The following is a 66,739-nucleotide window of genomic DNA, read 5'->3' on the forward strand; positions in this document are numbered from 1 at the left end:
CTTCACAACCTTCCAGGCAGTTGTTTATTCAGATTATCGTATAATAAGTTCCTCAGTATATTAAATTGTTATGGACTCTTCGTGCTGGCTAGCCGCTGCCTTCAGTATTGAGGAGGTGATAGAGGGTCCTGAGCCCACTGGAAGGTTTGACTGTAGCAGATCTGCTTTTCCCTCGGACTGTGTGGACTCTGCAAAAGACCATTTTCACACACTTATAATTAATTATTAAGCCATCGGTAGTCATCCATCTTTCTTTCTTCCATTACAAGTATCTAAAGAATGAAGTACAAACTCACATGAACGCCTTTTTCAGACAGGAGCTGTGCGTCTGGGTGATGGAGGACACGCGCATCGATGGCACGGCGCTTTTTTTAAAGTTGAAGCAGCAGACTCCAGGAGCTATGCTCATCCTCAGACCTTCAGCTGTGAGGAAGTGAAAGACTGAAGCAAGTGTTAACATGTCAGTGAGCGGGTAAATGTTGATGAGCAAACACTCACGGATGGCGTTGCAGCTGCAGAGTGTGAGCAGCAGCAGCAGAGAGAAGCTGAGAGTCTTCATGATGCTGTCGGCAATGAAATAAATCTGTGGAGGAAATAAAACATGTTTTCTATCCAAAATTAAACCACACCTCCCCAGCTTTCCCCTGCAGAGAGAAATCCCCTCCCACAGAAAACACAAGACTCCTCTGTACACTTACCTCGGTCCATGTTTTTACAGTAATGAGCACGAGCATGATTCATGAGCAGCGAGCACCTTATTTCCCTGAATGGGCTCCATTCAGGGAAATAAGGTGCAGAGGAAGTCCAGCTCCTGTCACAAGAATGTTTTCAGTCTATCTGGCCACAGTTAAACAAATAGAACTGGAACATGGCTGCAGAAAGGCATCAGGTCAGCAGACCAGTATCTGCTCCTCAGTGAGAGGAAGGTCCTGCAGGATGGCTGATAGAGCCCTGCAAAAATGATATCACAACCTGGCTCGTGAGGCCACAACAGAAAAAGTGGACACACCTTTGTTTAATATAATTTAAATTTGGCAAACTTAAACAACTGAAATAGGAACTAATGAAGTGTGAAAATCAATCGGCTCAGTGCTGTAGGTGTGCACGTGTGTGGAGATGTGTGTTAGCGTTAGGGCCATTCGTGCGTGTTTGCGATCAAACTGTCACGACGAACATCAGCCTGACCGGTCTGGCTGAGGCTCAGTGATGATCTGGGGAGGCATGCACCTGGATGGTCACACAGACCTGACTGCTGCTGCTGGGTATGGGGATGAAATCCACAGACTCATTGCCAGACCTTACTGTGGTTCTGGGTTCATACAGTGACAGTGACCTGACTCGTGCTGCCAGAGCATGTTTCTGTGTCATGTGATGTCCGACTTTTCTCTCCCTCTTTTGCCATCTCTCCGTTTCCTCCTTCCTCTTCTTCACTCCGAGGTGGAAACCAGTAGGAGCTGCTGCAGAGCCTTCTGGATTCCTGCTGGTCAGCTGACACAGCTGTTCCTCATCAGCTCAGCTGTGCACGAGTAATTAAAGACCAGCTCAAGCTCTTTGCTGGACTAGTCACTGCTGGTGCTAGTTAAAGTTTCTAATGAGATCCCCGTGGCAACCATTTCTTTGTAACTCTCCTCATCAGAGCTTCCACATAGAAGGCACTCACCTGCAACCCTGAGCGCTCCCTTCCTGCAAAAGAGAAATTGTTTCATTAGCCTTACCCAGAAAAGCTGTTCTGATATGACCCTGAGGTCGAGCGTGTCTTCTGAGGTGTTACAGTTTTTCTTTAAATGTTGTTTAAATTCCATTTACACTTAATTTAAATCAAAAGTATTTCATGTAGTGGAAAAAATAAGCTGAGCTCTTAAACCAAACTGACTTCCTGATATTTATTAAAAGAAACTTTTGCAAAGGGGTCAATGCAGCACAAACAGCCTTCGCAGCAGCATCAATACTGCGACGTAAAGATGACGCCTCATTTATACTCGTGTGTTAATGCAACTCTGTTCCAGCTGTGAGGAGTTTTTTTTTTTCCCCACCAGCAGGATGATGACCCGCGTCATGACCTCGGACACGTTTGAGCCGTTTCTCGTCTTTGTACAAGAAAATTAGAATTTTATATCCACGTTTCCACATTTAGCCAAACATCAACCAGGTTTGCACCACTATAAGTGCACTGAGACACACACGGTTTACAGAGCACTAAGCGTGTGTGTGTGTGTGTGTGTGTGTGTGTGTGTGTGTGTGTGTGTTAGAGACAGAAATAAATCATGTTTTCACTTCCTTGTCACTTCTAAACATGAGCTTTCAAGTTTCTGAGCAATCATAAAATGAAAGATCAAAACTGCTCACATGTGAATAACTCACTTTACGGCCGGTTTTGAACTTTTGTCTATTTAAAACCTTTTTCCCTCCTTTAAAGATAGATCAGATGAAAGTCAGATGTTTGTGGGGTTATAAATGCACACATACAAACCACCAACATGCTGCTGCTGATTCAGGTCCCCACTTCGATGAAAACCACTGTGTGGCAGGAAGAGGTGATGGAAGCAGCTCGATGCTCACGAGATCTTATCTGTTTTCAGAAGTCAGCGTGCAACTTAATTAAATCACTTCTGTGCATGAGTCTGCAGCACCATCACTACTCATAATCATCATCACGTTTGTCATCATCGTCATCTTAATCTGCACGCAGTTTATCGGCCAACGTTTCTGAAAATAAAATTTTGAACTTTTGCTTACACACACACACACACACACACACACACACACACACACCTGCTGACATTCGAGGATGGAGAAGTGAGAAGTGACATTTCAATACTCTTCATCTTAGCACATCCTTCGCAGTCCTCTGGGTTTTCCTCTCCCTCCACCTCGACTGCCGTCTCCTCCTCCTCCGTGAACTCCCCCGCTCATCTTCACTCTTCCTCTTCATCTGATCCCTTATATCTTTCATAAAGACAGGTTCACCCACCTGTTGCCTTTTTATAGAGCTTTAACCTGAATGGTGTGCCCTCTGTGTCTGTTTGGTGGTGGGGGTTGTGTTTAACCAGTTGGTCATTTGAAACAGCAGGGGAGTGAGAACATGATTGGTGGTTTAGTAGATTAATAGCCACACAAAAAAATGTGTGTTTACAGTGGTGCAATTGCATCAGAACAGCGTTTCTGCACTCATAACCAGACAGTGTCTTCAGCTCACCGACACAACCACACACGATAAAATTTGTGTTTCAACTCTAATAATATCTGCGTACCTGTTGGGTATGTCAAAGTAATTTTCTTGTACAAAGACTGCAAAGGTGAGAAAACAGCTAAAATGTAAGCCGTGTCAAAGGTCATGACATTATTTTCATGCCGATGCTACATGGTGGTGGGAACGGGAACTCCCCACAGCTAACAGGACGAGATTGTATCCACACACAGCTGTTATTATTTCGCTCTTTGGTCAGTGCCGGTGCGAAGACTGTTCGAGCTGCGTTGATCCCTCTGCAAAGCTTTCTTTCAGTAAATATCAGAAAATCAGTTTGGCTTCAGAGCTCAACTTGTTTTTCCCGCCACGATCTCTGCTGAGCCTTCATCGCTTCACTACACCAAAAAAAATGTAATAAAAAACAAAACTGTGTTCTGGACAGTACATTACAGAGTGATGTAACAAAACACGAGTATCCAGTAAAACTTCAGGTCGGAGGATCTGTTTTGTCCTCCTTCCCTCGTTCACAGCTTATATGTGCTGAATATCTCAGATAATTCATTATGAAAATGGACAGTTTTCTCATTATGAATGGTTTAAAGAAGCACGAATCAAGTAAACAATATGGTAAATGATGAATTATATGTATTACTTTCATACCTCCTTTTAGTTGGGATGTCGCATCATGTGAAAAACTCAAATATCATCAGAATCTATTGTGGTGGAGCTCATCTTCCTCCTCTGCCCTCTCTGATAGTTTCCAACCTTTAGCTCACTTCATTAGTAATCAATGTGAGCAGTTCGAGGTGTCATATTCCTGAAATGACAGCAGTCGTGTTGAGCTTCTGCTTGTCAGCACTGTGCGTGAGTTTCAGTGAGTGAGACTGTGTTGAGGTTTTGTGTTAGGTGAAAATGATTTTATTATTCATTAATTTATTTTGCTGTAGTCTGTGATGAACGCTCAGCTGTGGTATTATCTCAAAGATCATGCCTGGAATCTGTTGTGGTTCAGATAAAAATGTTTATGATGCAGTTGTGAAGTTTTGCCAGGAGAGTCGTAGTTTGTGTTTAGAGCGTGCATGAATGAATATTTGATTATAACTTCTCAGCTCATTTGGTCACATTAAAAAAGTGCCTCAGTGAGTAAAAACCTGTAATGGACTTAAAGAAATCAGAATAAAATCATATCATTATAAAGGTAAAATCTTACCTTATTTAAATACAATAATTTTTGCATAGATTTTGTATTTTCATGTGTTTAGATGATATTTGGTGACGGCCTGTTTTGCATCTAGAATAATTTTCACTCTCGTGTGTCATATCCACTTAAGTGGATTAAATTTAGTAAATTACAGTTTTTCCCCATTTCATAAAGAAAAACGGGAACTATGCACACAACTGTGAAAATGTGAAGCTCGTGTATTTGACTCTGACGAAGGTTTCACTTTGGGTTTGGGCTTCAGGATTTTTGAAAAATGAACCGTTTTCAATTTTCTGTATTCATCAATAATATGTGATTGACTCAGCTCAGGCATCAAAAGCATAATTTGTATTAAATGTATTATTTTTTATATTTGGTGTTACCAACATTCAGGTACATGAAAGAAGTAATTTTTTTTTAACTATAATTCCTTCATCCTTAGATACAGAAAGTAACATTGTACCTGAATAACTGCTGGATTTCAGATATGAATTGATTTAAATTAAGTAACTTTTGAAATCCATCTTTCACAATTTTTCAATATTTCCACGTTTCACTTTATTTATTTCAGTTTTTATTTTCAAATATTTGCTCTGACACTTTATTCATATAATTAAACTCTTTAAAGGACAATAGGTCAAACCTTGGTGAGCTGAGAAATTAATTTATGATTATTTTGATAAAAAATTATACAGTAACAGGTTAAAATTATAGGAAGAGGGTTGCGTAAAGTCACAGGGTTGAATAGCTACATTACTTCTGATTATCTGGTCATTGGGGGGGGGGGGGGGGGGGGGGGGGGGGGGGGGGGGGGGTGGGGGGTGGGGTTTTGTGTTTGGGGTGTTGTTTGGTGGGGGGGTTTTTTTTTTTTTTTTTTTTTTTTTCTTTTTTTTTTTTTTTTTTTTTTTTTTTTTTTTTTTTTGGGGGTTGTGTGGTTTTTGTTTTTCTTCCCGCCATTTTTTATTTTAAAAAAAATATTTTAGTTTATATTTTCTCCCAGTTTATTTAGATTTGCTCTCAGGATCAGTACAATTTACTCAGCAACTGCATGCTTTAATATTTTGTACATGGATTATCTGACAAATGTCTTCCATCTCTGAAATGACCTTTAAACTTTTGGGAAAAACTGCAGATAATGAGGAATTCTGCCTCAGGACTCTTCTCTGTGGACGGCAGGGGGCGCTCTCTTGTATCGCCTCTCTGTGTCTTGTTCCGGTAGCGTTTCCGGGTTCCGATGTTTACATCTGGAGGCAGCCGCAAAGCAATGAGTTTGTTTTCCAGGCTGATGAAAACCGTCTTGTATGTTAAGAATAGCATGTTTTCCAGGTGCTAGGATCTGTGCACCGTCACGGTAGGCCCTCCATGAGGACTGCGCTCATTACGTTTCATTTTAGCACGTCAGCTAGCACACGCAGCAGGCTCACTCATGCTAGCAGCTAACGACAGCTAGCTGAACCAGCAGGTAAACAGAAATCTATCGGAATGTAAAAAAAAATGTCTCAGAATAATTTCAGGCTCAGTTTTCGGAAGGTTAATTTAAAGCTGCTGCGCCTTGATTAGCACGCAGCTCATCGAGGCTCTTCACTGCATCCCGAACTGTTTATTTCGGTGAAATTATCCATGTTGGAGTTCCAGTGTTATCAGTGCTAAATGTTTATGGAAAAATGAATAAACCTGTCCCAGAAAATGTATAAGTGGACTGATTATTTTCTTTAAACTCCAGTGAAGGTTTAAAATGATATCAAATAAGGCATTTTTTTATTACACGGGTTTATTATAACAGAGAAAAACCTTCCAGGCTTTTCGAAGAGATGTCAGAAATTCACAGAAAATGAAAATAGTTTCGGATTCATTTTTGGTAGAATAAAAAATATACACTCACCGACCACTTCATTAGGTACATCTGTACAACTGCTCGTTAATGCAAATGAGACAATCACATAGCAGCAGCCCACTTCCTTTAGGCATGCAGACATGGTCAAGCTGACCTGCTGAAGTTCATACCGAGCATCAGAATGTGAAGAAAGGTGATTGAAGTGACTGAACGTGGCATGGTTGTTTGCGCCAGACGGGCTGGTCTGCTGGGATTTTCCCACACAACCATCTCTAGAGTTGGTCTGAAAAAGAGAAAATATCCAGTGAGCAGCAGTTCTCTGGGAGAAAAATACCTTGTTGATGTCAGAAGTCAGAGGAGAATAACTCAAATAACCACTCGTTACAGCCGAGGTATGTGGGAGAGCATCTCTTGAACACACAGCACGTTGACCCTTGAAGCAGATGGTCTACAGCAGCAGAAGACCACACCAGGTGTCACGCCCGTCAGCTAAGAACAGGAAAGTGAGGCTCACCAAAACTGGACCACAGAAGATTGGAAAAACGTTGTATGGATGGTTCAGGCTGATGGTGGTGATGATGTAATCTTGTGGGGGATATTTTCTTGGCACACTTGGGGCCCCACAGTGCCAGCTGAGCATTGTTTAAACACCACAGCCTACCTGAATATTGATGCTGAACCATGTCCATACCTTTATGACCACAGTATACCCATCTTCTCATGGCTGCTTCCAGCACGCCATGTCATGAAGCACAAATCATCTCAAACTGGTTTCTTGAACATGACAGTGAGTTCACTGTATTCACATGGCCTCCACAGTCACCAGATCTCAATCCATTGGCTGTGCAGCCAACAAAACTGTGTGATGCAGTCATATCAATATGGACCAAAATCTCTGAGGAATGTTTCCAGCACCTTGTTGACTCTATGCCATGAAGAACTGAGGCAGCTCTCAAGGTAAAAGGAGGTCCAACCAGCTACTATCAAGGTGTGCCTAATAAAGTGGCGGGTGGTTGTATATGCATTGAGATCTAGGCTTGTGAGATGCATCACAGCTGCCGTTATCTTGGGCAGTCTTTTTGATGCTTGAATGAAATACCAAAACTAATAATGTTCCACAGGTGAGAAGTTGTCTTATGATCCTGTTATGAATGTTTTTATCTCGGATGTGTAGAACGGTCACGTGTCAGTCTGTGCTGTTTGGTTAATTATGTTATTATGTTTCAATTATCTGATTGTTAAATTTCTGCCTCGGCATCAGTCTTGCATAGTTTTCCTCAGTACCTGAACTGTAGCCACAGACGCGTGCAGAGCTGCATAGCATTGTTCACATTGTGGCGAGAGTAAAGTAGTTCATGGTTAATCCACTACAACATGGACCCATTTTGGGCGCCTGGGTGGCTTAGTGGTGAAGCTGGTGACCATATACATATCCCGCGGGTTCGCGTCCCGGCCCGCGTGTCTTCCCCTGTATCTTTCCCCCATTTCCTGTCTCTCTCCACTGTCAATAAAAGCCGCTGTGGCAAAAAAAGGATTAAAAAAAAAAAAACATGGACCCATTTTAATTGTGGGGTCCTGATAGATAAAGTTGATAAAGTTGGAAGACATTCATGGACCTCAGCAATGAGGAGAAGAGACCAAATGATTCGTCTGTGACTTTAATTTTACGTCAGACTGAGTGAGAGTGAGCGATGAGAGGAATCTCATCAGTTTTTACATTTTAGACTTCCATATGAAAACCTGATTTTAATTATTCTGTATTTTAATATATAACGCAGTTCTGGCATTTGTAACAAACCAGACCCCTTGAACTTTGGTTAAAGATGAAGCAAGTTATGATGATTTTTGTTTATAGACCTCTGCTTCCATAAACAGATGCGTTAGGAGGCCCTGTTCACCTCGAAAAACATGGGAGCAGCACTGACACATGTTTCCACTAAAAAGCAGCAATGAGTTCAGCATATACAGAGTTTTTTTCTGGCTCAAAATGTGCCTTTGGGGCACTACATACATAGGACTGGTCTTTAAGAGGGTCAATAATCTCATGTTGTTTGTTACGCTGGCACAGGCAGCATTCACAGGATCAGCTGCTGACAGTCCAAATAACAATAAACGATGAAGAAGAAAAGCAGACATACAAGGTCATCTGAGACTCCGCAACAGATCAGCAGGACGCCGATGACCGTGGATGTCACTGAGGAGAAGAGGCCACCTGGAAACAGAGGACGACCTCGGAAGACTGCCCCCGTATCCGCAGACAGTTTCTACCTGGATAACGCTGCAACAGAAAAGACTGCTAACGCAGACTTCAACGTGACGGCAGCTGAAGACGCCCAGAAACGTCCAGAGAACAAGTCCAGATCTTCAGGTGAGTGTTTCACTGCAGCCCTTTTAAACAAAGCGATTCACTGTTTGGGTCTCATCATGAAATTTATACTAAAAAATGTTAAGTAGCTCTAATCAGAGGTAGATACTGCATGTTTGGCACAAACTAAGTAAAACGAGTAAAAAAAAGAGTCTGTTGATGTGGACAGTAGTAAATCAGATAATGATGTTCTCTGCTGTAATGCCACAATATATTATAAAAATACACCATGTATGCATCCATCCAATTCAGGGTCATCCGAGGGGCTGGAGCCTATCCCAGCTGACTTTGGGTGAAAAATACATTTGGTGCTTTGTTGATATTTATTATTATTGGAAAATAATCCAATAGTAGATACCTGTGAAGGGGGAAAGTATGCAAAGCTTAGAGACAAGGTGTAAATTTGTAGGTGAAAAAAAATCTGGTGCTTTGTTTTAGTGAAAGTGTTTGGACTCCTACAGCCAGAAATACATTCAGGAGCACCGTTACCCTCCGCAGTGCGCTACCATCAAACTCACCCCCAAGATGTTTAATAGTCCTGGAGGTCACAAAGGAACCGTGAAGAACCAAAGATCTCTCACACACTGGCTAAGGTTCATGTTCATGAGTCCACCATCAGGAGAACGCTGATCAACAATGGTTTGCATGGCAAGGCTGTAAGAAGGCAGCTCTGCTCTCCAACACAATAGCAAGAAAGCTGTTTGAACTGTATTTTTGGAGAGATGAGACCAAAATCGGATTAGTTCAACTGGTTTGGGTTAAGTGAGCGTCCTGGGTCACCGTCAGGGTGGGCGAATGATTTTTCCCAAGAGGCCGGGACTGTTGTGGAGGCCGCACCAATAAGCTGAACTTCATTATTAGCTTCATCCCAGCTGCTCATGAGGCTCCTCAGGAAAATTAAGTGCCCACCCCGGGGTTTGGGTCTGGCAGCACACAAGCTGTCCTACTAAGGAAGGGCCGGAGAAGCGAGGAGTTTGTGACAGGAAGGAGGTTTTTTTTGTTTTTCAAAAAAATTACCAATTCTAATATTTTTATTTTATTTGCATAATTGGGTTCTCCTGATGTTTTATATCATATTCATACAGGAAAATCCCAAAGGTTCATAAACTTTATTGCTAGTGTAAAAAGTAATAAAAAACTATTAGACTATTAATACAAATCATTGTAATTTAGATTTTATGGATTTTTTAAAAATAATTTAACACTCAGAAATATGCAGGTTTGTTTTCCACAGACTTGCCCTCAGCAATACTGTGAGCTGAGCTTTTTGCCAAGACTGGAGGGACCTGAGAAGGTGAAGTAAAGATGAGCTACATGAACTCAAGGTGTGATCCGTCTCTCTGCAGGTAGAGTCTCTGCTGCCATCTGTCGGCTCTGCCACGGGAAGTTTTCCCCTCGCAGCCTGCGGCACGCCTTCAACAAGTGGCCTCGGGATTCCCTCAGTATTGTAGACGAGGAGTCGGACGCCGTGGCCCGGTCACCGCTTCTGTTCCACACAGACTTCCAAAGGCTGGTGGGGGTCCAGGTGGACCGGGACCCCCGACTGTCAGAATTTATCTGCAAGAAATGCCATGCAAAGTTTTACAAGTGCCAAAGCATCCTGATCCGATTTCTGCAGAGAGTCAACCTCCCACCTGTGGGGAAGGAGAACCTAAAAAATCAGTGAGTCAAAAAAAATGTACCTGAGGGTGACTGTAAAGTGTTTTTACTGCAGGAAAACACGAGGAATTGTTTGTGTCTGTTTCAGGAAGAATGCAAAGAGTCCGGAGTCCTCAGTAAATCACGACTCATCAAGTAAATAAAACATTTCTTCCTCACCCCGTCTTACAAAAGTTAAATAAGTCGAACTGTGCTGACGGGCTTCTCTCTTTACTTTCAGCTCCTCCATCCTTTACCTCAGACACAAAGTGCCTCCACAGTCTGGTGTCCTGGGCTCATCACCACGGAGAGGCCTGCCGCTCCTGCCCCGACCTGAAGGAGGTGCTGGAGGGCCAGTGCTGGGGCTCCGTTAAAGCTGTTTGGGGCTGCGTCGACGGTCACAGATACATCATGGACACTCACTGCACCACCACCACCTCCAACCAAGGCCACAAGATGAGCTTAAGCAGCGGAGCGTTGGGGAGTGGCAGCGGTGATGGAGTGATGTCAGAGGAGGAGGAACAAGAGCAGGAGGGCGAGGAAGACGAAGAGGAGCAATCTGGCAGGGACGGAACGACCTCTTCGAGAAGTGTTAGTACTGCGGTTCAGCGCAGTCCACCTGCAGCTACGGCGCAGACGCAGAGCTCAGCGCTCGATGAGTGGACGGGCAGCAACAACGGTGGGAATGTTTACAGACTCAGTGTGACTGTGGGTGTATCAGCCCTCTTATATAACTCCAGCTTAGAATGAGCTTTTTAGGAAGCTTTTAGAACAACCTGATAAAAAGAACTTACAGTAGTCGAGCCTACAAGTACATGAACGAGTTTTTCAACATCACTCTGAGACAGGATGCTTCTGATTTAGACAATACTGAGAGTAATGTGCAGGTCAAAGAAGACAGTCCTGGATATTTGCTTAGTGTGGAGTGTGCATGAATATTTGGGTGGACTGATGTTAACACAGGTGGTCATAAACTTTTAGAATTGCAGATACATCAGATCAATATTAGCTGTGCTGACTGATGTCAGCAAATAAGATGCCATTCATCCATATCAGAGGCTGATGTGAGAGCCGAGACTTTAAAACAGGTCACTTATTTTTATGAGGAACATCTTTGTTCCCCTGGAACTAAGAGGGAAATAATTTTATAAAAATTATTGGGTCTGCATCGACCGTCAGCCGAATAGGTTATTTAACAAGTGGCTTTGGTCCTTCTGTGCTTAAATTTCTGTATTTTTCAGTTTAATTAAATGAATGATTCACATCAGTGTCTAATTATCAGCTACTTTTAAAGAAATTAAAGATAGAAGAATAATAATAATACATTATACATGTCAGCCCTGTGAATATCAGGGAAACTCTTCCACAGACGACTCAGCTAAACTACAGTCAATACTTTGTTTTGTTTTTTCCTTCTGCAGATGCTGAGACAGATGTTAAGAAGTTATCATCATCTTAACCTTTGTCCTCCTTTCTCCTCAGATTTCACAGGTCATAAGGAGGCCTCGTCTCCCGCTGCGGCTCAGCCGGAGGACAGGACCGCTGACAGTGATCTTTCTGACAGGTTGGTCACACACTTCATGTTTGCTGGTTGTTGTAAGATTAGTGAGACTGATAGAAGCCCACAGCACCTGTATTAAATGATTAAATATACAGTAACTGTGTGTGTGTGTGTCCAGGGTTGTCTCTGAGGATGAGTTTGAGGAGGGTAGAAAAGGAGGCCCATCAGACGAGGAGGAGTTTGAGCCGTACTCAGAGAAGAGGTGGGTTCAAATTGAAGAGACGGGCCTGCAGTGGTGAAGTAAAGAGAGGGGAAACCCTGCTTTATCTCAGTCACCAACAGTCCGTGGAGCTTTTATCATAGTGGGTGACTGTATCACATGGATGGAGATTTAATTAGTTTAATCCTAAGTCTTGCCAGTCAGCAGCTGTGCAGGCGCTTAGTTAGATTTCAGTGGTCATCAGGACATAAAAGCAACGTGTGAAGAAACACCAGCCTTTAAATAACTGCTTAAAAAGTTTGCTGACTTTTCACGGCTCACATCTATAAACCCACCTTATCATAATTCATGTCACAGAAACACTCGGAAGTACACCAGCATACAGCTTTACTGCAATAAACAGGAGAAATGTGTGTCTGCACCACACACCTGAAACTGTGCTGAACCTCAGCTGTACACAAACATCAGGGCAACAACACAAGTGGTTCATGTGCTTCCTGGTTGTTGATTGGCTCTTTGGAGGCAGGGGCGGGATGACCACAATCATTGCAGTTATGCAACATGTTCCATGTCTCACTGAATCGATCTTCCCCTCATTTTTTCAGAGGCCACAGGGTGAATGCCCCAAACAAAAGAAGAAGAAGCTCGAAGGGCCAAGAGGAGCCCAAAATCAGAAAGAAACCTGGACCCAAACCAGGCTGGAAGAACAAGTTCAAACCTAAAGGGTGCGTGATGCAGCTGGACTCCTGCGTTTCTTTATAGGGGGTTCCATTAAGGTCATTACCAGCTCCACACTTTATTCATGGACTAGATTAACATTTAGTTCCTCTGCCTTTAAGGCCACCCTCTCTTTGAGCGCCTCCTCACAGACTGCAGGTGGTGGGGCTTCTGTGTGAGAGGACAATATTAGGGATATCCACTCTCTGTGACATCATCAGGCCACGAGTAGAAAAAACTGCATGAGACTGAGAGTTTACAGCAGTCTGAGACTTTGGCTCACATGGATTATGTACACATGCATGCACATTTCATCATTTAAAACTCCGGACATTTATCAGGAACATCCACCACTGTGGCAGTGTATGTATGACACTAAATAAGGAACAGCTGAGCAGGTCCACGTTAAATACACGACCTCCATCATAAGAAGTAAAGTAGTATTTATGTGTTCTTTTGGGTGCAGTTCATTCTTTCCTTCAGTTAATATTTTTGTCACTTTCTTAGCATAAAAAAGAAGCAAATTAATAATCAGTGTTTCTTTTTCAAAGAGAGGAGCTTCCCAACATCTACAAGTGTCCCTATCAGGGCTGCACGGCTGTCTACAGAGCTCCTGATGGGCTGAAGGTCAGAATTCACTGTTTTATGAAGCCAGTTTCAGTTGTGCAGATCTCCTGTCTGAGTAAACACCCTGCCTGCTTTTCTGTGAATACTGTAAAGTTTCTGTATCAGTATGCTAAACGGTAGCAGATTAACTGAAGTCTGCAGCAGGCAGCGCAAGGTGGAAAAAAATGGCACCGATAACACACACGTGTCTTATATGGTGGTGGTCATAGGACAACAGCGTAAATCTGTTTCCCCAATCTTTACTTCTCATCACAGGTGAGCCGGTCACAGCAGGTGGTGTCCCCTCCCTAATTTAGTCTAGTTCTGTCGGACGGTTCTGAAATAGCATTATATAAATAAGAGCCCCTTATCTGTTGTTACACTGAGATTTACAGTCACAGAAAGGTAATAATGTCAAAGATTATCATTCTGTAAAGTTTAAACCAAAAAAAAAAGAACATATTTCACTGAAAGCGCTCTTTATAGAGAAACGTAGGTTATCTCATTTAAAATGAAGTCTCCTCCTTAAAATGAACGACTGTATAGATGACTGGTTGTCTTCTTGTTGGGTGGCTTTTTAGAAGCACATCAAGGAGCATCACGAGGAAGTGAGGGAGCGACCCTGCCCTCATCCCGGCTGCAACAAGGTTTTCATGATAGACCGCTACCTGCAGCGACACGTCAAGCTCATCCACACAGGTGAGATCTCAGATGAGGCTGTCTGCTTCTGAAGGGCTCCTTGATGCTTACCAGCTGAGTGAATGCAGGGCTCACCTGTCCAGCTTTGAGTGAGAAATAAGTGGAGTGGTGGCCTAGGGGAGAAGAAGAGGGTTCGTCACTGAGAGGACCCTGGTTCAAATCCTCGGGCTGGCATCACTGTGGGTCCTTGAGCAAGCCCACCCCCCCAGGTTGCTCCCCGGGCGCCCTTTGGCTGCCCCCTGCTCCATGCTGTGCTGTGTGTACTACATACTCCATGTGTGTGATGGGTTAAATGCAGAGAATGAATTTCACTGCATGTAAAAAATGTATGTGACAAATAAAGCTCTTTCTTTAAATTCTTTATAGTTGTTTTCACACATACTGAGGCCAGAGACTGGCAGTCATAATCATTAGCTCTGGCTCTGTTTCTGTAGAATATATGAATCGACACTTTCCTCAGACTAGTGCTGACATTCCTAAACCGGTCATTTCCTTCCATAAACATTTATAATTATCTATGTGAAAGTATGGATGCTAGCACCACCTGTTTGTTTTTGTCATTGTTGTTGTTGCCTTATGCTTATGCTCGTCATGTCTGCGTGCTTCCAGAGGAGAGGAATTACATTTGTGACCAGTGCGGTCAAACCTTCAAGCAGAGAAAACACCTGTCAGTTCACCAGATGAGGCATTCAGGGGCCAAGCCGCTACAGTAAGTCCTTTAAACCTAATCTCGCTCACTAGCTACTAATTTTACAAACTTTTAATTGCTTCCTGTGTCACCATCACAGAACCACAGGTAATGTCTTCTATTGAACAAGTTACTTATACATCAAATGTATACACAAATTTATGTATATGCACGATCCTCTGGGTTGGGAGATGGGTTTGCTCAGTCATATCAGGATCCGGAGTTTGGAGGCCAGATCAATGCTTTGGCCTAGTTATTGCTCTCGAGCAGTTTTTTTTTTTTGGTCAAAGTAGTGCTCACAGGAATGCAGGAGGAGGTCAATATCAGGGATTCACAATAGATTGGTAGAACGTTGGGATCAGCAAACGGGCCTCACTACCAGTTTTGCAGAGCTGTGTTTAACATCCATGTGGAAGGATGTTTACTCATTTCCTAATTTTATATGTGGGAAGTGATGAGCTCCAGGCCTAGACACCAAAGTCTTATTCTGCTACTGTAATAAAAGCTTCAAATGTGACTTGTTTGACTGAAAAGGAGAAAAATAGTGGCTCATGAACTGAGCCCTGAGGAACTCCAGAAGTGAACTGGGAAGAGGAGGGATCACGATGACAGATTTTTATATCAGAGAGAACGAGAGAGATGGGAATGAAACTAAACCATGTTTTTATTTTTCCTATCAGATGTGAGGTGTGCGGCTTCCAGTGTCGCCAGCGAGCATCGCTGAAATACCACATGACCAAACACAAAGCTGAGGCCGACCTGGAGTTTGAGTGCTTGATGTGCAGGAAGCGTTTCGAAAAGGCCCACAACCTGAACGTGCACATGTCCATGGTGCACCCGCTGACTCAGGCTGAGGCTCAGAGGGGCGGCGGGCAGCAGCAGCAGACGTACTCGGACCTGCACACCATCACGCTCACCGGGGAGGTGGTGCAGCAAGAACAGGACAGGTGACGGAAGGAAGCCTCGATTCAGGGCTGCTGCAGAGGTACTAAAACTGCAGCACAGGCTCGAAACCCCAGCGTAGCACGATGTTTCATTTTAGCATCAGCAGTTAAACTTCCATCAGATATTCCCTCACACTGACGAATGCTGCAGTGCAACCCACTGCTGTCCTGGAGTCAGTTTCTTCCAGCTTGCAGCAGAAACAAATATTTTTCTTGTGTAGTTGTAACCCTCAAGATTTTCAGCTGACTCGGTGAAACCACAGCAGAAAAGGCATTAGGTAAGAGTTCAGTGTCATACAGTATTTTTTTTTTTTTAGATTTTGCAAATAATGTAACAATTCATAAATTACGCTGATGAACTGGCATCATCTTTTTAACCTTTGTGACAAACAAATTGCATCCTGTAAGTGTTTCACAATAAAACCATGTGTTTCACAAGTGCTTTTATTGTGAAACAGCAGTGGTAGGAAATGTGAGGCTGACATAGCAGTGAGTTAGAGCAGTAAGGCTGAGTGTGGCTCGCCCATATATCATCAGAAACTGGTATGACTGTGATTCTGTGAAATCTGAGGATTATAACTTGAAAATACAACATGTGGTGCCTCCGCTGCAGATTTTACGCTGTCAGCAATACAGTACGGTGGCCCCGAGAGCTCAATGCACTGCCATTTGATAGACAAAAAAAATTAAATACTGAAAATAATGCTGAGCAGACAACAAGGAAGAGGTTCCAGGTGAAACTAAAGATAAGAGCTCGGACATGATGGTTGTTACTGAAGTTGACTTTCTGACAGTAACGTTGAAATAAGAGCTAAAATTTAAATTTACATTAAGGTGTATCAAATATTTGCTCAGACATACAAAAGCTGATTTTGTAGACTTTATGATTAAAAGCTCTTAAGTCCACCGTGTTGTTAATCTAAACAGATACTTTCATTAATAGCTGATGTTCACGTTCACATTGCTGACTGTTTAACCTGCATAAATGCAGCCGTGATGCTGCAACCTTCTCTTTGCTTAATCCATGTAAAGCACCGGGACGTGCTGCACAGTGAGTTCTGGGAACATCCAGTCAAGTTTTCTTATTAGCTCACTGCTTTTATTAAGTTATTACAAAGTGTTCTTTTGAATTGCAGCAGTGAAAGGGCTTCAGATGTACAAGTGTGTAATGTGTACAAAAAGTTGTGTAAATAAAACAGGTTTTCTTTGTACAAAGCTGAGTCTGAACAGTCGAGTGTTACAACACGATCAGAGGAAGTCCATCTCCGGGCTGAGGCTGGGAGGCTCGAGCTGCACCGAGAGAGCTGCTGCCAGCTCTGGGTCCAGTTCTGCACACTGAGACTCCAGCTGGGCAGAGAAAACCACAAGAAGGAGGGATGAAGGTGGGAGAGGTGTGAAAGTGGCAACAGGTAACACATGAGGTTGTAGCTGCTGCTCACCTGTCTGAGCTGCCCCGCAGAGAGCGCGGTGGGAGACGTTTGCAAGACAGCTCTCAGAAGAAACTGCTTGGTGCAGCTCAGGACGTGGGACGGCTCCGCCTGCCAAAAACAGTCGATGTGATTCCAGAGCAGTGTGTCGTGTGAAATGGTAACAAACACGAACAGATAGAAAACAGCACAAACCACCAGCTGCACCTTAGAGGATTCAGTAGAAGGTGTCGGTCCTTCCAGGAAGAGCTGCAGTACACTCAGGTAGCAGACGATGGCGGCGTGGAGGAACCCTGAACACCGCACCGCTCTCTGTAGAAGCTCGGCGCTTTGCAGGAGCAGCAAACTGAACACACACAAAGGAATGTAGAACGTACAACAGCGAAAACAGGATGTGGCGGCTTGTTTGAGAAGCAGGAAGTTTGAGTGTGAGGTCTGTAATAAGTGGAAATCATTCAGCAAGTTGGTCAAACATGATAAAAGGTGAAGTTGCAGCTCCCATCTTGACCTGATGGTGGCAGAGGGGTGTGTGTGTGTGTGTGTGTGTGTGTGTGTGTGTGTGTGGCCTATTGTCTAATTATGATGGTGCAGAACCTGAGCATCAGGTTTAGTTCAGAGCAGCATTTCATTTGCTTAGCTGCGTGCTAAGCCCCGCCTCCACTAAGGGACCCCACCCACCTGCAGAAAGCCCACGGCATGAGTTTTGTGAAGTCGTCTGACGTCACCATGGTAACGGACTGATAGATGCTCGGTTCTAGATTTGAATGAAAAAAATAAAAATGCAGCACATCAGTTCAACCACATGAAATGATGATCAGAGCGTTGAGCCGGAGCTGAACCGATGTTCACCGTACCGCTCGATTTAAAGATGGACAGCCAATCAGAGGAGTCTGCCAACACAGCCAGGAGCTCCGTGCAGAAACTGCTGGCTTCATCAGAGCTCCTCTCCTGCAGCAACAACCACGCGTGTTAGAAAACAGAGGAAAAACACTGCTCCTTTTATTACAGTCTTCAGCTCCTCGTTTTCTTTTGCATTATTTTCCATTCATATTATTTCTTATTCAGGGTCGCGGTGGGGCTGGAACCCATCCCAGCTGTCACAGGGTGACAGGCAGGGGACACCCTGAGCAGGTCATCCACCTATCTATCTATCGCAGGGCTCACGAAGCTTAAAGGACAAGTTTTGTCTCAGAACGATAAGACACTGAAATAAAAATCGTTACATGCTAAACATTAAAAGCTGCACTGTGGTGCAGAGGTTGGAGCCAAGGCCATTCTAACCATTTAATGTAATCACACACACTGCATTGCTAATTAAACAATGATGGCAGCCTACAAATTTTTAGAAAAATAGGTAAATATAAGATTTAAATCACTGATGTTCTGTTCATATAAGCGGTGTGTGTCTTCGTAGTCACTGTGCTCTTGGACTGTTTCTGTGCAGGACTCTTGGCATAAAGACATACTAGACAAATGAGTAGAGAACATCAATTTCTCCTCTCGGGCTTTGTTAGGTGGGCATTTACCTGAGGATACAGGAGTGCTGTCAGGTAGTCATTAACACACAGGAAAAGGAGGAAAACGAGCACCTGGAAGCAGAAATAAGACAAAGTTTGAAAAAGGCACCAAAAGGTTTGGATTGTTTGAAGAGAAGAAGAAGAAACAGGGTGGAGTGTTTTCTTCCCTTCATCTAAAGTTTTGATTTATTCACCCGCTCAAAACCTGGATTGATTATGTATTGTGAGCTCCTGTTCTGCTCTAACCAAACTGCTGGGATGGGATTTGAATAGACTGGAATGAAATATAGGAACCTCAGTCAGTTACTTAGAATCGCTCCATAAAGCCATCCAACTTTATTCTGAAAAGTTTTACAGTTGCAGGTCACGATTTAATCCTAAACCAAATAATCATTTTTAGCTCGTCTCACTTGAAGGCCACCTTTCTTCTGATTGGCTGCTCCTTGCAGTCGGCAGGTGAGCGGGGCTTCAGTGCTCACAGAAGGAACTGAGATATTGGGGATATCGACTCTCACATAGAGCTTTCAGAGCAGTTTAAAGTTTGAACTTTTGGCTTGCAGGGATTGACTGCACACACTGACCTCGACTTTAGTTTACCACGAGTATACTTCAAGCTGATGAAACGTAACAAGCGAACAGTGTACCAACGCTCTCACCTGTCTGTGTTTAGAGTCTCTTTCTGGTTGCAGGAAGTTCAGCGCAGCTCTGAAGCTCTGCTTGTTTCCCTCACAGCGCCGCCAGGCACGGTGAAGGCTGCCCGCCAGCAGCAGAGCTGCAGCTGGAGGCATCTGCAACAGCTGGCCTTCTTCCAAACTGCAGAGCAGATGGAAATTTTTAAAAAGTTAACAAGGTACATTAAAAACATTTGAGAACTGGGCAGGAAAGTCGCCATAAAATCACAAGAAACAAATCTTTTTTTTCTAATAAATAGAAGAATTCAAGTTTTGAAAATATTTAGTGACCTGTTCAGGTGTGAACAGGTATGCATAGTTTACTGACAGGGGTTACCTGCAGGCCCAGTGCTGACAGTCTGTGAGGAGCTGCAGCTGCTCCGGCAGAGACTCTTCTCCACACAGACGACGCCACACTGACAACAGGACCGGACGCAGGCGCTGCCACCAGTGCTGCACACAGACACACAACAGAGATCATCTCCACACAACATCGCAGACCCTCCTCCACCATCACGGGATATTCTGAGGGTACTGATTGGGTGGTAGGCGGTGATTTTGTACAGAGCATTTAGGTCTGCAGCATAAACTTTCCACGGTGATGTAACCAGGTAAGAAGTGAACCACCACCATCTTGCTGAAAACCCGGAGTTACTTCTGCTTTGTGTTGCACGCCTCATATCAGTGCAGACATCCTGGTATTAAGTCAGTAAATATGTTTTTTTTCAGCTGCAGTCGGTCCTTTCTATCAAATTCCCCACACTCAGCAGCCGTTCTAATATTTGCAGAGCTGACCCCTAAAATTAAAAGTCTGATGTTTATCTGTCGCTTCATTCTCACCAAACACACAACTGACTTTTTTTCCCCCTGAACCACTTCCAGTGAGGAGAAATGTTTCCATACCCGACCACACTGATGAAAAGTTTTCAAGAAATCACCGGTTTATGAATATTAACCAAGAAGCAGGTATTCAAAATCTTTTTTCAGGCCTCAAATACATAAAGACTGAACCGAAGTCTGTAGGTCAGAATGGAAGGATTCATTTTATCCAGAGAACAGACCGTACCACTGTGGAGACCAACAGAAGAGGACAGCACCCGCTGATCTGAGACCAGGCTTTGTTTACTGCTTCTCCAGGCCGTGCACAGCGTACACTGGCACCTAACAGACCCTGGAGGGGAAGCAGAGTGAACACATTCAATATTCTCACAAGAGCTCAGTAGCAAGGTGCCTACCAGAAGATCTTCTTCAGTGAGCTGATTCTTACTCTCAAAAAGTGTGAAGTTATCTGGCAGGACAGCAAGCCGGCTGGAGAACACACCTGCCTCTAACAGAGGGGATCAGAGCACAGGTGAGAAAAGAGGTGAGCATAAAAAAAGTATTTTTTCTAAACATCGAATCAGATTAAGAAGAGATGTTCACTGAGCTGCTCACCTGATGCTGGTTGATGTGTTCTAGTAGCTTGTTGCAGCCCAGTGTCGTCCTCCCTCCTTCAGTGTTTACTTTAATCAACAACACAGCTGGAAGAGCCAGCAGCACTCTGACACACACACACACACACACACACACACACACACACACACACACACACACACACACACACACACACACACACACAGGCTTCAGTGGATTTACACTAACCATGAGCAGACCAGTATCACAGTAGGAGCTGTGAGGCATTTCAAGCAGTAAACAGGAAGATACTGTATCCATGATCCCTCAAATGACTCTAAATACTCAAAAACTCCCAGTCTGGAGTTCTGGTTTCATAGAGGGCGACAATGATGAACAGGATCCCACAGAGCTGGAAAAACTTCAGCATTACTGCTTCAGTTTCATTCGGACATAAAGTCAATACGAAATTAGAAAAATCCAAAACTAAATACAGGCCTTTCTTTTTTTTTGCATGTGTAATTAATTATTTTAGCGAACTAAAATAATTCACTCCTGTTCATTAAGGACGATCTCACAGGTGCTTTGTTTTAAGTTTGCATCTGCAAGGTAAAAAATAAATAAATAAAATTGTGGAGTGGCAACATTATATATTTACAATGATGCAGTGAGGAGAACAACACTGTCCAGACCCCCCCCCCCCCCCCCCCAAAAATAATTTCCACCCAGTGTTGCAGTAAAATTTCAGGGGTTGGCCAGCACTTCCCCAGTACCCCCCCCCCCCCCCCCCCCCCCCTCCTTCTTGGCCACGCCCCTGAAATGTCTCCTGGTTGGCTGGTTCTGTACCTGTTCCATGTGTGCAGCGTGTGCTGCAGGCTGACCTCAGCACTGATGCTCTGTGAGGTCACTGTAGAGGAGCATCTCCGAAACAACACCTCAAACAGGAAGTCACACACGTCAGCTCTGCTCACTTCCATCTCACAGACGAGCTCCTGCACGCACACACAAACGTGGAAGTTTCACACAACTCCAAGATTTCACCAGAAGGACCTTAAAGGCTTGTGAGACAAGTATTTGACAGGGCTTATATGCAACATATTAATTATTTTAATAGTTATTTTAAAAGTACAAATAAATTTATATTCACTTAATTTTCACTTATTAGCGTGGACTTGTTTTCAGTGAAGTGTGATGTGGAGCATGGTCATCTTTTCCATTATCCTGAGATAATATTTACATCTACCTGTATAAGAAAATAAAGTTTACAGGGTAACCTCCAGTGAGGTAACACTCACCCACATCTCTGTGCAATATTATATTACTCATACTGAACAGTATCTATCACTCCTGTATTGTGTAATATCCAAGATTCATTCACCAAGTGCAAAACTCACCATCTTCATTATTATATGGATACACTTATTTTATTTTTTTACTATGTATATATTTTTATACATTCTCTTATTTTCTGTATTTTTATACATTTTATTTTCTGTATATTTTTAGATTATATTAGATTATTGTATTTTTATTTTAGGAAGTTTGACTTTCTATTGCATGGCACATAGCAGAGCCTCTTTTTTTTTTTACGTTTCCTGTGTCTTTAAATTCTGTGAATTTTTCCATAAATATGGAAACTTTTCAATGTGGTGCACTAAGTGTATCCACACCTGGAGCCTGGACATGATGTCCGGCAAACAGGTTCCTCTTGCTGGCTCTCTGCGCTGCGGTGCCTCCGGGCTCTGCCAGCTGCTGACATCAGATGTTAAGCAGAGTTAAAGGAGCACAAATATACAGACAGTGTCACTAATAAAATCTGCTCCTTCATATGTACTGTCCACACTTTTTTTTTTTTTTACATCAACTGAACATTTCATGACTCCAAAAGGCCACAAAGCACTTTGCTGCTCCCACTGCACCGCCTGTCTGCCCCGCAGCATCATTACTGTATTTTAAGGATTTTTGCACGTTAGCATTCAGTGCTAGCACCTTAACTGCTGGTCCATGATGGCATTAAGCAGTTGAGCGCAGAGGTTTTTCATGTCTCCTCCACAGCCTCCCTGCTCCTCTGGACGAGTCAGGTAGAGCTCCATGCAGGCCCACCGCTGGTACTCCTGACTGCACGGGGAAATAAAATTCACTTTAAATTTTTTTGTTTGCAGACACAGGACAAAAAAAAAAAAAAAAAGAAAATTCTTTATTAGAAAAATTCAAACTTTTATTTGACCAATTTTTTTGCAAAAGTTTGAGGTCCAGGGCGAAAACTTCCAGGGAAGCGGACACAACCTGGAAGTGGTCGAATTTGGCATGCTTTTGTGTTTTTATGGGCAGAGCTGCTAAACTTCTAGATCAATATCATATCCTGACACTGCTGTTCTGCTGTCTTACCGTTCAGCATCAGGCAGAGCGTCCTCGCTCCTCTGCACTCTGAGCTCATCAGCCAACCATTCTGAGAACGATAACTACACAAACATAATGATGACAGTTAATGATTATTTTAGTCATCAATACGACTACACCATGAAACATTTTTTGAGTGAAAACACAATAAAAAAGGTTTTTTTCTTTCTTGTGGTCACTTTTAAACTGAATATTGGTAGTTGCTTGATTTTTAGGACACAGTTTAAAGGACATTTCAGCAGTTTTATCTGTCCTGAAAAACCTGTTTGTTTGCTAGTTACTTTACCAGCAACCATTACACCCACACCCACACCCCTGTGCTCACTAACATAAACAATCTTTCCACAGTCTGGTATTTCTGATCATTTAATCCACAGGAGGAAATCAGGCGATCCAGCGCAGACGCCGTACCTGATACTGCGGGATCTGTCCGAGCTGCTGGAAGCCAGCGTGCCTCCACAGATGCCAGGCGGTCTTCCTCCAGGTGTTGTTGGAGTCGGTGATGCTGCTCCACGGGCCGGACAGGTTCTCCTCCAGTTGTTCACTTAGTTCAGCATCAGGTACAGTCCCTCTGGCCTCAGGTAAGAGTCGCGGGATGAGGTACAGGAGCTGAACACAGACACAAAATAATAGAAGTAGTTTAAGTAATGTAAGGACAGAAGGCCCAGAAAGCTGCTAAGATGGATGATACGATGTAATAAAGTCAGGAAGTGTTTTCATTTTGTACGTATGCACATTGTTTATTTTGTTTGATTGACTTTCCTGATTAAATAAAAGGTACAAAGACTAAAGCTGTGGTTTGCAGTGTGAGCATGCAGTGACATGTCACGACATTTGGCATCAGTGATATGCCATGTAGCAGTACATTTATGACAGGAAGTAAGAGAAAGCCAAAGAGGGATAAATGCACGAGGGTATGGATACACATGTAATAGCAAACCTCATTTTTTTAATGGCATCATGTAAAAACAACAACAGCTGCACCTTCTTATAGAGGCTACGGGGGACACAGTCCTGCTGCAGAGGCAGCGAGTCCCCTCTGCAGATGCCGTAACACACAGCTGCCACACACAACCTGGACAACAACAAGCCAAATCACAGTTAATAAGATGTGGATCAGATGCATCTCCAACCATTGTTAGTTACAGGTGCAGCGTGTAATCACCAATAAAGGAAAACAGTAAACTCTCTGCTGAAGCCCATAAAGACATGATCTTATATAAAGCAATGGCCTTTAATAACAAAGTAACTAAAATATAAGTCTATGTCATCCTAACACAAGCCAACAACAACAACACAAACTTATCAATTCTACGTGTTACAGGTTTCTCAGCATCCACACATGGAAACCTGACCTGGCACAGAAGAACATGTTGGTGTGTGTGCTGCAGGACAGCGCCGAGCTGAGAGCCTCTTCGACAGGTACCGGCTCGAGCCGGACGGGCGGCACCAGCTGAACCAGAGGACTGTGGGACACGGAGGCGCACAGGTGGACCAGGAACGCTGCCAGGCCGAGTACATGGGCAGCGTTCAGAGACGGCCACTGCAGAAGAAATTAGCAAAACTGATTATAACATTATTCAAACGCTAAAATAAAATCCACTGCACAAAGAGAAAGTCAGGGATAAACAGAGAAAGAATAAACGCAGGTTTATGCACCTGGTTGTGAAACAGGTCCCAGAGTCTGTGTAGAAGGCTGCAGAGGAGCTGTGTGTTCCCCAGCAGAGCGCCGACGAACCTGGAGGCCCACGGGCTTTGTCTAAAGACACAAACAATTAGAGCAGCGACACTTAGCCCCTCAGTCGATTTAAAGCAAACTGATTGTTAATATTTTGGTCTGTTAGCTGGACAGAAGAAATCACATGAAGCCGTCTCATTGGGTTATTTCCTGCTTGGTTCCCGTTAGTTATTATATTTAAATTAAATTCTGTGCAAAAATAAGTGCATGCACGGAAACTTTTCTCAAGATATCTGAACCAGCAAAACACCTCAAACTGTTTGCAGCAGTGCTGGTGGATAAAGGTAACATACACAAACACGTGCCGCATTCACTCTGTAGTCATTCTCATTAAAAAAAGATGCAGATTTTGCTTTTATTGCACCTTCAGATCCATCAGATTAGAATCAAGATTTCAGGTTAACTATCATAAGCTGTTAAGAAACTTCCATCTGCTATTGCAGAGCTCCTTATGAGTGTGCAGGTCATTTAAAAAGAGCTCTGAATGATCTGAAATTCATCATTTCAGAAATTAATGTGATACGAAGAAAATTTTTGTAATTTTTCCAGAACTAAAGCCAAGTCGAGTTCAAACTCACTTATTAGGAGGGTTTGCTTGGGAAGCATCTAGCAAGCACTGGCAGAAGTTTCTTAAGATCATATTGACCACCTGAGGATATGACAGAGAAAAAATACACACTGAAAACCAGCCAACACATCCAGCAACACAACCGAGAGACTTTGATCAGTGCTTACTGTGACGTGGAGCTCAGAGGACGGAGGAGCGTCTGTGTGAAGTCTGACCACCGTTTGTCCGATCAGATCGTCGGGACGACCGGGGAAGATTACACTGAGCGTGTGCGAGATCCTGGACAGCTGGGCCGACACGTCTGCGGACACATGGGGACGCGTGATTGTTGAACAAACTGTGGAAGAGCCCGAACGCCCAACACACAGACATGCTCGCACAGCGTGATCCTCAGCCTTCATCAGAGCTGTGGCTGTGAACCACTTTGTATAGAAGAATCACATTTGGGAAAAAAACTCAGTGACTGAGCCTTTATCACAGACACCTGCAGGCCCCTGTAATGTGGCGCCATCTTGTGGTTTAAAACAGAACAACCCATTCATTCCAATATGTCTGAAAACATTTTTTTATCAGCGTTAAATAATCAGTTAACGCAGCTTTTATCAGCATTTTTTTTTGTGTTTTAAAATCAGCAGCTCCACGCAGGAACTGGAAACTGTGGTAACACTTCAGATCGTGTTTTGCAGACAGAGATGTGAACTCCTCCCCGCAGACGTGCTTTTATATCCTGAATGGATATTTTGACTTTCCCACATGCAGCAGTGCACTTGGTTTTTAGCATCCAAACAACCCCTTTTGGTGGATGAGTAATCGGTCCCTTCAGAGTAAACTTCTCTCATGAATGCGGGTGCCTGAACTGACAGTCATTCACAGATGGATGCAAAAATGTGATACCAATGCATTAGTGCCTTAAGCCTGCATTATTTCTTATGCCCAGCAGGGGGCGCCTCCTCTGGTTGCAAAAAGTAGTTAAGTTGTATGGAAGCCTGAAAGCTTCACAATGGGAAATTGTTAACCTGTGGGTGACGTCATGTTGGCTGTGTCCATCGTTTATTTACAGTTTGTGTTCTCAGCTAAGACAGCTGATGAAGTAAAAAAAAAAAAAAGTATTTACATTTTGAAGTAGAAAAACATACTTCAATGTACCATCAGCTGCACCTAAGAAACAAACCAAAATAATTAGCTAGATGAAAACCAATATCAATAATAAGTGTAAGCAGAGGACAAAGCTTGACTTGATGTTCAGCAACATTAAGGAGTTTAAACTATCTGCTCAAATGCTGGACGCCAAATTAAAGCGCACACCTGGAAGTGAGGTCTGTATGCATGTGTTACTCGGGTTTAAATGCCACAAATGAAATGTATATACAGCACTTAACATATTTATTAGACCACCACCCAGTGTAAGGTTTAGGACACAGCTGGCCTAAATTAACAGTAATGGTAAGTTTCTGTAACCTATGCACATTCTGTAATGCTAAAATAAAATTACTGTTGTTATCCATGACATTTCAAACTCACTGTTTTACAAAAAAAAAAACAGAAAAATAGTTAAACTCATTATTTTTGATTGAGATGACAAATTATTTACTTACTAGACAGAAAAAATAAATTATGCTCGATTCTGATTTCTCAGAGAAATTTGGGTATAAAATGTGAATTCAGTTTTTTATATTTTAATATAATTTTAGTTTTAAACCAGGTTCTGGCAGATTTCTAAAAGATTTGTGTTTTCTCGTTTTCACAGCAGGTGGTCTAATTAATTTGTTAAGCAGTGTATAAGTAAACAGAGATGAATAAACATAAATAAAGAGACATGTTTGAGTGCACCATCCCACCTCCATCACTCCCATCAACGACAAGCTTTGCAAACTCCTGCAGCTGAATCCTCAGGACCTCCGGGGGGTCGTCACTACTGTCTGAACACGTGGCGCTCTCTGCAAACAGCACATGATCACAATCTGTTTCACAGCTATGAGATTCTTGCACTATTTGAAACGGGCACGAGTGCGAAGCAGCAGCTCCTGGGTGCACAGGTCAACTGCTTATTCCCGATCTGCGGGTGCAGAGTGAGCACGAAGACTGCGGTGTGGCGATTATTAAATACGCCCATCAGTCACAGCAGCTCAACTAATGAAAAGATGCTTCTCTACAAAATTACACCCCTGCACAGACTGAATAGCAGCAGCAAGATGACGACAGAAATGACAGCTCTCCCACACAAACTCAGCAGACTGAGTTTATGTGGGAGAGCTCAGATTCAGCCCTGCATGAATTTGCAGGTGTAAATCTTTTGTGAGGACTCGGCTCTCATCGAGGCCTTTGCTGGTTTCAGGAGGCTGCAGGGATGAACACAGATGTGTACATGTACATCGTCAAGGTCTGAAAACTAAACCCGACACGGGTGTATACTCGTGCCGTCACCTTGGCGGCAGTGGCGGCACCTGCACAACATGCAAGACTGCAGAAAAAAAATAAAAACCTAAAACACTGAGAGGTGCACAACTGATCTAAACAACACCAAAGCGACAGTTTGCACCAGCAGGTGTGACATCACTTGTTGTACGGCACCATTCGCCAGCACAAAAACAGCGAGCACATTACAGCCCCATAAGACGCCGCCCCACTCCACCATCATCTGAGCTACTGAGGTCACCTGAGGCCAGGTGTGAGTGGGGGTTGAACTTTCTCTCAAACCATTCATTAAATGTCTGTTTTAAAAAAAAAATACCCACGATTCTGCTGCCGCTGCTTCTGGCAGGACTCCATGTAGGATGAATACTGTGCAGCAGGGATCTTATCTGCTCTGAACACACAGAATAAAGGTCACACACATGATCGTAAATAATAAACAATAATAATAATAAACAACAATAATAACTGATGATTGTTCTCATCCCCTGAAACAAGCAGATGAAACTTAAAGAAGAAACTCTGGGAGGAAATGCTGTCAGCTAACTTGCTGCAGAGATGCGATGAACTCACTTTTTCAGAGCTTCAATGAAACTCATCCGAGCATCAGCTTTCACGGGGAGCTGTAAATAAATGACACTTTACGCATGCCTTGCAACAAAAATGCAGCTTCACACACGAGAACGTATGGAGGAATATCAGGTGGGATAACAGGAAGTGCTTACCACTCTCGGAGCGAGCAGAGCGGGAAGGAACCGCGTCAGGAAATACGGCCTCCGGAAAATACTGTGAGAAGACCGGAGCTTTTAAGGACCTTCAAATAACGTGCTGTACTTTATGTCTGAGGCCCGGGACAGGAGATAAGAGGCCCCCTGAACACCTGACAGGTTGGTAAGCTGACTGATTGGTGGATTGATTCCTATCTTCACAAATGCATACATATAAAGTTGAATTACACCAATCAGATCTTCTCAAAAAAATGTCACAAACTGATCCAGATCATATTTCATTTTGCTGTCTTTAGTGAATTGAGTGCATTGTGTGAACTGCTGGCTGAGGGATCGGTCCCTGAGATGGTTCCTCTGATTTTCCACATGCCTGTGAAAAATCAGGCTGCATTTGTACTTCTAGTTGTTTTGTGGTGGTTCTGCTTCCCATTAACACCCCTCTGTAATTTAGTCTCCCCCCTGGCTCTTTGGGCCTGCGTCTGGTTTCAGTGTGCTGCTGCTTACCTGGCCTCCATGACTGTGGCAGAGATTCTGCCTGTGCTCTCAAACAGAGACACCGCCTTCTCCACATCCTGGGCAGCCTGGCACTGAGGCTGCAGACACACAAACGTTACACTGTTACTAGCAGTTTTGCCAGGGAGCCTTATTCTATCAAAGCAGAACGAAATGCAATACGCAGAAAAATCATTTAACAGCCAGCTAAAGGCTAACAGTGCAGGGCGGGAGAGACCGTACTGTATATCTCTCATTGCATTTAAACCAAATATACATGCTGTGCATGCTTTTGTTGCTTTGTTTGCTGTTACACAGTTTAGTAACAGCTCGAGGTTATTTTGAAGACAGTAAAAACATCTCATAAATCAGCTCATCAAGTGAAACTCTATCCTTTCAATTTTTCCCATCAAGTTTTCAGATGCTATTATAATGTATGCTTGCATATATGAATTACCAACAATTAAATGAATACATGTTATTTGCTGCATCTTATCCAGTTTACATACACGTTTTGCATCCAAAGGATTTGCAGTTGGTGTTTCCACCACCTAAATGTAATTAACTTTATAGCAGCCCCCTAAAAGGATTTGTAGCTAATTATTTTTAACCTTCTGGGTGTGCAGCCAGAATGACAATCTTTGGATCTTTAGGAAGGTTGAATTAAGGAAAACTCCATTAATTAAGTTAAATACTTCAGACATAATAAATAATTTGGATGCTGAAGTCTTTAGTGCTCCAACACATATCTGTATTTGTTGACTTACAAAAGAATAGAACAGAATAGAACAGAATAGCACGCATATATATATTCGGCTTTTTGGTAGCGGTATCTTCTCTGTTTGGGCTCGGTGGATACCTGCTTTACTGGCAAATTAAGAAAATCTGGATGGCGGTTCGACATCTGCAGAGGCTGCCGACCCAGGTGGAAGGGCTGAGCAGAGCCGTACAAACTCAGACTCAAAGCCTGGTGGACCTGAGCCGCAAGATTAGCGGGCTTGCAGGCGAGAGGGGTTAGATCAGGAGATATAGTTCGGTTCTGCACAGTGAGGACGGCAATCAACGAATTTGGAATTTTGGATTTTTGAATGGTTTCCCAGTAAGACTGAAGGCTGTTGGAAAAACAAGCAGCCTGTTCCAAAACAACATTTGTTATCAGGAATTCGGCTCCCCTGCCGGCCTTGGGTTGGCAACCATATCTCTCTCCAGGGCTCTGTGTGCGGCTGCTCTTTCCCCCACTCCGCGTTGTGATTTGTGAAGCTGGGTCTGGTGTACCACGGCCGCTGATGAAATTCCACCACTATCAGCGAACTGTTTTGGCTGGAACCTGGCATCTGGCTCCACAATGCCCCCACCTCTCGTCTCCGTCTGCATCCCCTCCTGACCTGACCTCACCTACCGCCGCTGTCCTTGCTTTACATGTGCAAATGCTTTGCTAAGGTGGTTTTTTTGGACCTTTTTTTTTAACCTAACTTCCCCATGATGTGTTGTTTTCTCCTCCTGCCAAAGGTAGCGCTGCAAGTCGGCTGCATGACCCCAGGACACATATCCCCCCATGTGTGTTGTTTTTGTGTATTCTTGGATGGTGTTCTGTAACTGCAATTTCCAATGTGTGAACTTGTTCACCCACATGGCAATAAACTTCATTCATTCATTCATTCATTCATTCACATAACAGAATCTCCACTGTGTGTCACCGTTACCTGCACTGATGCACCTGCACCTGAAACATCTTCATATAAGCCCATGTCCTCCACTGACTCCTAAATGCGTGCATGCGCACACACACACACACACACACACACAAAATCAATAAATGCACAGGAAGTGGACAATTAATTCATGTTTTCTTCACTAATAACCAACAATATGTTCACTGTGTTGTTATTACGCTGTTTGGAAAAATCAAAGTAACACAGTAATAAAAGTAAATAAGAAATAAGCTCTTTTTGTTTCCTTCTTCTTCTTACCTTGAGGTCAGCCAGTCTGGTCTTAGCCAGTGAGATGTACTCCATCAGGAGGCTGCGGTGCTTCACAGGTACGTATGGAGGGTGGAGGATGTGAACCTGGCAGGACCAAGAGGACAGTGAGGTGTCAGAGCTCGGCTGTTCCTCCGCATCTTTTACAGCTGACACTCTTCAGGAAATCCCGTATCTCTGCTAGCATTTGTTCCCAGAGGTGGAAATTCCTGTGGAAGCTCAGGATCACAGCTGTCCACAGTAACGAGAAGGCAGCACAGAAAACGTCCTGAAACTATCGGGAAGTGATGTGGAATTTGTTTTTCTGGCATTTGAGATAATTAGATTCTCTAGAAGAGGTTTTTTTTTAATGTCTCTGTGGCCACAGAATTTAATCTTTAAATTTCAATAATGCTTCAAAATAACTCCAAACAGCTATCGAGTGTGAGACCTGCTGCAGGAAGGACTTCTGCTCAGCATAATTACACTCCTATAATCTTATTTTACACAAGCAAATACCTGATAATGTGAACACTTCACAAAATGCACAATCTGATTTTATAATTCACGTCCATTACGTAAATGCGGAGCTAATGCTGCTTTCAGGGATCCTTCATAAGTTCCAGGGTTGATGCGCATTAGTGCACTGAAGCATTAATGTGCTCCAATGAGCATAAATATTTCAGTAACAGTGAAACAGCCTCTGATGTAGTTTAAGACAAGAGACTGACTGAAGAGAGTCGATGTGCAGAGCAGATAAACAAAAAGTTTAAATGCATTAAATCTGCAGTCTCGCCCCCGGCAGACGGTTAAACGCTGAATCCTCAGGATGACAAACAGATCCTGTTTTCCAGGCCCATCATTTTCCAGGATTTAAAAAGTTGAAGTAAAATAACTTTAATTTTATGGTCATTTTTAAATTTTTTTTTTTAAAGCTTTATCTCTTATAATGAGAAAATGGTCAATTATCGAGTGGGCAGTAACAGTGGAATTCAATGATCAGACTGATGGAGGGTCAAAAGTTGTGTCATATATTCGAGTACCCGGATCACATCCAGATGAAATGCTACATGTCCAACAGTGAGAACTTCTTACTGCAACTAATGAGGATGATGCGTCTTTGTTCAGCTGAGACATGCCCAAAAATATGGAGTTTCCCATGTTAAATTCAAGTATCCAGAAATCCAGCTCATTAATACCCTAACCCGAGGTATCATCTTTGAATCGGACTGAAGCTGGAGCACCGCATCCAGTGAGCAGAAACTGTGCATTCTGATTCTCAGAGATCTGGAGGTCACCTTGAGGTATTGCGGAGGTTCAAAAGGCACGAGGTCAGAGAGGAACTTCAGCAGGAACACCAGCGATTTCTTACTGTTCGCGTGGCAGCTGCTGCCTCCACCGAACGCCATCTGGGAAGGCAGAAAAAGACCCTGCTGTTACATCAGTGTCCCAGTCTGTGACAGAAAAACACATTCCCAAAATTGTACTAGAACTGCAACCACTTATAAAACGGGTCCAAGCAGCCCCGATCCCTCCATCTGTCACTGCCTGTATCCCTAATAGAACCATCAGTCTCTCAAATCTAACCAAAAATCCCTGCTAATCCATAAAACTGCACAGCAAAGTGCTTAATATCAGCAGCACTAATCCAGACATATTAAACTATTAACGGGTGCTCAGAGGCTGAAACCTTGAACCAATCACTGTAGGAGGAGAAGACACCAGGTCCTTCCAGTCCAGCCTGTCGAGCCAATAAGAAGGCGGTTATCAGGTTCTCAAGATCGTAGCTTTCAAAGGCAGCGCTCAGCATTCTGGACAGCAGCTCTGCAGAGACATGAATACACGATGTAAGACTTCCAGTTGGCTGTGGTGATAAGGTAGCAGCAAAACCTTCATGCTTACCTTTGAGGCTGGGCTGGGCACAGTGGTAGTAAACCAGCAGAGTGGAGAGGAAGCACAGGACGTGTTTCCAGTTGACTTCATGGGTTTCCAAAACCTGCTGCAGGTGATGGAGCAGCTGCTCCACACTGAAGATCACAGCCAGCTTTTACAGGAACGTGACAGCACAGAGCAGTTACTCAGTAACAGTCCCGGCTGAACACTGATTTTTAAAACATGGTTCTTTTTAGCTCAAATACTAAAGTGTTGATCCTGAGGAAGAAGATTGGAACACAGGCAATCGAAGCGCTCCAGAGCCGGACGAAAGACACCCTCCAAGTCCCCCTTTTTCAGAAATTAGAGACTATAGCATACACATAAAGGTCTCAAAGTTATAAACAACTTAATATCTGAAACTGATAGTAAACCTGGTGTGATTTAATTAATCAAAGTATCTTCCAATCCCTTTAAATGTTTTCATAACCTAGTGCAAAGCTTTGTTTTAAGAAGTAGTTCCTTCAGTCCCCCCCATCTCACTTAGAAACCAAAGGTGACTGCCCCCCCCCCCCCCGCTGACAACCTGAAATTAGTTTAAATTATTTCCACTTCCTTCCAGTCGAGTCTGAGGTGCCCCACAGTCACTGTTTTTATTAGTCAGGTGTAGTTGTTTTCATTTCTACAGTGTTTTATTTACCGAGTCTCCTATTATAAATAATTTCCCCATTGTGGGACTAATAAAGGTATTCGTAACTTTCAAATGCAGGAAAAACGGTGGTTTTGGAGAACCGCTACAGCTGAGAGTGAGACAACCAGTCAGACATTTACACAGAGCGCACGTTACTGGGTAATAAGAAACTCACACACAGCTTCAAATCAGGCAAAGAGAACACAGATTAATACAGAGCACAAACCCACCTCCAGTTATTACACTAAATATTTACCTGACGGAAGAGAGAAGTCAGCGAGGGGTCGGCTTTTGCAAAGGTCCACTCGTTCTGCAGGCTGATGGCATCTGACACTGAGAACATCAGATTTCATGTGTTCAGTGATTTCAGCAGCACAAAACTTACTGTTAAAGATTTATTATTGGACCTGACAGTGATTGTAGTTGTTTACACCTCTGGATTCTTAGAAACGTTTAAATTCGATGGGTTTTTTTTTGGATGTTTCTTAAAAGCTGACTGTTTGTATGAGGCATTATTAAAGCTTTCCTGGACTCTGCTGGACTGCAGCATTTTGCTTCCTCTGAACCGAACAGTTAATTATTGTGGAAACAGCCTTCTGGTTTGATCATGTCACCTTTTTTTGTGGAGCCTATCCCAGCAGTCATAGGGTGAGAGGCAGGGCACACCTGTACAGGTCGCCAGCCTGTCGCAGGGCTAACACTTTGTTAGCCCTGCGACAGGCTGGACAGGAATTATAATTCTACAAAGAATTATAATTAATTAGTTAATTGTAAAATATTTCTATATCGATAAATGATCAATGTAAACTGATGGGTCCATGGCTATTCATTAACCCATTAAAGCCTCGGCTGACATTGTCCCCCCCTCTCATTATGGTTTAACTGCTACCATTAATCGCAGTAGTGCCTGCATCACAGGCACAAACAGATATTTACATGCATAATGACACATATGTACATTTTATTCATATCTCAGTAGCTTTGTTTTAAAACCAGAGATCTGAGAACATTTCCAGCATAAAAACTATTAAGAATAAAAAAAGCCTCCGTCTGGCCGATGGTGCGTCTTTACCTTTTAACCGCGGCTTGTAGGTGAGCGTCTGCGTGAGGGAGTGTGTGAAGAAACGCTGCAGGACTTCAGCTGAAACTGAAACTCCACAAAGTGAAGCATCAAAAATCTGAATCCTGCAGAAAACACAGGGGAGAAGAGTGAGACGCAACAACATCACGCAGACCGTCAGCAGATTTAACCCTCTGAGGTCATCATACGTGGGAACCCCACCCTAACTAAGGAGGCCAGAACAGGAAAAGATGAGAACAGTTTTTAATACAAATAAATAAAAACAGAAATGACATAATCTGATAGCCTGGGGGTAGAGTTAGGATCGAGGTGTCACTGATGAAGGTGCACTGCTGCAGCCTTTTCCAGAACCAGACAACTCATTGCTGCCGTGTTGAGCCTCGATTACTCTCTGTTACGAACAACTGCCTGTTGTGCATGCACGGTTGCTGTACTGTAATGTAAATTCTCTGCAGATGAGCCTGCGCAGTCACGAAAAACTGGCAGCTACGAAGATCCTCGCGCTCACCGTCTGATGATGAAATCTGCTCGTACCTCAGCAGATCCTCGCAGAGTCAAGGACACGGAAAGTGTAATCGGGGCTCAGAAAACTCGTGCTGCAGGTAGCAGACAGGTAAGCAACCTTTCTACAACCAATCAGCACAGGCCGGTAATTACTGAGGAACAACTTTGGCATAAAAGCCACACGACAGCTAAAATACTGCAAGTACTTTCCAACAAATGCAACCTGAGTCTGATCATCATTTATAGTCACAGTCCTCAGGAATAAGCTGCTTCTGTCCTGGTACCAGTAATATTTATATTTCAATATTTTAGCAGGAGTTTTAACTCCACCATCATCTTATTTAATTTTTGCAGCAGAAAAGTAAATAAAAATTTCTGTTCATCAAAATTTTGATTTTTTTTCTTCAATAACTGAGGAAAAAATATTAAGGCTTACATAAAGCAGCAGTTAGCTTCCAGAAGATAATTTTCCTGCATACAAGTAATAATTGTAAATAAAATATATGTATATTTATACTGTATATTGTGTAAATATTTGTAGGTGAGTATAAATCTCCCTGCCTGCTCTCAGGCCTTTGAGTCCTGCATGTTGCAGGAAAATCTAAACTTCAGTTTTTATCTTTAAACTTTAAGTGACACATTTACACTCTCAAAGCCAACAAGACTATCTGACTGCATGAAAGGTTAATAAGATAAATTAATAACCAGAACCATCGCTCAGCTCCTGCTGCAGCAGACTGCAGCGTCAGACTCTCGTCCACAGCGTCGAGAAGCCCTGAAGGACAGAAAACAATAAAATCTTAAAAAGAGTGGCTAAAAACTACATTTATAATAAGACATCTTAACAATTAAAGAAGTTAAAAAAATGCTTTCAGGATGCAGAAGTGTGAATCAAAGTGCTTCGGTAAATATTTTATCGACAGGGTAAGCGGGACGTGCGGACTCACAGAAGAGCATGTCGTCGAGAACCGAGCAGCAGAGCAGGGAGATCCTCCTGCCTGCAGCTGCTGGAGCGGGGCTCAGCTCGAACCCTGCTCCCACCAGGACGCCGACCACAGCTGAAACACAGGAGACCTTCTTAGCACCCATCAGCTCTTTTAGAAAAGAGAAAAAGCTATTCTATTTTTCCTTAAACTGTTACTGTGGTGGACGTTCGTATTAAATATGGAACATGTTTCAAATAATGAGCTCAGTGTATGTACAAAAACTCGACTTCTGCTCTCGGCAAAGAGAGGGAATATCCCTAATACAGGGGTGGGCAACTCCAGGCTTCGAGGGCCGGTGTCCTGCAGGTTTTAGATGTGTCCCTGATCCAACACACCTGAATCAAATGGCTGGATCACCTCCTCAGTATGCAGTCAAGTTCTCCAGAGTCCTGCTAATGACTTCTATATGTGATTCAGGTGTGTTGGATCAGGGACACATCTAAAACCTGCAGGACACCAGCCCTCTAGGCCTGGAGTTGGCCACCCCTGCCCTAATATGTTCATCTCATCCATATAGCTCTGCCAGTCAGCACAGAAGCCCCGCCCACTCGCTGTTCAAACCTTCTGTTTATGACTGGCTGCCAATCAGAACAAAGCTGGCTTAAAGGGAGAGCGGAGAAGCTAAAACAGCTGGCTTCAGACAGAGGTTGAACTGAGGGGGCTGCACCAGAGCCGTATAAGGAGAAACAAGGATTCATTGAACTTTGAGTCATGTAGAGCAACTCTAGTCAAGTCCAAGACTAAATATATTTATTAGGAAATTAGAATAATAGGTCCCAAAACAGGGAATCAGTGGGTGCATTACCAGGGGAACTTGTTTCAGGGTGAAGCTGATCAAATCTCTAAAACCTGAAGCAGCATTAAGAACTGAACGAGCCTTCAGAATAAGAGAGAAATTTATGAGCGTCGCCTACTTGTCAACACTTTCTGTTGAACTTGTTTGGTCTCCTCTTCTTCCTGTGGAGGCCTCCATCCACATACAACCTTCAGCTGGGACACCAACCATGATCTCACCTCTTCATCACTAAACAGACGGGAAAAAAACAAGGGGGGGGGGGGGGGGGGGGGGTGTCAAAGTACAGCTCAGATCCTAAATATCTGGACAGTTACTGTTTGGATTTTCAGCTCTGTGAGACTGCAGAGAACAAAAAAAGGCATTTCTTACTTCTCTAAAATGTACTTCAGATTGAGGATGTTGTAAAAGTGAAGATGGTACACCACCTCCAGTTTGGGGAGCCTCTGAAAAAACGTTCACCAGGTTAAAGACTTAAAAACACAAGAACACAATTTAATTATTGTGAAAGTCATTAATAACAGAAAACCAGGAAGCATATCATAAACTATACTCAAAGAAAGAGAGCTCCTCCTCCACTGAGGCCACAGCCGTATTTACTCATTTGAACAAAAACTATTTTCCAATCAATTTAACGGGTTTCCTGTTTGACGTGCTCCACCTCTCCAGTTTTTAATTTTGCTGATACAGAGACATAACTAAATAAACTACTGTGGCTTATAGATCAAAAATGATTAACAGAAAGTTCGTTAAATTCCAACAACTCGTCTAGAACAGCAAAAATGGTGGGTATGTGTCAAAGTTTGGCAGAAATGTGTCCCTTTTTTCACTACCTCACTGTTGCTGCAGTCAAACTACACTCACCAGCCACTTTATTAGGTACACCTCGCCTGGTACCTGGTTGGACCTGCTTTTGCCTCACTTCTTTGTGGCCCTGATTCAACAAGCTGCTGGAAAACAGTCTTCAGATTTTGGTCTATCTGAATGTCGCAGCAGAGCTTAAGACTCATCAGACCAGGCAACAGTTTCCACTCTTCTAATGTCCAGTTTTGGTGAGCCTGTGCAAACTGTAGCCTCAGGTTCCTGCTCTTAGCTGACAGGAGAGGTGCACGGTGTGGTCTTCTGCTCCTGTAGCTCATCTGCTTCAAGGTTTTAACATGTCGCGCGTTCAGAGATCCTCTCCTGCATACCTTGGTTGCAACGAGTGGTTATTTGAGGTTTGTTTGGGCTTCTCTGACATCAACAAGGCTTTCTCTCCCAGAGAACTGAAGCTCACTGGGTATTTTCTCTTTTTCAGAGCGTTCTCTGTAAATTCTCGAGGCGGCTGTGTGGGAAAATCCAACATGTCGGCAGTTTCTGAAATACTCAGACAGCCCGTCGGGCATCAATAACCACGCCACATTCAAAGTCACTTAAATCAGCCCCCCACCCCTCATTCTGACGCTCGGTTTGAAGTTCAGCAGGTCATCTTGAACATGTCTACATGCACCGAGTTGCTGCCGTGTGATTGGCTGATGACTTATTTGTGTTAACGAGCAGCTGAATGGGTGTACTTAACAAAGTAGCCGGTGAGTGTATGTATTAGAACGCCAAGCTGAGTTTTACACACTTTTTGTTATGCAAGATTTTTCGTCTGAGTAACAAAAGGCAGCTGAAAATTATCTGAACTCAGACTTCTGAGTAAAATCTAAGCACATGTATTTCATTGGAACAACAAACTGTACAATAAGATGTAACTCCAATGAAGGCTATGGGCTATGAGCCTTTGCTCTGTGACCTCAGTAAACATTGATGTGATGTCACTGTGTCCATCTTTTATTTACAGTGTATGAGCACACACCTGATCTCTCCTGTACTCCTGCCAGAGCAGTTTGGGGCAGATGGCTCCCTGTGACTGCAGTTCTCTGCTGGATGCCAACAGAGCACACAGCTGGGCCTGGAGGGAGAACGGGAACAGGACTCAATTCAGGGAAAAAGGGAAAGACGGAATCAGGGCGTCTGCATCTACTGCTGCACCATGTTCAGCAGCAGGCGGCGGTGACGCAGCAGCCATTTACAACTGTGTCAGGGTCTGACTGATGCATCACTGTGCCTGATGTTTCCACCACCATCGCATAAAAAGGTTAAATGCTCTGCCAGATACTCACTCTATGAGAGGAAGTGAGCATCTCTCTCTTCTGCTCTCCTTCCTTCCAGTCAGTGGTTTCCTCTGCGATCTCCTTCAGCCTCTCCAACACCGTCTTCACCGACAGCACCGCCACAGAGACACCCAGCTGAGCAGCCTGACGCCTCAGCTCACTCGCTGTCCACACACAATGCAACACAAAACATTTACTTTATGCCACAGTTACGTTGTTTTCACGTAGCACCCGAATTCCATGAGTCACATTTATGGGCAGACATCTGAAGACAGTTATGTTATGCAAATTGTGACACATTAAACAAAAGTGGTGCACAACATTTCAGAGCGCTCGTCTCGAACACTCACCCAGCAGCGACCCAGTGATGGTGGATGACACCATCTCTCCATTCTGACAGGAGGACAGGTTGAGTGGATCCGGTTGCTACAAAAAGTGTGAAAAAAAAAAATGTGACTTTGTGCATTGTAACACGTTCAGTCCACAGATTGGCCTAAAATCTTAATTAAGCAGTTTGTCTCCACTCACCCCGACCTCCCTGAACAGGCTGCAGAGGTTCTGCTGCTGCTCCAACAGCTGGATCGCCGCTTCCTGCAGCCTCTGAACATCTGTCTGTTTGGGCCTCTTCAGCTCACGACCAGCTGGGAAGACATGGGTAGAAAAAAAACACAAGAATGTGGGTGTAATACAGTTTTCTACTCTGCTGTACTAAAGTCGCAGCCAATTTTAAATGTTTAATGGTCACTGAATTATTTTGTTGGAAATAAATGTAAATACTTATCTGCCCCACCAAAGTCTGAAGCCAATTTAACATTTTCATGCTCATTGCTAAGATTTTAGAAAGTTTGTGGGGAAGCAGATTTCAGCTACCCTGAACAGGATAAGCGGAAGAGAGAGGGAGGGAGGGAGGATGTTATTAGTAGCGTCAGGCTTTGACTGTGAGCGTTTGACACTTAGTTGTGATGTTAAACTTTCAGGTAAGAGGCCTGGTTATGGATTATTGCCAACGAACTTCCCTACAAAGATGAGTGGATGTTTTATTGAATATTTTAAGCACCACAGACTGACATCCACTGCACTGAGATGGGAGCAGCGTGTCAACAGCTAACAGCCCAAACTACGTGGGGACATCAGAATCACATGCTGGTCTGATCCTGGCTCAAAAAGCTGGATTTGGTATTGGTGAGAACTGACCATTCAGTTCAGTGTTACCTCACTATGGTCAGCAGCAGTGCTAAATCACAATCTGGCTTTCATGGAGCTCATCCTACAGAAACAGCTCTTCTTACGGTTTCCAGTGACATCGTGACACAAAGACGGAGCTTCTGCAGCAGGGGCCCCCAGACTCTGGACCTCTGAGCCTGAGCTCTGTGGACTCGGGGATCTTTTTAAATTTGCCTTTGGGGTATTTTGAAAGGTGCTGTAGGGGTAAAAATTTACTGACTTGCAGCTGCTTGATTTAACTCCACAGTCGAGCATTATCAAACTCACCGAGAAGGCTCGACAGAGTCCTTTTCTGAGACACCGACTCACACGTAGCATTCAGCGACATTTTACTCTCACTGTACGCTCACAAAAAGCCTTCACAGAAACTCCATTCAATAATATCTGACTAAATAAATGAGCGGTTTTAGCGTTTACAGTCGGCAGCGTCTCTGTTTTGGTTCGTGCTTTCCTCCATGTTTCCCTCTCCTGCCGCTCTTCTCTCCCATTGGTCCAGATTGCAGCCAATCAGAATGCTCTGAATGTGGGCCGACCATAAAATATCCCTGAGCGAGGACGTGGGCATTTGATTAAAGATTTTACATTTTATTTCTTCAGACTTTCCATTTATTTTAGTACTCTTGTCTTATTATTTTATTCATCATTATTATTTTTAAGTCATAGATAATATGAAAAAAACAAGAGGTTGAATTCTGCATATTTGACTAAATCTTCTTCTTCTTCCGGCTGCTCCCTTTAGGGGGCGCCACAACAGATCATCTGTCTCCATCTCACCCTATCCCAGCACCCTCCTCTGTCCTCCTCCACAACACCCACGAACCTCCTCTGAGGTCTTCCTCTTTTCCTCCTGCCTGGCAGCTCCATCTTCATCATCCTCTGTCCACCCTCCCTGCTCTGCGCATGTCTGAACCATCCAAACCGTGGCTCTCTGTCTCCAAACTTCTGAACCTGAGCCTGATGTATTCATGCCTTAAAAATACATTAAAAATATATTATTTGCTCAATCATTTGTTTTTATCATTATTTTTGCAAAGCTCACAGCAGAGAACTCCAACTGAGGGACTTTTCTTGCCATTTTGAAGAGCTGTTAGTGCTGAGATAAAAATACAGTCACGGATAAATAATTGACACGGAGCGCAGGTCATTGCTCCCGCTTCTTGGCCTTGAGATGTTTACCGTGCAGGACTCAGACGAGGAGGAGCGGTGTGAGCGCAGCCTTCACACAGAGTGTGTTACAGTAATCATCACACCACCACAGACTCCTCTACTGTGTGTGTTCCCCTGTGTAGCCAATAACCCGACTGGATTACATGAACCTGATCACATGGTCCCTGAACAAAAGACTATTTCTTAACCTTTGTGACTCAAATATCAGGTTCCTGCTGTGCAGCTCTGATATTGTGATCTTGCTCAACAACAACAGCAGGCACAGTGGAGATGAAATCACTTGCTGTGTCACCTACTTCCCCTCCATTCAAACCCTGACGACAACAGGATGAGTCGCCCCGTAGCACTTTGTGTTATTATTCTGTTTTCAGGTTTTATGGGTTCTTCTCAATAAATGTTATCAGGCCGTAATTTAAAGAGGATCTTTTTATGCTCATTTCCAGCAGATCTGCACGATTCACAGTTCAACGTGATCCTCGTGCGTTGGTGTGACCCTTCAGTTTGTTTCTCTGCCTGTAAGGCCACATCCCTTCTTTTAAAACGACCTTCTCCTCACACTTCGATTAAAAACATGTTCTGAAACATGGAGGTCCTCTCGAGTATTTAGATGTTTTCTGGCTTCTTCTTTAGGATTTCTGCTTATTACTGACGTCACACAGTAAAAAGTGCTGTCTCAATCTGAAGCTTTATTATTATGTACACACACTGACCTCATTATTTGAAACTTTAGTCCTGTTTAATATGAACATCCATTACTGGAACAATGCATCTGTCAGAAAATAAGAGAAGCCTTAATCTCATGACGATCACTTCTCCTGCAGCCTCTCATGAGAGGTAAACACCTACGAATGGAGGACTTACATACATACACACATACATGTACATTTTTCTTGAATGAGTTTGAGCCACTCAAACAGGAAGCAGCAGAATTTAGTGAATACAGCATGTGAGAAACCACTGTTTCTCATCTCAGCTGCACATCCTGTGTGATGTTCGCTGTACTTGAGGAAACATGCTGCATTCAAAATGCATGTTCAAGTATTTACAGGCATGAGGGTCCCTGTCAAGTGTTACATTACTATTAGTATTATTATTAATGTCAAGGAGCACTTTAACGCAGAAGGTCGGAGATAAAACAATCTGCTGGAGCATCGTGAACTAAAGAGGTAAAAAACAAAACAACACATTTTACTTAATTTAAGACATAAATGGCGTCTTTGTCTTCTGTGAACATTCTGAAGTAAAGAGAAGTCCAGCTTTTTGTGTTTTTCTGCCTCATGTTGCTGCACACTTACACACACACACACTGGTGTTTACAGTAATCAGGACACAGGGCGTGAAAGGACAGGCGTGACTGCACTGTAAACTCCCCTCGTTGCATAACACAGATGAGACATGTACTCTGGGAGCTACAGGCTCAAACTTTTCCAAGATACTAAAATGCATGTGTTTTTTTATTGGCATCAGCTTTAAAAGCATAAAAACTGTTGATGAGCCAAAAATGCAGAGATTCTCAAATGTGTATGTTTCCTAGTTTCTCTCATAGACTGTATATAAAAAAATGGACGTTGTGTCCGGATCTGAAAGAGGAAAGCCAGAGCAGACGTTCCTTAAACCTGGATGTTTTTCCTAATAGCCAGCAGGGCGGTGACTCCTGCCACTTTAAAATGAGCTCTAATTGTTCAGAAGTCTACCAGGGCTTGACCCTTTGACCTCTCTGATCTCCGACCTCAGTAGGCGCTTTCCTGATGACTTTATGGTCTCAGTGCTTTGATCGAGTGCAACTTAAAACTGCTGGGATGACCCGTCCTTTGTCACATAACTGCATTATCATGTTTTAAACATCGAAAACTCAGCAGAGGGGCCAGTTCAGTCCCTCCAGTTACCAACTTTAATCTCCAACTGGACGTTTTTATTTTCCACATGATGCTCAAAAATGATACAACAGGCAGCAGGAAGATTAAAACTATGGCAGAGACTCCAGAGGGTTAATGCTTGCACAAATATGATATTGCCTCAGTTCAGGTGTGGCCTTGCTGAGTGCCACGCCTTACCACATCACGCTGCAACCACGGCTGCACGGCAGCAGGCTCCATCTTCTGCTCGACGATGAGCTCATTCCTCACCTCTTCTCCCCTCAGCCGCTCGTGTGTTTTCTGGACTTCCCGGCTTTATTGCTGCAGAGCAGGCAGCAGGAAAACCATCTCGTGGGAGAAGGTGAAAGGAACTCATGAAAACTTAATGCAACGTGTCCTCATGCATTTTTAAAAGCCCTCTCTTCCCCATTGTGCCGCTAATGTGCAGGATAGGAATATAAACAGTAGTGCTGAAGTACAGGGAAGAGTTTATCTGCAGCAGCAGCAGCAAGGAAAGACTGAACATCATCACCTGTCAGCCTCCTTAAGAGCAGCACAAACTGACACCTCAGGGCACGCACACACACACACACACACACACACACACACACACACACAGACACGTGATCAGGGGACAGTGGCTCACCTCTGATTCAGACAGGAGCTGCTGCTGAAGGGTCGAATGATTGACTGGCTCTGGACCTCAGCAGGATTTCCTGTGTGTGTGTGTGTGTGTGTGTGTGTGTGTGTGTGTGTGTGGCCATAACAGGTATTGTTAATGAAAACAGGAACCATGCAGTAACCCTGAGAGGTCATGGAAGCCAACACTTCCTGGCATCAGGAGAGACACAAACCGCTGTATGTTAACACCTGCAGACTCGGGTCGTTTGCTGTGGCCGTAGCCTTTGATCCAGCTGACCACAGCGTTCTCACGAAGAGACTTAGAAACACGGTTGGCCGACTTATCGGAGTATCCAGAGTCACTGTGGACACTCTGACATGCGGGGTCCCACAGTGCTCAGTCTTTGGACCTGTTTTGTGCAGATTACATCTGTTGTCACTGGGTCACGTAATCTGCAATCACACACATGTCATAACATTGTTATTCCGATGGCTGCGTGGCGCATGATCTGAAAAACACAAAAATCCAGATTCCCTGCATTCTTGCCTCGCTGCCCTTTTTTGAACTCTGACCAAACTGAAGTCTTTGTTACTGGACTTGATCATATTCAAAATAGTGTCACTCCCAACTTGGACAGCTAATACCCAACCCACGGAGTGTGCTAGAAATCTGTGCATCGATCACCATCTCAGTTTCAACCAGCATGTCAGAAGTCCAGCCCAGTCCAGTCTTGATTTGAACAGATTAGAAATATTGCCAGGGTTCAATCGATGCTTCAGAACGATACAACTGAACACTCATCCACATCCTCATTTCCCCCCAATTAGATTATTGCAGCTCATTGTTTACGAGCCTAAATGATGCAGCAGTTTCCTGCCTACAGTTAGTACAAAGCAGCAGCGAGGCTACTCACAAACACTCAGCACAGGGAACGCATCACTCCTGTCTTCGCACAAATACACCAGCTTCCCAGAATCCAGTTAATGATACTGTTTGATCGTTTTTTAAATCACTGATTTTTAAATCACTGCATGCTTTGGCTCCACTCCTTGCACCTTTTACCGCCCCGGACCGTCAGATCAGAGAATCAGTTACTGTTACAGGTTTGGACTGCTTTAGCCTCAGTGCTGTGGAGCATTAGATCAGCACAATCACTTCCTCGTGTCTTCTTTGTCTTTTGTTTGCATTTGTTCTTTTTCACTCATTTTATGTATTTTGGGACATTTTAATGCTGCTATTACTGTAAATTCTGTGAAGCACTTTGTAACTGTGGTTTTCAAAAGGTGCCACAGAAATACTTTTGATTATTATTTCTTATTTATTTAAAGGAATGTAACACAACACATCATATTTTTTAAAAAATGTGCAGCCTAAAAATTATAAAAATGTCTCTGTGTCTCTGGTGGTGGTTTTGGTGCTATTTCCTTCCAACATGGGCTGCAGACTCTGGAGGTGTGGTCTCCAGCTCCACCTGTGGCCTCATCACACACCTGTCTGTCATCATTCCATCTCCCTTAGTACATAAATCCTCCTTTCACCTGTGCCAGCCTGTTTCAGCTATTTGAGAAACTCGCTTCACTGTATTGTGTACTTTCCCATAATCTCCTCTTCCAGGAAACCTCCCAGCTGCTTGGGTCAGTCCTCCGTCTTGGACTCGTGCCATTTAGTGCTTTGTCCCCTGAGGAGGAGAAGGAATAAACTCAGTTTAGTTCAGTGTGCTCACCTGCCTGCTCACTCTGCAGGAAACCAGCCTGCTGACAGACAGTAATGTGCATATTTACCTGCCTGCTTCAGAAAGTTAGCTAACACTTAAGTACAGCTTTGACATTCTCGTCCTTTACTGGAGTGTTTCAGTTTTATAGTACTTGTACTTCATTACATTTGAGGAAAAAAATACTTCATTTTTTTTACTGGATTTATTTACAGCTTTGTTTAGAAGTTGCTTTTTGTATAAAAATCTAATTAACTACAGTTAAAATGAGTCCATTCGAGTTGGCAAATAACTTGTTCTTTTATTTATTTCAGTGAATTCATGTTTGTTTTAATGTACATGCTGGAATTTTTTCCCTTTGGTGTTATTTGCTCTGCAGAAATGTTTACTAATATTAATAAATTAGCCTATTAAAAAAAAAAAGCTTATCCTTTTCCCTGCTTGTCCAAATTTGATTATTCCCTCACAAGTGTCACATGTGTTTTTACTTTCTGAAGGTTTACAGATTGGTCAATTAAAAGCAAAAAAAACCCCTGAAACTGTAACAGTTGGAGAGGCTTATGTTGTCACAAAGAGAACTGATTGCATAATTGTATTTACCCTTATCTGAGTCACATGCATGCCTCTGCTTGTTTTAATATTGGAGGAAGAGAAAAGCAGTCATGACTAAGCCGGCTCGTGTTTTTCTTCTTTCGGCGGTCCTTCCTTTTTGTAGGAATCGTGGATCCTGGCCTTCTGCTGCTCTGCGAGTTGAAGCTGAGGCCTGGCGGTTTTACAGCTGCACCGCATTCCCACTCAAATCTGCCGGGCCAAGACAGCAGACCTGGACTCTGTTTTTCCACCACAAATCACTCCCAGAAAGTGCTAATGAAAGCACATGAAAGTCCAGGGCTGTAAACAGGAAGTGCTGCAGGAAAGGGGTCATTTCTGTGACACTGTGCAAACTGTAAACCTCGAGCCTTCATTCAATAGTTAACTTACAGCCACGGTGTGCTGTTGCTCAGAGGCGAGCTGATAAAAAGTGGACCTTGTCTTGTAGGCCAAAGAGTTAATAACCTAAAGGTTTGTTTTTTACAGCACTGTGTGAACTCAAAAACAAGCTCACTTTGGTTACACTGCAGCACTTTCATTTCCTTTGTTGAGCTTTTCATACTTTTGTAATTAAGCCAAGTGAGGTGTGTTGTGCTTGAAGCACTAAAAGAAAATGACAATCATTTGGAAAAGCTCCCGGTCATCTGAAGTGTAAACAAAGCGCTTTGTCTGGAGTTCCTTTTGTGCCAAAATGATGTGCCAAACATGTCGACCTACCGTGTGACAAAAAAAAATGTCGTCTTTTCAGCTTTGAACTGCACTTCAGTCGTGACAAAGAGAACTCGGCTACACTGAACTTCCTTCATACCCAATGAGAGGAAGTTCACCCTGATGCACTGACACACACGAGTGTTTTTCAGGGGAGAGCAAACACCGAACGTTGAAACAAACACACGTTTAGTCACTTATTCAGTCGACATGGAGCGCACAAATGGGACCTCGCAGCTTTGTGCCAAATAATATTCAGTGGAAAACTTTGGGCTGCACATATTCAGATAATTAATGTAACGTGGGCACTTGTTCTTACATTTTAGACGATTGAATTTTCTTAACATTTAAAGCTACACAAACTGAACCCTGTTGACATCCACAGTAAAATGAAGCATAAGTAAGCAGTACCATAAAGATGTTCAGTACAAGTAAAAATCTTCCATTCATACTTGCACTTAAGTTAGGATTAGGTGCCATACTTGAAAATGAGTTATAGTGCATTATAATGTTTGAATTCCTGGTACATTAACATGCAACATATTACGCTTTGTCCTATTTACTCCTGAATTATCTTAGAATTTGGAGTTGGAGATTTAGGTTTGTGTAAGTGTGTGAAGGCAGTTTCAAAATTATTTTAAAAATGGTTAACTGGCAGTTTTAATCAAAAAATACTGAGCCAAAAAAGCCCCACGTGGGATTTTTACCGCCTGCTGTGTGGTTGATCACAGCGTGCGAAAGAGGCCACACAGAAACTTTCAATATGAAAACACTCGACTGTTAGTTTCAACATCTGCGCGTCAAAGTGAAACCAAACTGACTGCGGCTGAGCTGTCGGCCCTCAGACGGCACTGACCTGTTTGATAGGTGTACACACACACACACACACACACACACACACACACACACACACACACACGCTCGACAAGCCAAGTTCTGCTTTGACAAGAATTTTTTTTTTTTATTGACTTTTTCTTAATTTCTCCTTGCAAATATTCAAGTACACGGATTTAAAGATTCAGGACACACAATCAGAGGCAAATACTTTCAAAATAATTTCATCGTTTTCCTGTTTGATTCACAAAAGTTTCCACTTTAACACCCCCCCCAAACGTCCCCACAGGCTAAGACACATGGACCTCTTGTAAACATGATACAAATCAGTCTTTGCTTTTGGATTACAAAAACAAAACAAAACAAAAAAAAAGTGATCTGGTAGAAAAATACCTTTTCTTTTAATAGGGATTTATCTTCTTAAGAATATTTACATTTACTTCACAGTATAATCTGATTTGAAAAAGTATATACTGGAAAATAAACACAAAAAGGTCTCAGAGGGGTAAAAGGCCTTTGGTTTTCATGAAAAAATACCAAAACGACAACAAAAGTCCCGTAAAAAGTCCATTCACTGTCCTGTGTAGAACAACAGTGACGTTGGATTGGTGATTGTTGGGTGTCTTGAGGCTGAGACAGAGGGACACCAGATTTCCACAGGATCCAAAGGGTTCATTCTTCAAAAAAGTTAAGAGTAAACTGCAGCTACAATCAGGCGTCACTCCTGGGGACGGCAGAGCCGCAGAACCTCCGCTTGGTGACGTATCCCAGCACGATGAGCAGCATCTCTGAGGTGCTGCTGAGGGCCACAATGAAGGGTGCCTGTGACGCGAAATCCGCCTCCAGTCGCTGGAAAGACAGCTGCATGACAGCGAGAGCCAGCAGGCTGTTCTGGACGCCCACCTCGATGCTGACAGTCTTCCTCTGAGGCGGCGAAAGACCCGCCAGTTTGGCCAGGACGGCCCCGACAACCAGGCCCAGCAAAGGCACCGTAATCCCAACAGCCACGATTTGGGGCTGGACGTTGGCCAGGATGGACGCTCCCATTTGGTAGGCCATGAAGATGCCGCCCACGATGAGCACGAAGCTGAAGGGTCGGATGAGCGCCAGCAGGACACGAGTGAGGGCGGGCAGCCGCAGCTTGACCAGCATGCCCAGCGAGATGGGGATAGCGATGAACAGCAGGGTGCCCAGGATCTTCACAAAGGGCACGTGCAGGGCAGCGTGGACGCCCAGAAGCCAACCGTACAGGGCTGACGACAGAGGCATGGCTGCTGCCGCCACGACTGTGGAGACCAGCGTCATGGAGATGGCCAGGGTGACATCGCCTCCAAGCAACAGGCTGTACAGGTATCCTCCCCCACCGCCCGGGGCAGAGCAGGTGATGACCAAACCCAGAGAGAGTGTCGTGGGCAGTGAGGCCAACCGGGACACACAGTAGGCGTATAAAGGCATCACCAGGAACTGTCCCAGCACCCCTAGGAGCAGTGGCTTGGGGCTCTTCAGCAGCCCCCGCAGCACCTCCACCTCTACCTTGCACCCAAAGGCACACTTGTTGACAAAAATGAGGGGCAGCAAGGCAAATAGCACAGGGTTCTCAGAGAAATGGGACAGGCCACCCGACTGGATGAGCCGGGTGGCAGGGTCATCATTACCCGGTGCCACTCTGATGGAGTAATCTGTCCTCTCTTCAATCAGAACCGGCACAGAGTCCTGGTCCAGGTCCAGCAGCTGGATCTTCAGCTGAGCCCTCCCCGGCAACCCGGAGCGGATGCTGATAATGTAGCTCTGAGCTGGTCCTCCGCGACCGCCGTCCGTCACGTTAATGATAGAGAGGACCTCCGGGTCCAGGGAGTGGACTCTCACCGTCTGCTTCAAGCTCTGACGGCCCTTCCTTCCGGCCGCGGCGCTCCGGTACCGGCTGGAGATTACAATCACGCCGTTGGTGTATTCCGGGAACTCAAACTCCTGCGATGACCCGTCCCCGATTGTGATATACCTGCTGCTGCCGTCGGCCGTCACGTTGGTCCTGTTGCTGCCATCAACAGTGAGGTTTCCGGTGGCCCACGCCCGGTCCGCTCCGCCGGTAATAAGGAAGAGACAGCAGAATGTAAATAGCATCCTCATCGTATAGGCGGACGAGGGGTGGAGGGACGCCGCAGCCACACGGTTCTCCCCCGCCAGCGGCCTCCCCAGACGGTTATACCGCCGCCCTTTCACACCCGGACGGCGAACTTCTCATGCTAGTCTCCGGTATAAAAGCACAGCGCTGGCAACCGGCTTCACATCTCGTCTGGTTCCCATTTTGTCGCTGCCTTTATACCGGAACCTAAACATCACCCCGCCCTGCCTCGTCGGAGCTCAGCTCTACAGCGGTAGCCCCGGGAATCAAACACTCACACAGGTCTTCCTTTTGTCTACGCGCTGCTAAGATGTCGATCACGCCTAGCCACAGCCGCGCCTTTCTTTCCGGTCTTATTGTCTCCTCGGTTGATGAAAACTGAGAACATCGTAGCTCCGTGTCCGTTTGTTTGCTGCTGACGATTTTTGGGTGAAGCGAGCGTGAGGAAAAGGTGCACTTCCGGGCAAGGAATGCCAAAATAAAAGCTGATTTTATTATCGAGGAACATCGGTATTAACTGTTGGTACAGCACGAGGAATTCAGGAGAAACGCGAAGCTCGTGCAGGATAGGAGACAGATGGGTTCAAGGTGGGGGTGGGATTAGGTGTAACAGTGAAACTGTAAGGAGTAGAGGTAGGAAGACAGATGAGTTTAAATACTTGGGGTCAGGTGGAGTGGGTGGAGACGAGTGTCAGGGGTGATTTTTGACAGAAGGATAGCAGCATAAGTGAAAGGGAAGGTTTACAAGATGGCAGTGAGACCTGCTCCAATGGATGGTTTGGAGAAATTGCACAGACACAAAGACTGGAGGCCGAGCTGGAGGTGGCAGAGATGAAGATGCTAAGATTTTCATTGGGAGCGATCAGAATGGACAGCATTAGAAATGAGTGCATCAGAGGGACAGCTCAGGTAGAGAGGTTTGGAGACAAAGTTAGAGAGGGGAGGCTGAGATAGTTTGGACATGTGCAGAGGAGGGATAGTAGATATACTGGACAAAGGATGACTCTGGAGCTGCCAGGCAGGAGGAAAAGAGGAAGACTACAGAGAAATTATGTATATAGTGAAGGAGAACATGCAGAGGGGTTGGTGTGACAGAGGATGATGCTGGTGATAGGGTGAGATGTGGAGGATCTGCTGGGGCGAGCCCTAAAAGGAGCAGCTGAAAAAAGAAGAGGTGGGGAAAACTGAGCAAAGTGGGCTCTGTGCTCCTGGGACATACCTCTGTGTCCTAATCATCCACAGAAGTGTTCATGCACAACCAGAATTTTGTGTGGCTGCTACATTGCCATATATTACAACAGTTATTAAGAATTATTGTCTTATCTCACACGTTCAAGAATTTTCTTTGTAGTCTCAAGATATTAGTTTCTAAAAACTCCTTAAAAACATAAATATTCCAGTTTCATTTTTTTTAATGTTAATTTTATGTTTAGCTGTTGTGGCCCATTCAATGCGTTCATTTATTGTTAAAGACAAATCCCAGCACTTCCTGTCTCTGTCCGGGTAAATGTGATTATCTTGACGCAGCCCTTCATTAATCCAGTCCGAGCGGTCTCCAGCTTCAGCTCCCCCTGCTCACACAAACAGGGGCGGTCACATGGGAAAGAGAACACCGTGATTTGTATCCCCTGGAGGGGCAGCCAGGGATTACCCATGAAACGCAGGCAAAGGAGGGCACGCGGAATAAAACAGCTGAACTGCTGAATTCAGGTAAACTCGGTCTGCACAGTGACTTCAAATCCAGGTATCAACATAAACACTTATTTAAGCATTAAACATCAGAATATACTTGTTTAATTCATATATTATTATGATATTTATTGAGTTTTATCATATTTCTCAGCAATCAAACTATTAAATATAATCAATTAGGTGTCAATCCAGTTCCTTTTAGTACAAGGTTCTTCTTTATTATTAGGAAGAACTTTCTTTCATGATAAAATCTCTGTAGAGTGCTAATAATATTCTATTAATAATATTCTAATAATATTCTAACAGCACTTTCATTGACTCCAGAGGTGCAAAATAACTACAAAGAAAAACAAAATTACCCAAACACATAAACCAACAATGAGAAACTACAAAGAGACACAAGTTTACTGAAAACAGACACAAAATGACTACAAAAGCATGAAAAATGGCTGCAACAAGATGCAAAACAACTACAGAGACACATAAAATGAGCACACTGCAATGCCAAATGACTGAAAACAGTCACAAAATGGCTGCAAAGGGATGCAGAACTACTACTAAAACATCCAAAATGACAACTGAGATGCACAAAGAATGACACATAAACAACTAAAGATCTGCAAAATGACCAGAGAAGGAGACACAAAAAAAAAAACTACCAAAAAAGATTGAAATTGACTGCAAAGAAACACAAAATATTTGCAGGGCTATAAATTGCAGCAAAGACGTATAAAACACCCACAAAGACAAAAACAATTAAGACTGACAATCTGACCATCACTCTAAAATTACGGCTGTCACACTCATGTAGGAGGTGGGGTCTCTTTACATGTCTAATGCACTAACAATTCAGTTCAATTTTATTTATATAGCGCCAAATCACAACAAACAGACAGCTCAAGGCGCTTAATATAGTAGGTAAAGACCCTACAATAATACAGAGAAAACCCAACAGTCCAAACGACCCCCTATGAGCAGCACTTGGTGACAGTGGGAAGGAAAAACTCCCTTTTAACAGGAAGAAACCTCCAGCAGAACCAGGCTCAGGGAGGGGGGGTCATCTGCTGAGACTGGATGGGGCTGAGGGGAGAGAGACAGGACAAAAGATGGAGAGTTTTAAGCCTAATCTTAAAAATAGAGAGGGTGTCTGTCTCCCGAATCCAAGCTGGGAGCTGGTTCCACAGAAGAGGGGCCTGAAAGCTGAAGGCTCTGCCTCCCATTCTACTCTGAAGGAACCACAAGTAAGCCAGCAGTCTGAGAGTGAAGTGCTCTATTGGGTGATATGGGACTATGAGGTCTTTGAGATAAGATGGTGCCTGATTATTCAAGACCTTGTATGTGAGGAGAAGGATTTTAAATTCTATTCTAGATTTAACAGGGAGCCAATGAAGAGAAGCCAATATGGGAGAAATCTGCTCTCTCTTTCTAGTCCCTGTCAGTACTCTAGCTGCAGCATTTTGGATCAGCTGAAGGCTTTTCAGGGAGCTAACATTAAGAGCATTGTTGAAAAGTAGAATCAATTCTATTTTTTTAGTATTTGATTTCATGTTTAACCTTCAAACAGAGGATTTAGTTGACATCCAGTTCACTTTGAGGTTTTCTGGCAGAGTCTATTTAAAAAGTGACCATAACAGTGACACATCACCACCTCTCTTTATTGTTCAGTTTTCATGCTGAAGTGTCCCACTCCCCTGTATTTCTCATTGTCTACTGTAAACTGATGGGCTCTAATCCACTCCTCACCTTTTATCCTCACAGGATCTTGTGACACTGATCAATTATCCTCATAAAAACCTGCTGCGAAGTAGGTTAGTGCTTATTTGTCCTACACAAACAGGAGACACGACTGGGAAACCTGACACCGGCGCCCATCTCAGGACTCTGGCATTAAAAGGGAAATCCCTGCTGTCACATAACCCTGCCAGCATCTCTTTTTATAGTAACCGGCTCCTCCTGGGACTCACTCACATATTTAAAGGCCATTTTCAATTCATAACCTGCAGTTTTGCTCCCCAGTGGAAGGTGAGCAAGGTCACCACAGGCTTATCTCCCTCGCTGTGGTCAAGTCTCTTCTGGGAGAGCTTGCTCATCATCTATTGTGTTTTTCATGAGCTGTGTGTCCTCCTTCTGTCACCATGGCTAAGTCAAGGCGTCCAAAAAAAGAAAAGGCGGGGGAGTCCTCAGCGGAAACACGCGGCGTACGCCCAGACAACCTGCTGGGGTGATCGCTCTGGCCTCCACTTTGACATTTCATGGAGTGACAGCCAGTTTGTTGTGGAGCTGCCAGGCACGCACATTTCCTGCCTGGCATTTGTGCTACTCCCCCAGGCTGTCTAATTATTTGTCCATGGTATGATCACTTACCTCATTACTTATTACTTATTTCACAAACAGGGGGAAGGAAACAGCGAGGGAGAGACGCAGGAAATAGATGAAGAGGGTTTGAAAAAGGCCACCCATCTTTCCCCTTTAGTGGGGAAACTGCAGCATTTTCTGTTCCTGATGTATTTTCATCTGTTTACCCAGAGAGCGCGGCAGCCTGTGTTTGCACAGCGTGTGAATATTCATAAAGCTGCTGTCGTGATCTGCCTTGTGCTGCAAATTAGATCACAGGCTGCAGCCATGATGACTAATCCAAAAGCATTGTCCTGAAATGCCAAATTAGCAACGGGCCACACAAGAGTTATCCTTCTACCGGCAACACGGTGTCGACAGAAGTTGCAGCACTTTAACATTCACGTTGCAGGCCTCATTGCACACGTCGGATTCTGATGGTTCACATTGTGCCAACAACAAAACAAACGCAGTTACAGATGTATCAGTGTCTCTCAAGCCAGATACTCCATTTAGTACATAATACATACCTGTGTACACTCTCAGAAAGAGGGGTGCTGTAGAAGCCCATTTCTGCCCCTACATATACAGCCCATAAAAAATGCATCACCCAGGGCTAATTACTGGCCTGTCTGTTAGAGTTAGAGCAGCCGCTTTAATTTCTATGGTTTTACATATCAGGACATAATAAAAAAAATCATCTGGTTCTTACAAGGTCTAAAAATGAGATAAAAACAACCTCAGATGAACAACAACACATAACCTATTACACCGTGTCATGATTTAACAAAATCTAAGCCAAACGATTCAGCAGCTTTAGAACCACCTTTAGCAGCAGTAACTTTTTTTTTTGAGGCTTTTATTCGTGGTAGAGAGAGACAGAAAGTGGGGGAAAGATACAGGGAAGGACACGTGGGCAGGCTGGCAACAGGCCGGGACTCAAACCTGCATCGCCCACACCGCAGCGCGGCATGTGGTCACCGGCTTCACCACTACGAGGTGTGTGCGTGCTGATATGCTGTGTTTGATTTCACGCTTCCAAACAAGGGATACTTGTTCAGTCTTTTAACATTTAACATGCTAACTGAGGCCTGCAGCATCTGACCTCGGGGTGAATTTGCTGGAACGTCCACTCCTGGGAAGACTTCAGATTGTTTGGAAATGGACTTACAACCCTTCCCAAATTGATGGGCACCAGCGGTTGCTTCTCTAAGATCATTGCTGACATCTTTCTTCCTTGGCGTGGTGTTAACACACACCTGAATGCTCCACACCTGCAAACTGCCAAAACCTCTGCTTTTATAGAGCTGTTAACACTTGCTCATCATCAGCATTTGATCAGAAGCACCTGGCTGAGTTTTTGTTAAATAAATAATGGCAATAATGGCAATAATGGTAATAATGACAATATTTTGTTTTGTACAATTATGTTATGTTCAAAACTGGTCAGAGACACAAAACTACTAGAAATAAATGCAAAATTACTGAAAACAGATACAAAATTACCACAAAAACATGTAAAATGTTAATCACAAAAATTATTACCACCGTATAGTACCTCTGACCATAAATAATAATATAGTACATTTTTCTGCTGTTAAGGTCTCACACACAAACACTAAACAACACCTCAACACATGTAGTTTTACTTTGAATGCCTAAAAAGAGAATCTGCACGTGTTTGCCAGCTGGCTAAGATCACCTCGGCCTCTCCTCTTTTTACTGCTTTAAATTGTTTGGTGGTCACCGTCTTTCCACTGTTGTAGCTAAGAAGGTGTTTCACACTCCAACTTTTTCACTGAGTACATCCTCTACATACTCACAGAAATAAATAATGTAGTTGTACCTGATCACTGGAATGCACTGAGTATTGCAGGTTACTGTGAGCCAGGAGAGAACGGGACTTTTCTCAGTTGATCTGTCAGACAAGTTTGAATGCAGTGCAACAAAACTGCAAACTTCATCCAGGCCACATGATAAACGCAGAGCCCAGTACCTTAGAGATGTTATCAGTGTGTAAAGTTGTGTGTCATTGTTTGCTTTTTTCCCTCTATCGTTCTTTTTCTCAGATTCTGTAACAGCTGGACAAACCTGTCCAACCTGCTTCAACCATAAAGGTTGTTACAGAATTAACAGCCTGATATTTATAACCATATTATTTACATATTTACAGGTGCTATTTTAATGCACTACTCTGGTACTCCATTCATCTCTCTAACAGCAAAGCTTTTGTGTCTGCTGGTTTATTAACATATTTATATAAAGCTTGTTTTAGTTTATTTACTCCTGAATGCTGTCTGTCCCATTTACACTATTGAACCCATCCCAGTAACTTCATGCAGCAGGAGTAAATATGTGGAGGGCTAATGCATCCTTACAGAATGAAGTCCTAGTTTTCTTTGTCAGGCCGTCTGTCTGTGTGCACATGTCGGTGAGTACCTCCTCACCTTTATAAAGTGACTGAGAGAGTCACCTCCCACACTTCATAGTCCAGAACTCAGTCCAGAGAGGTCAGGTGGAGGTGAGCTATCAGATTGTTATCCAAAGAAGATGATACATCCTGAAAGAAGGTCTAATGTGGCTTTTCTAAGAAGGTGTCCTTTGGTGGTGAGGCTGCACACACACAGACACACACACACACTGTCCCAGCTAAGGTGAAGACCCTAAAATAATAGAGAAAACACAAAAATCAGACAACCTATGAACAGCACTTGGTGACAGTGGGAAGATAAAACTCCCTTTAAACAGGAAGAAACCTCCAGCAGAACCAGGCTCAGGGAGGGGGGGGTCATCTGCTGAGGGGGGAGAGAGACAGGACAAAGGACATGCTGTGGAAGAGAGACAGAGATTAATAATAACTAATGATTAAATGCAGAGTGGAGTTTAAACAGAGTAAAAAGAGGTGAATGAAGAAGAAACACTCAATACATCAACACATACTCAATACATACTCAATACCAGCAGACTAGGCCTATAGCAGCATAACTAAGGGGTGGTTCAGGGTCACCTGATCCAGCTCTAACTATAAGCTTGATCATAAAGGAAAGTGTTAAGCCTAATCTTAAAAATAGAGACAACACACTGCCTGCATCCAGTTCCACTGAAATCTGTAGCCCACGTCAGTTTCATGGGTGTGTCAACGTGCCTTTGGCAATGGCTTGAGCTGGGCATGTTGAGAGGCCAGTTGATTGAGCATTTGTATTGTGGATAAACCTTCTGGTTTATCCAATTTAATTGGATTTTCTAAAATAATAATAAAGGCAATCACATGCCATCTAAACCTAATTCTGTTTGTGGATGTTCACTTATTTCTTTTTGCTTACAGTCTCTGTGCACGATCAGCCTAAATGTTTAGCACACAAATATGAAAGCTGCATAAAACTTGTGGTTAGCTTTGGCCCAGAAAGCCAATATACCACATCATCAGTGGGGTCAGGTTAATGATGATGCTAAGTTGGCCGTAGGTGTGAATGTGAGTGTGAATGTGTTAGTGTGAATCAGTGTTTGGAGCTGAAGTCTGTCAATGATGGCTCTGGAGGACTGTTACAGAGCCGGCCCAAGCCTCGAAGGGGCCCTAAGCAACATGTGGTTTCATACCACTTCACTGTCTACTGAACCTAACCGTTATTAATGTTGGAGGGTTAAAGTTGATTCATTTTTTAGGATGCATGGCTGATTCAGCCTCATGCACATAAGCCCACTGAAAAACTGTGTATTTTAAATTCAATTCAATTTTATTTATACAGCGTCAAATCACAACAAACAGTCGCCTCAAGGTGCTTTATATTGCAAAGTAAAGACCCTACAATAATACAGAGAAAACCCAACAGTCAGCCTAATCTTACAAATAGAGAGGGTGTCTGTCTCCTGAATCCAAGCTGGGAGCTGGTTCCACAGAAGAGGCGCCTGAAAGCTGAAGGCTCTGCCTCCCATTCTACTCTGAAGTATCCTAGGAACCACAAGTAAGCCAGCAGTCTGAGAGAGAAGTGCTCTGTTGGGGTGATACGGTACTATGAGGTCTTTGAGATAAGATGGGCCTGATTATTAAAGTGAGGAGTATAATAATTTTAAATTCTATTCTAGATTTAACAGGGAGCCAATGAAGAGAAGCCAATATGGGAGAAATCTGCTCTCTCTTTCTAGTCCCTGTCAGTACTCTAGCTGCAGCATTTTGGATCAGCTGAAGGCTTTTCAGGGAGCTTTTAGGACAGCCTGATAATAATGAATTACTATAGTCCAGCCTAGAGGAGCGAATTCATCTGCAGACGTTTCTGTTTCTACGATCACTGAAATCCCAGTTAGACGTTAGTTTGTTATTTTTGTAACATGAAGCTTTTACAGTCGTTCACTCGTCAACAGGCTGTAAGGACGGAGACGGCGATGATGTCACGGATTTATAATGAGGCAGCTGCAGCTGTCAGACTGTCAGTCAGTTCCTCTGAAACATTTACTGCAGTTACTGCAGCATCACTGTTACATCACACTGATCTGGATGAAGCTGCTGACACACAACACACTGTGGATGGAAACATGTCCGGATCAGATGATGATGTGAATGTTTGAGTGAAGATGAGGCTGAAATGATTTGAAGACTTTAAATCCATTTAGTTCAGTTTTCAAGTGACTGAAATCAACATTTTGAAAGTTGTCTGTAATTCAGAGTATGAACCTCCACATATTTGCCACTGAAAATCACCTGAATAGGTGATCATCGGCTCTATAACGGATCTGCAAACCGTGTCCGAGCCCCCCTTCACAGCAGAAGGATCCAAACGGATCAGGATCACGGATTCAGACCGGATAAGGCCCAGATCCAGTTCAGGCTCCAGTCATTTCATCCAGTCTGTCTCTGTTCATAATGGATTAATTTTCCCGACACGATCTGATCTTTAATTAAAATATCTCATCCTCCCAAACTGCACTGAAATATTTCAAACCTATAAACCTGAGACATTTATCATAACATGTTTGCCTTTATTGGTAAAACTTTACATTCATTACAGACTTGGATGCTCTGATTGTTTTCAGCTTAATATGAAACTGACTGACCTCTGACCTTTAACTGTAACTCAGTGAAACATCTCTGCTGTGGCTGTCAGAGCGCCGTCATCTATCAGTGAAGTGAGGGGAGCGAAGCTAGAGATTTGTCTCAATTTATCTCTTTTTGTTAATGATTTAACAGTTTCAGAAGTTAATAAAATTTCCCTAAACTTAATTTGGAAAAACAAATCACACCAACTTAAGAAAGGTGTACTTTCAAACTCTAAAGCAGAAGGCGGTCTTGAAATCCTAGATTATTTTGACACCATCAACACCTTTAACTGGTTAAATGTCTCCTAAACCATGACTCAATCTGGTTTTTCATCCCAAATCACATTTTTAATAAAATAGGAGGCCTGTCTTTCCTCTTAAAGTGTAATTTTTTACCTAATAAATTAACCATTAAATTATCCAAATTTCATCAGCAAGCCCTACTAGCTTGGAAACTGGCTTTTGTCCACAATTTTTCACCTCACAAGGCTCTCCTCTGGAACATCTGCGATATTTTGATTAGAAATAAGTCCGTATTCTTCCCTAATTGGTTTGAAAGAGACATTAACCATATCCTTTATCTTTTTGATGGTACTGGCGATATGTTAACCTATGAGCACTTTGTCTGTCCACAGTTTTCCTGTTCCTTACAGTGAATTTAATAAGATAACCAATGCTATTTCCAAAGAGTTAATTCAACTTGTAAAAAATCACTTGAGTTACAATGAATTTACAGAAGCACTACCTACACTTACACTAGGAGGAATGAAACTAACAGATAGAGAGTGCAATAACAAACATATACGTCAGTGCTTTCATAGAAAGAACAGCGTAGTACCCAGGGGTAAGTTCTACTGGAGAGCTCAAATTGAGGACATAAACTGGAGAAAGGCCTGGCTCTTACCTCATAAATACTGTATTCCCAACAAAGCCAAAGAAGTACATTTTAAAATATTACACAACATATATCCTGTGAACTATGTTATTGCTAAATTTGCTGATGTTAATGACTCCTGTACTTTTTGTAAAAAACATTCAGAAACAACGTCACATTTATTTTTTAGCTGTGACATATCCAAGAAGTTTTGGAGTGACCTTGAATCTCATCTTTTCTGTTTGACCAAAGTTCTGTGTACACTCAGACTCAAGGATATTATCTGCTATTATACTAACTCTCAAAATTGTATTTTTGAATATATGCTTAATTTCATTATTATATATGCAGATTTTTTATTCACAAGCAAAAGTTTGCAAATTCGATACCCAACATCACTCATTTCCTTGCAGAACTTAAGTACGTGATTGAATCCCTCAAATTGATTAATAATAAAAAGAGCAATAAATTTATTTCTAATTACCAGGATTATTTTCCCAACTCCTCTGACTGAGAAAAGATTTGTATTATTGTAATGGACTCAACAGAAATTACATATTATTCTTGTTTTGATGTGCTGCCCTTTAATGCAAAACCTGTTTGTTTTGTATATTCTGGTTCAATAAAGTTTAAAAAAAGATTTGAGGCGCCAGCACAGCATGAACAGTTCAGAAACAATTTGAAATGAGAAAAAAAAAAAAAAGCAATTTATTAACTGGTTACGTCGTGTTTTAGACTGCTTATTCTGACCCAAAGTACAGCCGTAACCGGTTCTGAATGACGGCTTTACAGCAGACAGCTGCTCCAACTTTTGCCGGTACTGTGTACCGGTGTTGTGTCAAAAAGTGATCGTCTGCCAAAAAGTGATTGCCAGAAAATGATTGCCCGTATTTAAATTGTGTAAATGACTTGCTGACCTATAATCTGTGAAAAATATGTCAAACATTTCTCTCGTGAATGATATCAAGGCATTTTGAGTAACAAACAACATTTCTGTCACAAGGTAGAAGCTGCAATCAGTTTTTGGCAACGACTTTTATATATTCTTTATTTATCAGGGTAAAAACTGCGATTGGCCAGATTTTTAAAGAGATATGTGGTCAAGAGGGCAGCAGAAATCAGAACAAATATGACATTACACTCTATAAAAATATTTTCAGTGACCAAAGAAGACTGGATTTATTATACGTAAGTGCAATAATGCAGAGTCATAAACATACTTGAATAACAGGTCATTTCTTCATTTTATAAGTCCTTCATAAATCCTATTGACTACGCTCTATTCACCAATATGAGCATATACATTACACATAAAAGCACATAGAAACATCAAAAATCAGTTTCTGGCAGACGATCACTTTTTGGCACAACACCGGCGCAGAATCTTTTAGTGGTACTGCGTACCGGACCGGACCGGCTTACTTTCACCCCTGTGTATACCAGACATACATACATAGACGCCGCATTGAGCGCTGACTCGTACGTCAACCTCGCCGCCATATTGGATGTGGCAAAAGCGGCCAACATAACATGAGAGAGATGCTGCACTCTGGTGCTGTGTGGAGTTGTTTACAGTCAAAACGGGATCACATGGGATTACCTTTCACAGGTAAGACTAACGAATTGTTTTTGATCGTATTTGGCCATTCTAACATTTTTAAAACAAAATAATTTTTTTGTGCCTAACAGTTTCCCAGTGTATATTAGTGCATATTCGAATGTGTGAATGAACGCATTAACGTAAATACCTTTGTAGAAAGGCGCTTTGTGACGTTCAGTCCATTCACTTGTATTAGTTCACAGCGCAGCAGGCGCCTACGTATATATGTCACATGACCTCTTTAAAGTCATGTGACAACCTAATTTGCATATGGAATGTTCACTTTAAAAAACTGTTACATTAGACTATTTGATGTCTTTGATGTTTAACCTATAAGTAGGAAGCGATACAGTTTAGAAGTCAGTCTGTTTGCAGCTTCTATGTTCACAGCATTCGATACTTCAGCACCAACTAAGCGAGATTTGAAAATATTTGAATTGTTATCAGCCATCAAATCAAGATAACAAAATGTCTAAATGCTCAGGAAAGAGAACTAACACCGACCTCTCTGACAGGAGTGATCAGTTAGAATACCCCCGTAAATGGGATGATTACCCCGTTTACAAGGGTGATTGGGGTGATAGCTCACCTCTTCCCCTCGATCCTGAAGTCGACACTGAATACTGGGGATTTTGTAAAGATGTTTCACTTGACAGTGATGCCAACCCCGATGACGGTGATGATTATCCTGAATCCCTCAGATGTGCATCTGATCACAGTATGCAGGAGGAGGAACATCACGTCGACAAATACAGATTCAGTGATGTGTGCAGCGAGCTCCAAGTCGCAGAGACAAAAATCCAAGAGCTGCAACTAAAGCTGAACGAAACAATGGAAAAAAATGCAGAGATGGTGAAAGAGAAGGATACAAAATACTCAGAGTTAGAGTGCAAGCTCCAAGAAATGGAGAAAAAAAATGCAGACATGGTGAAAGAGAAGGATACAAAATACTCAGAGTTAGAGTGCAAGCTCCAAGAAATGGAGAAAAAAAATAAAGACTTGCAAGAAAAGTTTGATGAAGTCCTGACTAGAAACAAGCAGCTGCTTATACATCAGGAACAACAGCACGCAAAAGGCTCAAAGCTGGAATCAAAGCTGCAAGACATGGAGGAAAAAAATGGCTTGCAAGAAAAGTTTGATGAAGTCCTGGCTAGAAACAAGCAGCTGCTTATACATCAGGAACGACAGCACGCAAAATGCTCAGAGCTGGAATCACAGCTGCAAGACATGGAGGAAAAAAATCAGACCTTGCATGAAATGCTTGATCAAGCATCAGAAAATAAAGCTGTGATTCTGAAAGAGAAGAAAGATTTGAAAATCAAACACACAGACATGAAATCAAAGCTGGAATACAGTGAAAAGAGGTACAGGGAGCTGCAGGCCACAGTAGAACACCTGAAGAAACAAATTAAAAGCCTACAAGGATTGCTTGCTAAAGCCCAGCAAGGTAATACATCTGTGGTCAAAGAAAAGGAGGCTAAATACAGAGAGATTCTCCTAAAGATGGAAGCAAAGATGCAGTGCAAGCTTCATGAAGTCGAGGACAAAAATGTCCAAGTGCTTAAGGAGAAAGAACAACTGGCCAGATCTCAGGGAAAGCTCCAAGATGTTCTCCAAGACTCTAAAAAGAGAAACAGAGAACTCGAGGAGAAAAACAAAAACCTGGAGCACTGCAAGGATCAGTTGGAGAAAATGTGTGCAGAGATGCAGGGCAGGATGGACGCTATGATGAGTAAAAATGCACAACTGGAAGAGCTGTGTAAGAACGCCCATCACAAAATAACGGAACTGCACGACGAGAAGCAGCAACAAGACTTGCAGTGCAGGCTTCAACAAGTGCAGAGTCGAAGTCAGGTACTAGAAGACATGCATGGCCACTTACTGCAGTGCAATAAAGACATGCAGGAAGCTCAGGAAATCCTGCAAATGAAATATACACAACTGGAACAAAGGCATGCAGAAAAGAATGGAAAAATTGAAGATCTCGAGCTAAAGTGCAAGGAACTCAAAGAGCAGAATGCAGAAGCTCTCAGTGATCTGCACACCATCACACTGCAGTACGAAGAGCTGCAGGAGCGCTACCTCAGGAAAAAGAATCGCTTCAAGCGCCTTTTCTGCTTCTTCGGCTGAAACACAGCTCGCCTCGTCTGCCACCATCTTTGATCGATCTCCTGGACCGTGACCTCGCCTCGTCCATCCTCCAGCCATCCTCTCTATCCCTTTCTTCTCTCTCCCTCCTTATTCTTTTCCTTGCACCCCCCCAACCAGCCTCGGCAGATAGCTGCCCCTCCCTGAGCCTGGTTCTGCCGGAGGTTTCTTCCTGCTTAAAGGGAGTTTTTCCTCCCCACCGTCGCCGAGTGCTTGCTCACAGGGGATTGTTGGGGGTTCTCTATCCCTTTCCTCTCTCTTTTTTGTAATTTAATTGGATAATCTAAATTTTAAGATAATAACAAAGGCAATTGTATTGTAATTGAATTTATTTGGATTCTCTAAAATAATAATAAAGGCAATCACATGCCATCTAAACCTAATTCTGTTTGTGGATGTTCACTTATTTCTTTTTGCTTACAGTCTCTGTGCACGATCAGCCTAAATGTTTAGCACACAAATATGAAAGCTGCATAAAACTTGTGGTTAGCTTTGGCCCAGAAAGCCAATATACCACATCATCAGTGGGGTCAGGTTAATGATGATGCTAAGTTGGCCGTAGGTGTGAATGTGAGTGTGAATGTGTTAGTGTGAATCAGTGTTTGGAGCTGAAGTCTGTCAATGATGGCTCTGGAGGACTGTTACAGAGCCGGCCCAAGCCTCGAAGGGGCCCTAAGCAACATGTGGTTTCATACCACTTCACTGTCTACTGAACCTAACCGTTATTAATGTTGGAGGGTTAAAGTTGATTCATTTTTTAGGATGCATGGCTGATTCAGCCTCATGCACATAAGCCCACTGAAAAACTGTGTATTTTAAATTCAATTCAATTTTATTTATACAGCGTCAAATCACAACAAACAGTCGCCTCAAGGTGCTTTATATTGCAAAGTAAAGACCCTACAATAATACAGAGAAAACCCAACAGTCAGCCTAATCTTACAAATAGAGAGGGTGTCTGTCTCCTGAATCCAAGCTGGGAGCTGGTTCCACAGAAGAGGGGCCTGAAAGCTGAAGGCTCTGCCTCCCATTCTACTCTGAAGTATCCTAGGAACCACAAGTAAGCCAGCAGTCTGAGAGCGAAGTGCTCTGTTGGGGTGATATGGTACTATGAGGTCTTTGAGATAAGATGGGCCTGATTATTAAAGTGAGGAGTATAATAATTTTAAATTCTATTCTAGATTTAACAGGGAGCCAATGAAGAGAAGCCAATATGGGAGAAATCTGCTCTCTCTTTCTAGTCCCTGTCAGTACTCTAGCTGCAGCATTTTGGATCAGCTGAAGGCTTTTCAGGGAGCTTTTAGGACAGCCTGATAATAATGAATTACAATAGTCCAGCCTAGAAGTAAGAAATGCATGAATTAGCTACATATTACTTACATATTTAATATGTTTAATATGTGCATTGAAGGACATATCCTGGTCAAAAATGACTCCAAGATTTCTCACAGTGTTACTGGAGGCCAAAGTAATGCCATCCAGAGTAAGTATCTGGTTTGACACCATGTTTCTAAGATTTGTGGGGCCGACAGTGTTGTAGTCAAGACCACCTAACCTGAGACCGAGACAAGACCAAGCCCAGTGCCCCACACTACATAACACAATAAAATATGAAACCTGATCAAAATCACTTCTCAGATTGATCTTAAAGATCCACATTCCCACAAAAACACCTGGATATGAAACACTCAGAGCTGAAATAAATGTAACCATCTTTATTTAATATTCCTGGGTGACTTCCATCATTTATCACAGACTGTAAAACAATTATTCATAGTTCATCACAATAGTCTTTACTATTCTCTGCCTTTCATAAACAATACATAAAGTTATGTGCAAGTGAATGCTGCTCCTGCTTGTTAATTGAGTGACGGGGCCTACGTATGAAACCAGAAAGCACCTCTGAAGCCGAGGCAGTAATCACAGTCTTTGTGGATGCGTAGTTCATTTCTCGAGGTGCATGTCAGGTTAGGTTCAGAGAGGATTGTCAGTTATGTACGAAGGACAGACGCAGAAATCAGGCCTTATTAGATCGATAGAGTGATATTTTTTGCATATAATCCAGAAGAGTTACACTTATATATCATGCATTTAATGTGTCCCAGAGTGCGGTTTCCTTCCACTAATGGGTTTGCAGAAATCACGTAAAAAGCATAAACAAAAACATAATCCAGATGTTTTAATGACCAGCTGCTAAAAGCATTTCCTACTTCAAATATCCTTTAAAAAGCAACTTAGTTACTTTACTGATTACTTCATTTTAGAAGTAACTAAGTTAGATTACAAGTTACTTTATTAGTTACATTCAACAGCTGCCGGTGTGCCAAAAAAATGATCATCATAAAGCGATGCTGATGTTTCTGTGTGCTTTTATGTGTAATGTCTTTGCTTATATTGGTGAACAGAGCGCAGCCAGTCATTATAATCAGTCCAGTGCTTTTTGATCACTTTAAATATCTTTATAGAACTGTACACAAACTGTGTATGTTTGTGTGTCTGTGTGCTATTATTGTCCTCATGCTGAAAACGGGACCTAACTGTCGCATCAGCCAGACGTCACTCCCCGAGACGCAAGAAGAAAGCAAAAATAGATCTTTGTACTGAGGAAAATAACACACAGAAGCCCTGTGACAGGCTGGTGACCTGATGGTCATCAGGTCACCATCAGGTCACCATCAGGTCACAGGGCTGCAGCTACTGGTGGTGTGAGTAGTTGCAGATGCGGCGCGCTCCTAAAAACGGCGGCTTTTTTAAGTACACACGATTAGAACTTATGGAAATAGGCAAACATTCCTCGAACTTTGTTTAACCCTTATAGGGTCTACTCTTAAGGAACCACAAGCCAGCAGTCTGAGAGCGAAGTGCTCTATTGGGGTGATATGGGACTATGAGGTCTTTGAGATAAGATGGGCCTGATTATTAAAGTGAGGAGGAAAATAATTTTAAATTCTATTCTAGATTTAACAGGGAGCCAATGAAGAGAAAGTAAAAACCAAGTAAAGAATGGAACAAATCAGCAAGTGGGGTTAAAAAGCAGCTGGTATGTTGCAGCACAGCGGGTGCATTGAGGCAGTGGTATGAAATGAGAGTGCATGTTCGAACATCGTGAACAGGAACTTTAAACACAGAAATGCTCAGCGTCTTAAGGGATTCACACATCTCAGAGAGATTTTAGAATTTTTAATGATTCCTGATTGATTTGGGTGTTTCATCGTAGACTAGGGATACCCATGATTTGTCATTAAAACATATATGAA

General features: G+C 43.1%; 3 protein-coding genes across 5 annotated transcripts; 1 reads left to right on the forward strand and 2 right to left on the reverse strand.

The window, feature by feature from the left end:
• Window positions 1-5,606: 5,606 nt before the first annotated feature.
• On the forward strand, window positions 5,607-16,402 carry znf276 (zinc finger protein 276). Of its 2 annotated transcripts, none has more exons than XM_030732051.1 (12): window positions 5,607-5,739; window positions 8,291-8,590; window positions 9,934-10,249; window positions 10,335-10,381; window positions 10,467-10,904; window positions 11,708-11,789; window positions 11,905-11,988; window positions 12,552-12,671; window positions 13,215-13,290; window positions 13,851-13,968; window positions 14,578-14,677; window positions 15,337-16,402. In XM_030732051.1, the coding sequence occupies exons 2-12, from the start codon at window positions 8,338-8,340 to the stop codon at window positions 15,605-15,607; spliced, it is 1,905 nt and encodes a 634-aa protein (XP_030587911.1). In that variant the 5' UTR covers window positions 5,607-5,739; window positions 8,291-8,337; the 3' UTR covers window positions 15,608-16,402. The 2 variants fall into 2 exon arrangements, with proteins under 2 accessions (XP_030587911.1, XP_030587910.1); XM_030732050.1 differs by having other exon boundaries at window positions 5,614-5,850.
• A 388-nt stretch (window positions 16,403-16,790) lies between these two features.
• On the reverse strand, window positions 16,791-40,645 carry fanca (FA complementation group A). Of its 2 annotated transcripts, none has more exons than XM_030732049.1 (42): window positions 40,460-40,645; window positions 39,497-39,609; window positions 39,319-39,394; window positions 38,978-39,132; window positions 38,671-38,766; window positions 37,203-37,276; window positions 36,952-37,061; window positions 35,999-36,109; window positions 35,763-35,826; window positions 34,539-34,651; window positions 33,723-33,799; window positions 32,806-32,947; window positions 32,594-32,727; window positions 32,202-32,312; window positions 30,916-31,011; window positions 30,649-30,708; window positions 28,958-29,046; window positions 28,451-28,511; window positions 28,299-28,348; window positions 28,049-28,119; window positions 27,152-27,250; window positions 25,481-25,614; window positions 25,324-25,394; window positions 24,667-24,766; window positions 24,363-24,550; window positions 23,992-24,082; window positions 23,419-23,616; window positions 22,996-23,069; window positions 22,597-22,725; window positions 22,278-22,356; window positions 21,454-21,599; window positions 20,650-20,755; window positions 20,483-20,542; window positions 20,282-20,386; window positions 19,553-19,668; window positions 19,201-19,357; window positions 18,554-18,616; window positions 17,882-17,975; window positions 17,706-17,781; window positions 17,235-17,373; window positions 17,040-17,138; window positions 16,791-16,947 (listed from the first exon to the last, which is right to left on the reverse strand). In XM_030732049.1, the coding sequence occupies exons 1-42, from the start codon at window positions 40,518-40,520 to the stop codon at window positions 16,849-16,851; spliced, it is 4,287 nt and encodes a 1,428-aa protein (XP_030587909.1). In that variant the 5' UTR covers window positions 40,521-40,645; the 3' UTR covers window positions 16,791-16,848. The 2 variants fall into 2 exon arrangements, with proteins under 2 accessions (XP_030587909.1, XP_030587907.1); XM_030732047.1 differs by having other exon boundaries at window positions 22,278-22,359.
• A 7,145-nt stretch (window positions 40,646-47,790) lies between these two features.
• Window positions 47,791-50,275, reverse strand: slc10a3 (solute carrier family 10 member 3). Its single transcript, XM_030730596.1, has one exon. The coding sequence runs from the start codon at window positions 49,806-49,808 to the stop codon at window positions 48,393-48,395; it is 1,416 nt and encodes a 471-aa protein (XP_030586456.1). The 5' UTR covers window positions 49,809-50,275; the 3' UTR covers window positions 47,791-48,392.
• Window positions 50,276-66,739: the final 16,464 nt, after the last annotated feature.

The sequence above is a fragment of the Archocentrus centrarchus genome, chromosome 6, assembly GCF_007364275.1.
Source record: "Archocentrus centrarchus isolate MPI-CPG fArcCen1 chromosome 6, fArcCen1, whole genome shotgun sequence".
In the NCBI taxonomy this organism is placed as follows: Eukaryota; Metazoa; Chordata; class Actinopteri; order Cichliformes; family Cichlidae; genus Archocentrus; species Archocentrus centrarchus.

Excerpts from the sequence above, each read along its gene's own strand:
- znf276 (XM_030732051.1), top strand. The coding sequence starts at position 8,338 with ATGAAGAAGAAAAGCAGACATACAAGGTCATCTGAGACTCCGCAACAG. Across the intron at positions 10,382-10,466 it reads AGTAAATCACGACTCATCAA|CTCCTCCATCCTTTACCTCA; the intron begins GTAAATAAAACA and ends CTTTACTTTCAG. Across the intron at positions 12,672-13,214 it reads AACAAGTTCAAACCTAAAGG|AGAGGAGCTTCCCAACATCT; the intron begins GTGCGTGATGCA and ends TCTTTTTCAAAG.
- fanca (XM_030732047.1), bottom strand. The coding sequence starts at position 40,520 with ATGTCGCTGAATGCTACGTGTGAGTCGGTGTCTCAGAAAAGGACTCTG. Across the intron at positions 32,313-32,593 it reads CCTACAGTGATTGGTTCAAG|ATGGCGTTCGGTGGAGGCAG; the intron begins GTTTCAGCCTCT and ends CTGCCTTCCCAG. Across the intron at positions 22,360-22,596 it reads ATCATGGACCAGCAGTTAAG|CAGCTGGCAGAGCCCGGAGG; the intron begins GTGCTAGCACTG and ends ATCTGATGTCAG.
- slc10a3 (XM_030730596.1), bottom strand. The coding sequence starts at position 49,808 with ATGAGGATGCTATTTACATTCTGCTGTCTCTTCCTTATTACCGGCGGA.